Consider the following 72,089-nt stretch of genomic DNA (forward strand, 5'->3'; position numbering starts at 1 on the left):
AGAGGGAAGTTCATAGCTCTACAAGCCTACAGCAAAAAACAAGAAACAATAGTAATAAATTACCTAACCCTACAACTCAAAGAGAAAGAGAGCAACAAGAAAAGCCCAGTGTAAGCAGAAGGAAGGAAATCATAAAGATCAGAGCGGAGATAAATGACATAGAGACCAAGAAAACAATACAAAAGATCAACAAAACCAGGAGCTGGTTCTTTGAAAGGATAAAGAAGATTGATGAACCTCTAGCCAGGCTCACCAAGAAGCAAAGATAGAAGACACAAATAAACAAAATCAGAAATGAAAGAGGGAAATAACAACAGGCCCCACAGAAATACAAAGGACTGTTAAAAAATACTATGAACAACTCTATTCCAATAAACTGGGTAACCTGGAGGAAATGGACATATTCCAAGAAAAATACAACCTTCCAAAACTCAATCAGGAAAAATCTAAATATCTCAATAGGCCAATAACTATGGAAGAAATTGAAGCAGTCATCAAAAATCTTCCAACAAACAAAAGCCCAGGGCCAGACAGATTTACAGGGGAGTCTTACCAAACATTTAAAGAAGAACTAAAACCTATCCTCCTCAGACTATTCCAAAAAATTCAAGAGGAAGGAACACTTCCAAACTCATTCTATGAAGCCAGCGTCACCATAATACCAAAACCAATGAAGACAACACAATGAAAGAGAATTACAGACCAATATCCCTCATGAACATAGACGCAAAAATGCTCAACAAAATTCTAGCAAATCGCATCCAACTGTACATCAGAAAGATCATACACCATGACCAAGTAGGATTTATCCCAGGGATGCAAGGATGGTACAATATCTGCAAATCAATAAATGTGATACATCACATAAACAAATTGAGAGATAAAAATCACAGTCATATCAATTGATGCAGAAAAAGCATTTGACAAAATCCAACACCCTTTATTGATAAAAACTCTCAGCAAGGTGGGAATAGAAGGATCATACCTCAATATAATAAAAGCCATATATGATAAACCTACAGGCAACATCATACTCAATGGTCAGAAACTAAAACCATTTCCCCTAAGAATAGGAACAAGACAGGGATGCCGACTCTCACCACTCCTGTTCGACATAGTACTGGAATTATTAGGCATTGCAATTAAACAAGAAGAAGAAATAAAAGCCATCCAAATTGGAAAAGAGGAAGTAAAACTGTCCTTATTTGCAGATGTCATGATATTGTATGTAAAAAAACCTTAAAGTCTCCATCAAAAAAATTTAGACTTAATAAATGAATTTGGCAATGTGGCAGGATACAAAATTAATGCCAAGAAATCTATGGCATTTCTATACACCAATAGTGAACTTACAGAAAGAGAGACTAAAAAAGCAATCCCATTTACCATCGCACCAAAAAAATTAAGATACCTAGGAATAAACTTGACTAAGGAGGTAAAAGACCTATACGCGAAAAACTACAGGACACTGAAAAAAGAGATAGAGGAAGACGTAAACAGATGGAAGAGCATCCCATGTTCATGGATTGGTAGAATCACCATTATTAAGATGTCCATACTACCCAAAGCAATCTATAGATTCAATGCACTCCCCATTAAAATACCAACGGCATATTTCACAGACATAGAAAGAACTCTCCAAAAATTCATCTGGAATGAAAAAAGACCCCGAATAGCCACAACAATCCTGAGAAAGAACAAAGTAGGTGGGATCTCAATTCCAGATTTTAAGCTGTATTACAAAGCCACTGTTCTCAAAACAGCCTGGTACTGGCACAAGAACAGACATATAGACCAATAGAATAGAATAGAGAACCCAGATATCGACCCAAACCACTATACTCAATTAATATTTTACAAAGAAGGCATGAACATACAATGGAGTCAAGACTGTCTCTTCAATAAATGGTGTTGGGAAAACTGGACAGATACATGCAAAAAAATGAAACTAGACCACCAACTGACACCATACACAAAAATAAACTCCAAATGGATACAGGACTTAAAGATAAGACGGGAAACCATAAAAATACTAGAGGAATCCACAGGCAGCAAAATCTCAGACATATGCTGAGGCAATTTCTTCACAGATACCGCTCCAAGGGCAATGGAAACTAAAGAGAAAATAAACAAATGGGACTACATCAAAATAAAAAGCTTTTGCACAGCAAAAGAAACCATCAACAAAACAACAAGAAAGTGCACTGTATAGGAGAACATATTTGCCAATGTTTGTTATCACTGATAAAGGTTTAATCTCCAACATTTACAGGGAATTTATACAACTTAATGAAAGGAAGATAAATGATCCAATGAAAAAATGGACAACAGACCTAAATAGGATCTTTTCGAAAGAAGACAGAAGGGAGGCCAAGAGACACATGAAAACATTCTCAAAGAAACTAATTATCCGAGAGATGCATATCAAAACAACAATGCGGTACCATCTCACACCTGTCAGAATGGCTATCATCAACAAATCAACAAAGGACAAGTGCTGGTGAGGATGCAGAGAAAAAGGAATCCTCGTGCACTGCTGGTGGGAATGCAGACTGGTGCAGCCACTGTAGAGAACAGTATAGAGTTTCCTCAAAAAACTGAAAATGGAACTCCCATTTGACCCAGTGATCCCACTTCTAGGAATATATCCCAAGAAACTAGAAACACCAATCAGAAAGGATATATGCACACCTATGTTCATAGCAGCACAATTCACCATAGCGAAGATTTGGAAACAGCCTAAATGCCCATCAGCAGATGAGTGGATTAGAAAGCTATGGTACATCTACACAATGGGATACTACACTGCTACAAAAAAGAAGGAATTCTTAGCATTTGTATCAGCATGGATGGATCTGGAGAGCATTATGTTAAGTGAAATAAGCCAGGCAATGAAAGAAAAATACCACATGATCTCACTCGTTTATGGAAAATAAAAACCATTATAATGTGATGAACAAATAGATACAGAGGCAGTAAAGCATTGAATAGACTGTCAAATTACAGCAGGAAGGCTGGGGAGTGTTGGGAGTGGGGGAAAGAGATCAACCGAAGGACTTGTATGCATGCATATAAGCACAACCAATGGACACAAGACACTGGGGGTGTGGGATGAGGGCATGTGACAGGGGGGTAGGGGAGTCTGGGGGAAGGTCAATGGGGGAAAAAAAGGAGATATATGTACTACTATATATAATACCTTAAACAATAAAATAAATAAATATATAAAAAATAAAATGTATATTGCTTTATTAGGAACATAATTTTAGATTCATTTCTCAGGATTGTGTTACTTAAGCAGCTTAAGAATATTTCGTTGTCCCTATAATATTAAATATCAAGTCTTAAGATGGGCACTTTTATAGCATTCTGTCATAGTTTTATCAAAAATTTATGTTTTTGAGGAATAATCATGTCATAATCATTACAATTCTTTAAATTCTTAACTTGTATTGTTGCTAATGCTCAAAATTCTACATGTTAATCTGCAGACCAAATGGCCTAAAAGCAACTTTAAGTGCAAAGTCTCTTAATAAAGAATGAACATTACAGCAATAAATTTTACAACCTTGAAGTGCAATAAATGCTTTTTATTGTATGCTCATTTCAATGAGTAACATTTAGAAATAATCCCACGTAACAGAGACAATCTTATTTTACAGCGTGTACATCATTTACAGTCACATAACACACAATTTTAGATTTTCCAAATTTAATATTCTGAAGTTAAGAAAGATAAAAAATTTATTCTCAAGAAACTGATTCTTATCTGGTGCAAAAACAGAAAGGTGAACATTAGTTGAAATACAAAGCCACAATATAGCATGAAGTAAAATTACATTTTAATAATGTTGAACAGCTGAGTGTAAACATGAAGCAACTAAAACTTAAAAGTACACATCATATGCAATACATTTATGAACAGAATTTCATTAAATTTCCTTAAACCAGCTTTTTATATTAAGCGCCATTTTGATTTCCAGCATGCTAACACAAAGCGTTGTTAAAGGGATGCATATTTTAAGTTTATACACTGTAAACTGAATATCCACTTCTGAATTCTATTGGCAGCACAGTGTTTTGTTAAATACTGCATAAACACTGCCTCATATTGAAAATGCATGTTAATTATATGATATATATATATATATATATATATATATATATATATGTAGATTTTAAAAATCAAAATTTTCAAGAATGGCATAAAATTGCACCTTTAAACATTAGAGCAAGTAAGGCTAGAACCATCACACTTGCTGTCCTAAAAAAAACAACAAAAAAAACACTAAACATTATAATCTTTAAGAAAACTGTTCTCTCAATTTAATCTTTAGATCATTAAGAAATATAGTGCTAACTTTGCAACACTACTGGTTGCATTCGTTTTAGAAAGCCATATTTGACTCAAATATATGCTTGTCATATCTGCCATACTGAACAATAATCAACTCAAACAGCATAAAAAAGGGAACTTTAATCCTTAGACTTCAGCACAGAATGCTATATTTTAAACATCCTATCCTGTGATAAAATTTTAGCAGCTCTGAAATTCTTTTTAATATTATTGAATTAATCTAATCTGATTTTCAATGAAAGTTATTTTAATGAATAGATAAACTTTTAGATTTCTGAAATTCAATTTCCAGGTACCATATAAAAGGCTCAATGACAAAATGCCTGATGGATGACTGCATTTTATTTCCCACCCCATTTCTAAAATTGCATAAAAGTGAGGTTTGCTTGTCATAGCAAAGCATTGCTAAACTCCTAAATTATGTAAGGTTTTTTTCAGAATCATGTCTCTAGTATGATCAGCCAAATAAAGTCATCGTCTTTGCTCTTCCCTTCTGTAGTTTATGCATATAATCCTATTAAATTGACACTTAATAGGTTTTTCTACAATCATTCTATGGTACGTCTTAAATTCTTTAAGTAATTTTCAAAGGGTTATGAGATACCCTGTCAATTCAAATGTTTTTAATACAAAGAATGTAAAGTTATGATTTAATATCAAGTTCGTAACCAGATGAAAAAGTTTATGAAGTTTTACTGCCATGTGGCATATCATATTTTCCAGAGTTTATTTCTTTATATTGGTCTTATTACATAAGAGCTTCCTTGTGGTGCCTCATAATATGCTGATTTTTTTCTGATGGTCTTCGGAATCCCTTTTTGCAGAATTCACACCTGTGCGGATAGTCTTTTGTATGTATTGATATCACATGTCGTTTAAAGCCAGATGCATCTGTTGTACTGTACTCACAATACTCACATTGGTAAATCTTCCTTCCAGTGTGGGTCTTCATATGCTTTTTGAGCTCATTTTGTTGTCTGAACCCTCTCTTGCATCTTTTACACTTCAATGACTGATCCTTAGTATGAACTGAAAGGATATGACCACTAAGAATAAATGGATCTGATGTTTTAAAGTCACAGTGCCTACACTGATGAATCTTCCTACCCTTATGGATATCACTATGCTTTTTGAGCTCAGAAGGACGATGGAAACCTTTATCACAGACCTCACATTTGTGAGGAAAATCCTTAGTGTGGACAGATATGATGTGCCGCTTTAGGTCACTTGAGTTGGTGCTCTTATGGTCACAATGAGGACACTGGTGTGTCTTATGTCCTTGAAACAAGTCCAGATGGCGTTGAAGCTCCCTTTCATCACCAAATGCTTGGGGACAATGCTCACATTTATATGGCAAATTGTTACCATGCTTAGACTTAATGTGAGTTTTCAGATTTGATTGATCTGCACACCTGAAAACACAATACTGACATTGATATGGCTTCTCACCAGTATGGGTTCTCATGTGTTTTTTGAGTTCAGAAGGATGTCGAAAGCCCTTCCCACACTCAACACAAACATGTGGAAAATTCTTGCTGTGAACAGCCAGTAAATGTCTGTTTAATAGTCCTTGTTCTGCAGTTTCATAGTCACAGTATTTGCATTTGTGCATCTTCGGCTCCTTATCTCTTAGTATAAGTTTATTTGAACTCAGTGGACTAGCCTCTCTGTATCTTCGTGTATATTCTGTAAATTCATGGGTTTTGTCAACTTTGTTTATAAGCTTATGGCTTTCTAAGTGGTTATGGAAACTCACTTTCTTGTTAGTTGTAAAGTCACAATCTGTACACTGATATTTTTTTCTCATCAAATGATCAGGATGATTCTTCATGTGTCTTTTCAAAAATCCCCTTGATTTAAACTTTTTTGTGCAAATATGGCAAGGGTATACTGTCAAGGGCTGTCCATCAGGGCCTATTATAACAGCTAGATTAAAAAAAATAGGGAAATTGTGACATTTAGCCAAACTGTTTAAAAATATTTTACAACAAAAGCACCAAAATTAGCCAATAATCATACTGTGAGAACTATACTAGTGGAATAAAATCTTCTAAGATAAAATGCACATTAAAAGCAATTTATGATAAAGTAGCCCACTAAAAATTAATGAGCAGCACTCTGCTATATATTATTCATCTGCCAAAATACTATATCACATGCATTTGTAAACTAGAAACAGGCACCCTTTATTGTTAAACCAACCTGACAATTCCCTTTCAAACACCATTTGGGTAAAGAACAAACAATTATAATTTTATTAAGTACAAGTCAAACACATTTAAAGAAACACAACTATTTAGATCAAACACAAACAGGTATGTAGGAGTAGAGCTATACTATAAACAACTGATATTTTCTTCAGTTACAAAAAAATAACTACACTTTTCAAATTATTATAATATTAACAAAGCAAAGTATTAGTATTTTACCTGTTTGCCACTGCCTCATTTCTCCTCTTCTCCTCTTCTTGGCTTTTTGTTTAAGTACTTTATTTGTATTAATGCTATCACAAATTTGAAGGTACTGTGCTGCTGTACTACTTCTGTTTTCTAATGTTGAGTCCAAAGTATTTCCTGAAAAATTGATACACAATTAAACTACATATATTTATACATTTTTGGATTTTGTTAGATGAATTACAAGAGATGACATGGCATCAAGTTGCCCTTATGGTACTGAATTTAACATTGTGGTATTACATTTCACAAAGTATACCTATGTTATCCTCTTTTACACTCTTACATAAACACACAAGCTTATGCAAACACTTTAAATAAGATATTACATGAAATTAATTTTAAAACATCCCAATTTATTATCCTAAAGGAATAAACTGATAAGGTGAATGTAATATAAAAAGTTGTTATGACCCTAAAAAAAATCTTGGCATCAGATCAATTTATCACCAATGAAGGCTGATGAAATTAAAGAGATTTAGAAAAGAAATACATGTGTCAGTGAACCTATATAGACATAGTGACTATGTGTAACACATAACAAACATCTTTTTATATAAGCTTTAGAATAGTTTATTTGATGTGAAAAGTATTAAAATGCATTTTAAGATAGATGTGGCAGGCAATTTACCACAATGTCAGTGTGATCAGTGTATACAGAATAAAGCACTGAATAAAATCTCAGTTCTCACAAATCTGTTGTGTTATGCAATTTAGTTTAAAAATCTAGACCTACAAAACTCTTTAGATTATATGCTGTAATTTTTGCCTCTCATCAATTCCTCTGAAATCTACATTTCAATATACTCAAATACCACCTAAGGGTAAAAATGGAATAGACATACACTTTATCATAAGAAAAAGTCTCTTTGCTTAAGAAAAGAAAATGAACTATTAACCATGGTATAACACTATATAGAGTGTGTTAAAATAACAAAAAATTAAGCTGACACATGGGTTTTATGTAACAATTACATAAATCTACTGGCTGTGATAAAAAAATTTGAAAATAGTTCTGCCCCAAAGAAGATATTAACAAATAGTTGATATCATGGACAATTTTTACACTTCTGTCAAAATAAGTTATATATTTTTTCCATAGCAGCCTTTTATAAAGCATGTGGTAAGTTGCCTGGTATTTGTATTTTAAGGTAAATGTAAATTAACTGCACTCACAGAATAATACAAATTATTTATTTATCTAATAAATAGGCAAATTCCTATGTAACTAATTAGATATGGTCAGGCAAGTAAAAGTCCAAAAAATGTGTCTGTGCACATCTATACTAATAATAGAAGAATATGCAAATTGGCCAGGAAGCCGTAACATAACAACCGAACAGCAGGAACCTGAGGCTGCATGGCGCCTGGCGGGGGACCTCAGGCTGTGCCCCCCGCCCAGCAGGACTTGACAGGGGACCTCAGACTGTGCATCCCCCCCCCCCTGCCCAGCTGGGCTTGACGGGGAACTCAGGTCATGCCCCTCGCCCGGTGGGGCTTGACTGGGGACCTCAGGCCACGGCCCCCGCCCCATTGCCGGGCCGAGGGACCTCAGGCCAGGGAACCTCAGGCTGAGCCAAGGGATCTGAGGCTACGCTTTCCACCTGGCGGGGCTTGATGGGAGCACCTGAGGCTGCACCCCCACCCAGCGCCGGGCCGGAGGACCTGAGGCTGCACTCCCAGCCTGGAGGGGTTTGACAGGGGTGGGGCCAGCCAGGTCTGAGTCTCACCCAATGGGGGTGGGGCCGTTCAGGTCTGGGACTCCTGTGTTTTCGAAGCCCATGTGGGTGGCGGGCAGGGACTTGACTCTAGGTCCCACGGCACACCCCAGACTCTGGCAGGAGGGAGATTTTCATATACATTTTACTAATTTCCTTTCATCTCTGACAATTCTATTATAGAGAAAGGGCAAATAGCAATATTAAAATATTTCCTCTAATTAATTCCCTTTTAATGTGCACGAATTTTATGCACCGGGCCACTAGTAAACTAATAACTCTTCATCTGCCAAATAGTATACAAAATTGGCTATTTGACTTACAACTCACATATAAAGCTCTCTCACCTGATGCTTGACAATCTTCATACCTTCTTGAAACTCTTCTTTCATCTACTAAAAAAAAAGAATAATTAAAAACATATGTTGAGTATAATGATTACTAGCAGATCACATCTTAATCTACAAAATCTTACTCTGACCACCATTCCTTGAATTAAATTTTGTTGTTGACTTCTTCCACTCCCATAGATTAGATAATTTCACAGACTGAAAATAAGGCCTGCTGTCAGCATCCTTGGAACTTTTAATGTCCAGAAAAATTTTACTTTCTAAATAAAAACTGGGTAGATAATTCTGCAGAGTACCCTTAAAATTGAAGATTTTCAATGAAAGACTCTTGAATGAATAAACCTTTAGAAAAACCAAGTTAAGATAAATTAATACATTTGAACAAAATTTTTCAGAATATACATGGACCATCTTGTAAATTAAGTAGGAACGAAATAAAATAGAAGAAAAAATAACTTGATAAATTTACTTTTTATAACCTGGACTTTTGTTCTTTTTCAAAACCTCAAAATCTTATTATTTGTGGTGTTAAAACATGAAAATACAATTTCCAAAATAGGAAGGATCAATTTTCAAAGGCTATCCCTATTTTAGAAAAATTAAAAAATTTTATGGCACTTACTTATATAGGTAGGACTTAAAATAAATCCTATTTGAAAAGCACAATGAATTAAGCAAAGTTCGTTTTAAATAGCACAATATATTTGATAGGAAAATCATGTAGGTAACTAGAGATGAATCAATCTAGAGCAAAACATCCTAATAAAAGAGTAATATGCAGATTGACCATCACTCCAACACACAAGATGGCTGCCCCCATGTGGACAAAGATCCTGCCCCCATGTGGACACAAGATGGCCACCACAATATGGCCAGCAAGGGAGGGCAGTTGGGAGGGACCAGGCCTGCAAGGGAGGGCAGTTGTGGGTGATCCAGCCAGCAGGGGAGGGCAGCTGGGAGGGACCAGGCCTGCAAAGGAGGGCTGTTGGGGGCGATCAAGCCTGCAGGGGAGGGCAGTTAGGGGCGACCAGGCCTGCAGGGAAGAGCAGTTAGGGGTGACCAGGCCTGAAGGGGAGGGCAGTTAGGCATCAATCAGGCTGGCAGGGGAGTGGTTAGGGGGTGATCAGGCTGGCAGGCAGAGGCGGTTAGGGGCAATCAGGAAGGCAGGCAAGCGAGCAGTTGGGAGCCAGCAGTCCTGGATTGTGAGAGGGATGTCCTACTGCCCGTTTAGGTGGGATCGGGCCTAAATGGGCAGTCGGACATCCCTTGAGGGATCCCAGATTGGAGAGGGTGCAGGTTGGGCTGAGGGACACACCCCTCCCCATGTACGAATTTCGTGCACCGGGCCTCTAGTCTATAATAATAAAAGCGTAATATGCATATCAACCAAACGGCCCAACAGCGGAACAACCATTGAGATGAAGTTGGGGCTGCAAGGGCTGAGCCCCTTGCATGAATTTCGTGCATCGGGCCTCTAGTTTTATAATATTAGCCAATTCATAAAGGGTATTATCACAGCATATTTAATGACTTAAAGGCTGATCAAATAGATATGTTATGTACTTATCAGGTGAAAAAATGCCAGTGTCCTACCATATGCCACAGCCCAGGCAACAGGGGCAATTGTTTTATTAACATCAGAGTCCTCAAGCTCAGTTTCAGGGAGATAAGTTCCTTCCTCTGCCCCTACAATGACTTCCATATAAACTTCATCTGCTATTTCAGCACAACCTAAATTTTAGAAATAACTGCTTGTTTATAACCCTAAATATTTAATAAATGGGTAAAAATTCCAAACAATTTAAATCCTTTAAATTTCATTATTTCAATTTGGTTAATTTAAAAATTACAATAGGCAATTTAGAAACTAGTGCCACTGGAAGAAAATAATTTATCAAAATTATTTTTATCCTCTTAGAACCTAGTCCTATAAAAATGGCTTTTAGATTATATAAAATATGTGTGCTTGAAATATACTGACTGATTTTATAGTCCATTGGCATAACTATATTAAAAACATTGTATTCCATAATTCTGCCTGATAGTTCTTTGGAACTCAGAAAGCATTTCCCATAGCATCAATACTAGAAAAGTGGTCCATGATATCTCACATATTGCAACTCACATACGGTACTGTATATTCAATGAAAAAATGGTCAAAAATATTAATAATGAAAACATTTTAAAGTCATATATATAAAACATACTACATGTCATATATATATTGTTGGTGCTCAAGAATATGTGGATGCCCTTTCAGTCAAAAGACGGGATTTTCTGAAACTTTATTAAAGGAAAAAAGCAATAAATGAGATTCATTTTTTAAAATATAGTATTGATGTAAAAAATTTAAACTAAGAAGGTCAATTAGTATATTTTATGTGAAAGAATCCATTTATATTTAAGCTGTTAAATAGAAAATTGCCTTGGATTTATGCTTTCCCTTTCATTCACATAATGAGATCTTCTATTCACTATAGAAGAAACAAGGGACATATGTGGGGGAAAAGTGCTCCTCTTCTTCTCAGTTTCTGTTCTTTCAATTAACCAGAAAGAGTCACTGGTGTAAGTTACCCAGATTCCCATGGAATTCTGGAATCAGGTAACCTAAGTCTCCATCTCCCACCTTCTACTGTGCCCCTTTACTTACCAATGATGAAAAAATAAAAATAAAGAATTTAGAGACCAAATAGAAATTATTTCATTTAACTCTCTACTTCTCCAATCAAATACTTTAGACGGATTTGTTTTAATATTTTCAGGTGTAGTATATTATTCATTTTTTTGGGATTGGAATCCAGTTCCCCATGGCTTTTAAGGGAAGGAAATTTGAGGAGTGGGGATCAAAATGCAGTATAGGTAAAGACGGGTACTGTCAAGGTAATGCACTTAAGTGGAGGCTCTTGCCCTTCTAGGGCAAAACAAAGTAATTTTTGTCTCAATATGATAAGAAGACAGAAGAAGCCTTAGGGAAGGGCTGCATTCCTACAAAGAGGTGAGGAGAAAGTAGGCAAAGAATAGAATGTCTTCATAAGGAAATGGCAGGAAAGGAAATCTGAGGATCTTTTATCACTCTGTGGTACTCAGCCCTAATAAGCCTTAAGTAGCAACTACTTGGAGACTATCAAAGGCATCATAAGTAAAGATCCTGGCAGCTTGACTTGGAAAAATACTTACTCAACTAATCCCTCAGGGATAGTAGGCAAACAATCAGTTTCCCCTTCCACTGCTAAATCCAGATAAAGGCCAAGAACACTGGCAGTAGAGTGATAGATAGGAATTCAAATCATACCTTCCTCACTTAATAATGGAATGACCTTGGGTAATTACTTAACTTCCCTGAGCATTTTTTTTCCTGTATAAAACAGGGATAATACCACCTACTTCACAGATGAGGTGTGAGAATTAAATGAGATAATATACACATGACATATCCATTAACACAGAGAAAGTAGATTCTCCATAATTCCCTGTATCTTTGTGGGTTCTACTGAAGCCAGCAACAGTATATTGCTGATCTCTGTATCCCTGGTATCTGGACATAGTATTTCATATTTGCTAATTTGAACAATACATGTATGCATGAATGGTCAAAAGGACCCTTCCCATTTAAATTATTTTAGCAAAGGGTCTAGCTTATTTTAGTGACATTTTTTCCTATATAGTGCTTGTATTCCTGGGAATACTTTATTTTTTAAAAGAATGCATAATGGCTACTAATAAGTTACTCTAGTGCTCTTTTGTTCTTACTGATATCATCTTCTTCTTGAGAAGAATCTTTAACTGCCATGTAAACCATCTTCTCCCGTTGCATTCGGCTCTGGTCAAGCACTCCAGCTACAGAATGTCCATTGGTGTACTCACTCTCTGTGACAATTTCTGTTCCACCTTAAAAAATTAAAACACATATCAAAATAGAGAAGTATCATGGAATAATTTCTTAAATTAATAAGGAGAATATAATAAATATTTTTTCTTTAAAAAATATTCTTCCAAAATATTCCAATATAAGTTTCTAAATGTCAAGAAAATTTTCTTATAATTTACAGTTTAACTTTTTATACATCACTGACAAGTAACAAATATAACACATCACACCTATACACCAAGCATTCTATAAGATATTTACATGCATTTACCCATTTAATCTTCACAAAAGCCCTATGAGGTAGTTATGATCATTATGGCTTACTTTATGGATGAGAACACTAAGGCAGAAGGAGGTCAAGTAAATCACAAAAGGCCACTCAGCTAAGTGGCAGAACTAGCACTGAAATCCAAGCAGGCTACCCTTAAATACTCATTATAATTTTCACCAATAAACTAAATCCTCTCCACTCATTTGTTTTAATATTTCAACTGTAATATTCTACTGTTTGAGAGTCTAAGTATGATATATTCTGAATTCGTTTTATATTTCATACACATTTTTATATTCTATCCCCAAAGAAACCTATAAAAAATCTGTACTTCAGTCAATTTTAGTATAGTCTCTAGAAAAGATAAGAATAAGTTCTAATTATTGAATATTAGAGCAACAAACTGTCTTTGTACCTATTTCAACATCATCTTCAGCCTCAGCTTTAAATATATACACTTTTATTACTTCTGAACCAAATCCATCTTCTTTAACATCTTGTGAACCATCACTGCCGATTTTTAATGGTGTGTTCCCCATATGCTCCAATTTCCCCCCAACATCATCCACTGTAAAATATAAAAAGGTATAGATCTCAGTCAAAAAGTAACACTGACATTGAGTGGGTGTTAAGCTTAAGTGCAACAAGAAATAGCATGTTAACCACCTACCCACTGTATTCACTTAATGACCTATTATACAACCATTAAAAGTGGCATGTTTCATGAAAAAAAGGTGTACAACAGATATATTGCATGGTGATCACAATTATATAAAAAACTATTCGCAGATTTCAATTTATTTATATATATATATATATATATATATATATATATATATCCTACCTAATAATAGACAAATATGCAAATCGACCGCACCTTCGCTATGCCCAAGCCACGCCCACCAGCCAATCAGGACGAGTATGCAAATTACCCAACAAATATGGCGGCTAATTTGCATATCAAGACAGCGTAGAAAGAAGCCAAGAGCTGCAGAAGGGAGCAAAGCTTCGGAGAAGCAAGCAAGCCGGTGGGGGGGGGGAGGAGAAGGGAGGAGCGGAGGTGGGGCCGGGGGAGAAGGGAGAAAAGCAGGCAGGCTGGCAGAGAAGGCGGGCCGGGGGACAAGGGAGGAGCGGAGGCGGGGCCGGGGGAGAAGGGAAAAGCAGGAAACCCTATTGCAGGATTTTTCCTGCAACAGGAATGCTAGTATATATATAACATTCAATAACTATAAAGCTTTAATTAAAATGGTTTGGGAAAGATAAAATAATCTTCCTTCACATTCAACATTTTAAGTTAAATTTAATAACATAAAAGTTAGAACATTCTGATAAGTGTGAGGTGATACCTCATTGTCGTTTTAATTTGCATCTCTCAGATGATTAGTGACTGAGCTTTTTTTCATATGCGTCTTAACCACCTGTATGTCCACTTTGGAGAACTGTCTATTTAGGTCCTTTGCCCATTTTTTAATTGGATTGTTTGTCTTCCTTTTGTTAAGTTGTATGAATTCATTATATATTTTGGGAATTAACTGCGTATCAGATGCATCATTGTCAAATATGTTCTCCTATGCAGTGGGCTCCATTTTCATTTTGTCAATTTTTATTTCCTGTGCAGAAGCTTTTTATTTTGACGTAGTCTCATTTGTTTATTTTCTCCTTAGTTTCCCTTGCCCTAAGAGATGTACTCTGTCAGAATGGCCATCATCAACAAATGACAAGTACTGGTGAGGATGTGAAGAAAAGGGAACTCTATTACACTGCTGGTCGGAATGCAGATTGGTATAGCCACTATGGAAAACAGTAAGGAATTTGGTCAAAAATGTAAAAAAGGAACTGTCATTTGACCCAGCGATCCCACTTCTGGGAATATATCCTGAAAAAACATGAAACACCAACCAGAAAGAATATATGCACCTCTATATGCAGCACAATTTACAATAGCTAATATCTGGAAACAGCCCAAATGCATATCAATAGATGAGTAGATAAAAAAGCTGTGGTACATTTATACCATGGAATACTATGTAGCTGTGAAAAAGAAGGATTTCTTACCATTTGAGGCAGCATGGAAGGACCTGGAGAGTATTATTTTAAGCAAAATGAGCCAGACAGAGAAATACAAGTATCATATGACCTCATCACATGTGGAATCTAATGAACAAATTAAACTGATGAACAAAATAGATCCAGAGACACAGAAGCATGAAACAGATTGACGAATCTCAGAAGGAAGGCAGGGGTGGGTAATGGGGTGAGATTAACTGGGAAACTTATATGCATATATGCATAGCCCATGGACAGAAACAATAGTGTGGTGAAGGCTTGGGAGGGGCGGGTATAGGGTGTATCAGGTCAATGGGGGGAAAAAAGAGGAGGGGACATCTGGAATACTCTCAATAATAAAGATAAAATTTTAAAAAAGTAGTGGTCATAAAATATGCTCACATAAAAACTCCCAAATCTAAAAAGCTGTATTTCTAAAACCAACTAACATATGAAATTTAGGATTGGAAAAAAAGAGGGAACACAGAAAATACCTGAATGATTTTATAAAAAGGGTTTTTCAGAAGTCATTACAAAATAAAATCTTAGTACATATCTTAATTTTTGCTGATTCAATGGAAGGCAACTTCAAACCAGAAATTTGGTACATTTCTAGATTTACCAACATATGCTATACTTCAAAATCTTATACATAGGTAAAGCAGTATTATTTGATAATATTACTTACATTTTAAGTATACTTTAAAAATTTGATTCTTTGCTATACAGCCTTTTAAGAATATTAGTTTCACATGAATACTATGCACAAATTGTGCAATGAACATAGCACTAAAAACAGAACAAAAAGTGACACTATAAAGTTTTCAACACATTACTCTTAATAAATGGAGATCAACCTTATGTTCCTTGTTTCATGTAGTATATTTATTTCTCCTTCATATTTAAAGGATAATTTTGTTGGATATATTATTAGTGGCTGGTAAATTCTCTCTTTCAGACAATTGAATATTTGGTTCCACTCTCTTCTATAGAGTTTCTGCAGAGAAGTAGGATGAAATTCTGATGGGTTTTCCTTTGTAGGTCACTTCTTTCTTTTCCCTGGTTGTTTTGAGAATTTTTTCTTTGTCAATAATTTTTGACAGCTTCAATAACAAATTCCTTGGAGAGGACCTCTTTGGATTGAGGACAATAGGTATTTGGTTTGCTTCTTGGATTCAAAGATCTAGTTCTTTCCATAGGTTTGGAAAGTTCTCTTCCACTATTTGTTTGAATAGACTCTATTCCATGTTCCCTCTCCTCCTCCTCCAGAATGCCAATTATTCTAATACTAGAGGCCTGGTGCACAAAACTCGTGCACAGTGGTGTGTGTCCCTCAGCCCAGCCTGCACCCTCTCCAATCTGGGACCCCTTCGAGGGATGTCTGACTGCCCGTATAGGCCCAATCGCGGTAGGATCGGGCCTAAACGGGCAGTTGGACATCCCTCTCACAATCCAGGACTGCTGGCTCCCAACTGCTCGCCTGCCTGCCAGCCTGATCAGCCCCTAACCACTCTTTGCATATTACTCTTTTATTAGATAGGATTGCTTTTTCGGATGGAGTCAGATAGTTCTTGTAGGGCCCTTGCACTTTTGTTGATGCTCCAGTCTCTTGTTAAATTCTAGATTCCTATCTTTGATATCACTATTTCTTTCCTCCATCTGGTTGGCTGTTTTCTATGCTCAGTAGTTTACTCTTTTTAATATATATATATTCTAGAGGCCCATTGCAGGAAAATTCCTGCAAGAATAGGGCTTCCTCAGGCCTATTCCTGCAAGAACAGGGTTTCCTGTGGCTGGAGTGAAGCAGAGAAGGGAGTGAACCTCTGCGGGCTTCACTCCCGTCTCCGCTGCCTCACTCCCTCCAATCTCCGCTGCCTTGCTCCCACCCGTCTCCGCTGCCTCGCTCTCTTCTCCACTGCTTCGCTCCCTTTCTGCAGCGCTTGGCTTCCTTCTAGGCTGTCTTCAGTCTTCGCTGTGTGCCTGCGTATGCAAATTAACTGCCATCGTTGTTGGGTTAATTTGCATACTTGCTCCTGATTGGCTGGTGGGCTTAGCGGAGGGACAGTCAATTTGCATGTTTCTTTTACTAGTGAAGATATACCTACACTAATAAAAGAGAAACATGCAAATTGACTGTACCTCCGCTACGTCCACAAGCCACACCCACAAGCCAATCAGAAGTGAGTATGCAAATTAAACCAACCAAGATGGCTGCGGCCACAAAGTGAGCAGGAGGCTTGGGTTTCCCTGGCGATGGAGGAAGCCAAGCTTCCTGGCCAGCCCTGGCCCCCACTCAAGACTACAAAGTTTCAATTATAGAAGATAAATAAATCCCAACAAAAATGGCGGCGATCATAGAGCTGAAGCAAGCAGGAGGCTTGGGTTGTCCCCATGGATGGAGGAAGCCAAGCTTCCTGGCCTGTCCTGGCCTCCGCACAAGGATACAAAGTTTCAATTATAGAAGATAAATGAATCCCAGATACAAGGGCCTCCACTTGGGTCGCCAGGGAGCATGGCCAGCCACAGGCCCCTCACCCAGGCTGCCCCACACCCCAAGGGAACCCCCACCCTGATCCGGGACACCCTTCAGGGCAAACCAGCTGGCCCCCACCCGTGCACCAGGCCTCTATCCTATCTAATAAAAGAGTAATGTGCAGATTGACCATCACTCCAACACACAAGATGGTTGCCCCCATGTGGTCAAAGATGGTTTCCCCCATGTGGACACAAGATGGCCGCCACAAGATGGCCAGCAGGGGAGGGCAGTTGAGAGAGACCAGGCCTGCAAGGGAGGGCAGTTGTGGGCGATCAGGCCAGCAGGGGAGGGCAGTGGGGAGGGACCAGGTCTGCAAGGGAGGGCAGTTGGGGCGATCAAGCCTGCAGGGGAGGGCAGTTAGGGGTGACCCAGGCCTGCAGGGGAGAGCAGTTAGGGGCAATCAGGCTGGCAGGGGAGTGGTTAGGGGGTGATCAGGCTGGCAGGCAGAAGCGGTTAGAGGCAATCAGGAAGGCAGGCAGGCAAGCAGTTGGGAGCCAGCAATCCTGGATTGTGAGAGGGATGTCCGACTGCCCATTTAGGGATCGGGCCTAAACAGGCAGTCGGACATCCCTTGAGGGGTCCCAGATTGGAGAGGGTGCAGGCTGAGCTGAGGGAAACACACCCCTCGTGCATGAATTTCGTGCACCGGGCCATACATATATATATTTTTTTTTTTTAAGAGGGGAGAGGGACAGAAAGAAACATCAATGAGAGGGAATCGCTGATCAGCTGCCTCCTGACCATCCCATTACTAGGGATTGAGCCTTCAACCCAGACATGTGCCCTGACCAGGATTGGAACTACAACCTCCTGGTTCATAGTTCGATGCTCAACTGAGCCATGCTGGCTGGACTCAGTAGTTTACTCTTAAAAAAACATTATCGTTGAAAGTATGACATAGATCCTCCTTTTTCCATTAATGTTTTCCAGCCTGCTCCTTTCCTCTCCCCTGCTCCCCAGAGTAATTTACTCTTAATCTCCTTAAGTGCATGCTTCATTTCCAGGATTTCTGCTTTCTTCTTTAAAGTTTCAATCTCTTTGGTAAAGTACTCATTTTGTTCATTGATTTGTTTTCTGAGTACATTGAATTGCCTGTGTGTATTTTCTCACATTTTATTATTTTCAGAACTGCCATCTTGAAATCTCTGTCATTGATATCACATATAGCCACATGTTCCAGTTTGCTTTCTGGAGTTCATTTTCTTTCTGATCATCCTCATTACCATGGTTATTCATGGTATTTGAAGTTCTTCTTTGCCTAGGCATTTATATCTGTCCATATTAGTGAAGAAGTTTTTCTATTTTCTAGTGGCACTGAATTGCAAGATTTTTTCTCTCTGTGGCCTTCCAGTCTTGACCCCCACAGCTTCCCTAAGACAATACGGATATGCTGCTTGGAGGTGGGGTTTATTTTGCCCTCACTATAATCGCAACACCTGACCTCTATGGAGTCCTGCCCCAAGCACTGCACCTGGGGATCAGTAACAGAGGGATACAGTGGTTCTACTGCAACAGCTCTTGGTTTACGGATAATATGCTCCTCAACCCAACTCCCAGGGCAACAGGAGGAGAGCTTTGGGGAGTGACGGGAGGGATGTCGTGCGCTTCTTCATCTGAAACACCACCCCCTGGCCCAGCAGTGGATTTCCACATAGCAGAACCCTGTGCTGTCGGGAGTCTGTTGAATCAGTCACTGTTCATTCCAATGGTTGCTTGACCTGCTTAACTGCCCTCCCACTGCAGTTCTCTGTTCTTTCAAGCCAAAGAAAGCTCCTGCTACAACCAGCATCCTCCCTCTTCTGGATGGGTGGTGAACTCCTGGTTGCAGGGCTGCATCTGTGGGCCATCTTCACTTTCCTCCATTCTCGTCTCCCCATTTATTCCTGGTTTCCCACCTTTAGATGTTTCAATGTGCTGGTCTCTCAGGCATGTGTCTGTGTTGAGCAGGGATTTCTTTGTTGAATTATAGTGGTTAACTTGTTGACGTTTCTAATTTGTGACAAAAACATAAAAGAGGAGGGGGGGAAGTCTGAACTGGCAAAGGGGGATGAAGATCAGATGCACTCAAAAGAAAAAAAACTACGGTATATATGCAAGTTTATTTTTTATAAACCTAATGCTAACCACACACACAAATCCCCAAACCAGGATACATAGCTTAATAAAAGAGGGAACAAAGGAAAGAAGTATAGAATACTACCAAATAAAAATAACAGACAGGAACAAAGGAAAAGAACCAATGGAGGCACATAACTACCAGAAAACAAAAAATAAAATGGCTAAACATAATCCTCATAAATCAATAATTACCCTAAACATAAATGGTCTGAATTCCCCAATAAAGAGGCACACAGTAGCAGAGTGGATTAATAAACAAAACCCAACCATATGCTGCCTACAAGAGACACATCAAAGCTGCAATGACAAAGTAGATTCAAAGTAAAAGGGTGGAAAATGATTCTCCAAGCAAATAACATCCAGAGAAAAGCAGGTGCAGCCATACATATGTCTGACAGAATAGATCTCAAGATGACAAAGATAACAAGAGACAAAGATGGACACTTTATAATGATAAAAGGGACACTACATAAAGAAAATAACACTTCTTTAATATATATGCACCCAACCAGAGAGCACCAAAATATATAAAACAATTACTCACAGAACTAAAGGAGAAACACAATCATAGTTGGGGACCTTAATACTCCATTGACAGCTCTAGACAGATCAATCAAACATAAAATTAATAAAGAAATATCGGCCTTAAATGAAACACTAGACCAAATGGACATAATTGACATTTGCAGAACCTTTCATCCCAGAACATCAGATTATACATTCTTCTCCAGTGCACATAGAACATTCTCAAGGACAGACCATATGTTGGGTTCTTAAACTAGCATCAACAAATTCAAGAAGATTGGAATTATACCAAGCAATTCTCTGACCACGATGCCTTGAAATTAGAAATCAACTGCAAAAAGGAAGTAAAGAAATCCACAAATATGTGAAGATTAAACAACATACTATTAAAAAATGACTGGTTCAAAGAAAAAATAAAAGATGAGATCAAAAGTTATATAGAGACAAATGAGAATGACAATACAATATATCAAAACTTCCGGGATGCAGCAAAAGCAGTAATAAGAGGGAAGTTTATATCACTGCAGGCCTATCTCAAGAAACAAGAGAATTCCCAAGTAAACAACCTAACATTAGATTTTAAAGAACTAGAAAAAGAAGAACAAAAGCAACCCAAAGTCAGAAGAAAGGAAATAATGAAAATTGGAGCAGAAATGAATGAAACAGAGAACAAAAAGACTATACAAAAAATTAAGAAAACAAAGAACTGGTTCTTTGAAAAGATTAATAAAATTGACAAACCCCTGGCTAGACTCACTAAGTAAAAAAGAGAAAAGACCCATAGAAACAAAAAACAGAAATGAGAAAGAAGTTACCAGGGACATCATAGATATACAAAGGATCATACTAGAATATTATGAAAGACTACATGCCATCAAATTCAATAACCTAGAAGAAATGGGTAAATTCCTAGAATTATATAACCTTCCTAGTCTAAATCAGGAAGAACTGGAAAATCTAAATAGACCAATCAGTAGTAAGGAAATTGAAACAACCATCAAAAACCTCCCAAAAAAGAAAAGTCCAGGAACAGATGGCTTCACCAGTGAATTCTACCATGCCTTCAAAGATTTAAAACCTGCCCTTCTCAAATGACTCCAAAAAATTGAAGAAGAAGCAATACTTCCTAACACATTTTAGGCCAATATAACTCTGATACCAAAATCTGGCAAAGATAATACACAAAAAAAGGAAACTACAGACCAATATCTCTGATGAATACAGATACAAAAACCCTAAATACTAGCGCCGTGGCCGGCAAACTGTGGCTCATGAGCCACATGCGGCTCTTTGGCCCCTTGAGTGTGGCTCTTCCACAAAATTTCACGGCCTGGGCGAGTTTATTTTGAAGAAGTGGTGTTAGAAGAAGTTTAAGTTTAAAAAATTTAGCTCTCAAAAGAAATTTCAATTGTTGTACTGTTGATATTTGGCTCTGTTGACTAATGAGTTTGCCGATCACTGTACTAGCAAATCAAATACAACACTGCATCAAAAAAATACAATAATACACCACAATCAAGTGGGGTTCATTCCAGGGGCACAAAGATGGTTCAATAACACAAATCAATTAATATAATACACCACATTAAAAAAAGTATAAAATAATATGATCTTATCAATAGATGCAGAAAAAGAATTTGATAAGATACCTCTTATTTATTATTAAAATACTCAATAAAGTAAGAATAGAAGGAAAGTGTACCTCAAGATAATAAAGACCATATATGATAAACCCTCAGCTAATAACATACTCAATGGCGAAAAACTGAAAGCTTTTCCTCTAAGGATGGAACAAGATAAGGATGTCCACTCTCACTACTCTTATTCAACATAGTGCTAAAAGTCCTATCCAGAGGAATAAGGAAAGAGAAAGAAATAAAAGGCATCCAAATAGGGAAGAAGTAAAACTGTCATTTTTTGCAGATGACATGATTCTGTGTATAGAAAACCCTAAAAATTCTACCAAAAAGCTATTAGAAACAATAAACAAGTACAGTCAAGTTGCAGGATACAAAATCAATGTGCAAAATCCATTGCCTTCCTATATTAACAACACACTTCAGAAAAAGAAATGGGGAAAAAAAACCTCCTTTTGCCATTGCAAACAAAATAATAAAATACCTAAACATAACAAAGAATAAACTTAACAAAGAATGTGAAAGACCTATATACTGAAAATTAAAAAAGCATCATTAAAAGATATTGAAAAAGATACTAAAAATAAAAAAAATCACGTGTTCATGGATTGGAAGAATCAACATAGTTAAAATGGCCATATTACTGAAAGCAATATACAGATTTAATGCAATCCCCATCAAAATCCCAATATCATTTTTTAAGAAATATAATGAGAAATCATCAGATTTTTATGGAACCACAAAAGACCCCAAATAACCAAAACAATCCTGAGGAAAAAGAATGAAGCTGGAGGTATCATGCTAACTGACATCAAATTATACTAGAGCTAAGATAATCAAAAAAGCATGGTATTGGCAGAGAAACAAACACGCCGATCAATGGAACAGAATAGAGAGCCCAGCTATAAAAACACATGTATATGGACAGGTAATTTTCGACAAAGGAGCCAGAAACACACAATGGAGTAAAGACAGTCTCTTCAATAAATGATGCTGGGAAAACTGGAAAGCCATATGAAAATGAATGAAACTGGATTACATTCTGTCCCCATTTGTAAAAATTAATTCAAAATGGATCAAAGACCTAAATATAAGACCAGAAACAATAAGTTACATAGAAGAATATATAGGTACCAAACTTATGGACCTTGGTGAAAGAGAACATTTTTAAGAACATTTTATGCCTCTGGTGGAGGCAAACCAAGGGCAAGAAATTTAGGGAATTGCAAATCAAAACTACAGTGAGATACTGCCTCACACCTGTTAAGAGTGGTCATTATCGCCAAAACCGGTTTGGCTCAGTGGATAGAGCGTTGGCCTGCGGACTCAAGGGTCCTAGGTTCGATTCCTGTCAAGGGCATGTACCTTGGTTGCGGGCACATCCCCAGTAGGGGGTGTGCAAGAGGCAGCTGATCGATGTTTCTAACTCTCTATCCCTCTCTCTTCCTCTCTGTAAAAAATCAATAAAATATATGGAAAAAAAAAAGAGTGGTCATTATCAACAAGACAAGCAATAACAAGTGTTGGAGAAATTATGGAAAAAAGGGAACCCTCTTTCACTGCTGGTGGGAATATAGACTGATACAACCACTATGGAAAGCAGTCTGGTGATTCCTCAAAAATTAACAATAGAGCCACCATACAACTTAGCAATTAATCTCCTGAGTATATACCTGAAAAACACAAAATCATGTATTCACAAAAATATATACACCCTATGTTCATTGCAGCATTATTCACTGTGGCCCAGATATGGAAACAACCAGTGTCCTATATGATAGAGGACTAGATAAAGATGTGGTACATATATACAAAGGAATACTACTCATCCATAAGAAAGAATGAAATAGCACCATTTACAACAACATTAATGGATGGATGGACCTTGATAATATTATGTTAAGTGAAGTAAGTCAGTCAGAAAAATCTAAGAACCATATGATTCCACTCGTGAACACAAAACTGAAATTCGTGAACACAAACAGCAATGTGGTGGTTGCCAGAGGGAATGGGGTAGGGTGAGGGGGTCCTAATATATGTTGACTGGAGAAGATTTGACTCTGGGTGGTGGGCACATGGTGCAATATACAGATTTTGTAACATAGAAACCTACACCTGAAAACTATATGTTCATGTTGATTAATGTCACCTCAATAAATTTAATTTAAAAAAATGAAGTTTGGGAAGATCTAAATGGGTCAAAGTCTAGATTTTCCCTACCTCACTTTGAAATTTTATACATACATTTTCAAAAAGAGTCCTTTTGCCTTTCAAAATGGTGAAAACAATAAATTTCAGAAATTCTTTTACAATGCAAAGTTTAACTTTGTGATTAAATATAAACTTAATACTATTTAAGTGTTCAAACTGTTTACTGTCTATGACAGAAAGCACCAAAACGATTAATATAAGCAAGCTAAATATTTTCATTCCTTCCTAGCTTATAATTCTGTTACTTCATTTTTGGCAAATATTTTTGGGAAGCAATGAAACACTCAAATAAAATAAAAAAAGATGATGAAACCTGGCTCGCATGGCTCAGTGGCTGAGCGTTGAGCTATGAACCAGGAAGTCATGGTCCAATTCCCGGTCAGGGCACATGCACAGATTTTGGGTTCGATCCCCAGTGTGAGGCATGCAGAAGGCAGCTGATCAATGATTCTCTCTCATCATTGATGTTTCCATCTCTCTCCCTCTCCCTTCCTCTCTGAAATCAATAAAAAAAGATGAAGTACATGATATTATTGGTTTAATAGCTTCTCTTTCAAAATAGAGTGTATTATGCTCAGTAAAATAAGTCTGTCAGAGAGACAAATACTATAGGATTTCACTTATATTTGGAATTAAAAGAATAAACAAATAAAATTGAAATAGAATTATAGACACAAAGAATGAACTGGGCTTTCTCAGAGGGGATGCGGCTTGGGAAACTGGGGGAAAGAAGTGAAGGGATTAAGAAGTACAAACTGATAGTTACAAAATAGTCACAGGAGATGCCAAGTACAACAGCATAAGGAATATAGTCAATATTGCAACAACTATTTATGGTGCCAGTTTATTTCCGGGCACTCTATTCTATTCCATTGATCTTTATGTTTTTATGCCAGAACCAAGCTGTTATGTCCTTGTAGTATAGCTTGATATCAAGTATTTTGATAACTCCAACTTTGTTCCTCTTTCTCAAGATTGCTGAGGCTATTCGTGTTCTCTTGTGGATACATGTACGTTTTTGATTATTTGTTCTAGTTCTGTGAAATACACTGATGGTGATAGGAATGGTACTGAGTCTATAGGTTGATTTGGTTAGCATTGATATTTTAATGATGTTAATTCTTCCTATCTATGATCACAGTTTATGCTTCATTTGTATTTTCTTCTATTTCTTTCTTCAGTATCTTACAATTTTCTCAGTACAGGTCTGTTACCTCCTTGGCTAAATTTATTCCTACATAATGTTTCTTTTTGATGCAGTTGTGAATGGGATGACATTACCTTCACTTTTTCACAATTCATTATTATTGTATAAAAATGGAACCAATTTCTGAATATTAACTTTGTACCCTGATAATGAATTCATATATCAGTTCTAGTTTTTGGTGGAATCTTTATAGAGTTTTCTATATACAGTATCATGTCATCTGCAAAGGATGACAGTATTACTTCTTCCTTTCCAATTCAGATGCCTTATATTTCTTCTTCTTGTCTGACTGCTTGTGGCTAGGACTTCCAGTAATATGCTAATTAGACTTTCCTTCCGGACAAAGCCAGGGCTGCGTGGAAAGGCCGGGTCCCAGGTGCCAGAAGAAAGCCGCTCAGTGGAAGGAAGGTCTACTCTTGCACAAATTTCGTGCATTGGGCTCTAGTTTGAATAAGAGTGGTGAAAGCAGATATCTCCGTCTTGTTACTGATCTTAAGGAAAACATGTTAAGTTTTTCTTCACTGTGATCTTGGCTGTGGGTTTGTCATAAATTTCCTTTATTTTGTTGAGGTATGTTCCCTGTATTCACACTTTGCTGAAAATTAACATAAATGGGTGCTAGATTTTACCATATACTTTTCCCACATCTATTGACATATGATTTTTATCCTTCATCCTGTTTATGTGGTGTATCATATTTATTGATTTGCAGATATTGTTCTAACCTTGCATCCCAGGAATAAATCCCACTTGATCATGGTGTAGAAGTTTTTAAATGTATTACTAGATATGATTTGCTAATATTTTGTTGAGTTTTTACATCTATGTTCATCAGGGATATTGGCCTATACTTTTATTTCCTTTTAGTGTCTTTATCTAGTTTTAGAATTAGATAAAGCCCCTATTTTATATGCTGGCCTTATAAAATAAGCTTGAAAGTCTTCCCTCCTCTTGAATTTTTTGGAATACTTTGAAAAAAAAATAGGTGTTAGTTCTTTGAATGTTTGGTAATATTCACCTGTGAAGCCACCTAGTACAGGACTTTTGTTTGCTGGGAATGTTTTTATTACTGCTTCAATTTCATTAGTTTTAATCAATCTGTTCAGATTTTTCTATTTCTTTTGTTTTAAAAAAATGATTTTATTCTGACTCAACGGGGTTTTTTTATTTAAAAATTTTTTAATGTTGACATTATTGCAGGTGTCCCCCTTCAACCCCATCTTTGCCCATCTCCACCCTCTCCGGCAACTCCCTTCCTTGGCCTTTACCAAATTATTGTGCATGTCCATGGGGAATGCATACTAGTATATGTTCTTTAGCTATTTCCTTCACCTTTTTTTTTTTTTATCCAGTCATCACCCACCCTGCACCCCTTGGGCACCGGCCAGTGTGTTCCATGTATTCATGCTTCTGGTTCCATTTTGTTCATCATTCCACATATTAGTGAGATAACCTGTTTCTTCTTCTTTGTTAATCCTCACCAGAGGATATTTTTCCATTGGTTTTTATACAGAGTGGTAAGGAGGTGATGAGAAAGAGAAAGAGAAACCAATATGAGAGACACATTGATTTGTTGCCTCTTGCATATGCTTTGATCAGGGCCAGGGATAAAGCCTGCAACCTAGGTACGTGCTCTTGACAGGAATCAACGCAGGACCCTTCAGACCACAGGTCGAAGCTCTATCCATTAAGGCAAACTGGCTAGGGCTGTTTCTTCTTGAATCATTTTTGGAGGATTGTATGTTTCTAGGAATTTATCCATTTCTTCCAAATTATCCAATTTCTTGGCATATAGTTGTTTATATTTTCTTATAATACTTTGTATTTCTGTGACATCAGATGTTACTTCTCTTTCATTTCAGATTTTATTTGGGTCTGCTTTTTTTCTTAATGAATGATTAAAGGTTTATCAAGCTTGTCAAAGAACCTGCTCTTGGTTTCATTGATTTTTTTGTATTGTTTTTTAGACTCCCTTTCATTTATTTCCACTCTGATCTTTATTTCCGTCCTTCTACTAACTTTGCCTTTGTTTGTTGTTCTTTTTCTAGTTCCTTTAAGTGTAAAGTTAGTTTGAGATTTTTCTTGCTTCGTGAGGTACATTCAAGGTCAACTGCCACCCACTGGGTGCTCTCAGACCTTTGTGGTAGGGTAGTGTCTCAAGGAGTCTTTAGGGTGAGGCCAGCAAAGATCATCAGGCCCAAAGAGATCAAGATTTGGCCATGAGTAGGGAGGACTCTGAATAGGAATGGTGGCAACAGTTGGAAGTGAGAGGGGAAAATGGACCCCACCCAAGAGCCACACAATTCATTTTTTCTCAGAGTATGCCCGGACTTCCTTGAATATGTTCTGCACCTGGGGACCAGGCTGGCCAAGCTCACTGACAATACTGCAGGGTCATCAGGAGTTGGGAGGGTAGAGATAGTGGTTCTCCTATTGTTGAGCTAGTGAATCTCCCTTGATGTGGGAGTCACAGCTGCCCTTGCATGCCAAGGGGTGCTCTGTTGCTCTGGCAGGGGTGCAGGGAAAGGGAGATTGTGGGTGGCAAGGGTTGGGGAAGGGGTTCCTCTGCTCTGGCAAAGGAGGTGAGAAGACAGCAACTCAGTGGTGTATGTATGGGGGAGATGGTGGAGGGGGTTGGGGGAAGGGGCTCTGCTGTTTGAGGAAAGGGGAATAAGACAGGTGCAGCAATTCTTTGTGTGTGTGTGTGTGTGTGTGTGTGTGTGTGTGTGTGTGTGTGAAAGAGAGAGAGAGAGAGAGAGAGAGAGAGAGAGAGAGAGAGAATGGCAGCATGATGGAGGCAGTGTGGTGGAGGGGGATGCTGCTAGCAGTGTGGGGAAAGGGTAAGGTTGAGATGGTAGTGGTGGCAACAGCTAAGGCACTGCTTCCTGCTCTATTACCCAATACACATAGGGTGCTGTTCTTGGCAATCAACAACTTTATAAATAGATCCTCAAAGACTCCTCTTAATGCATTTAGTATTCAAAATACCCCAAATTCAAACTTAACCTTTTTGCTTGTTATAAGATTTACAATATTCAAGTCTCAGAGTGCTGTTTATCAACTCATATGCCATTCCACTCAGCAATAAGCAGGTGACATTACATACACAACAGAATTCTGTTGGCACTAAATATAACCTAAATGAGTAAGGTGCACAGTTAACCAACACTGTAAAGTGTTAACATTCGATATTCTTTTATAAACCATTGACACAATATGATTAAAATTTCATTTTAGCAAAATATACAATATAATATTCCTTTTTAAAGCTAAGTAGGCTTTTTACTGTACCCTTTTTATGTTACATCCCAAAATTATATGGTGGATATGATATTATCAGTATACAGCATATTGATGTACCACAGGGATGGGGTCAGGATATGTGTAAAACATTTGTATTTCACAATGCTGAAACAAAAAAAAAAATTAGTAACATTTTATTACAAAAGTATTCTATACCTAGGTATATACCCAAGAGATCTGAAAATATATAGTTGCACAAAAATGTGTACATGAATATTCATGTTGGCATTATTCATAATAGCCAAAAAGTAGAAACAACCCAAATGACCATGATTTATCAAATGGATGAATAAAATGTATATCCATATAATGAATATTACTTGGTAATAAAACTGAAGTACTGACATATGCTACATAGATAACCCTTGAAAGCATTATGCTAAGTGAAGGAAGCCAGACACAAGAGGCCACATAGTATATACTTCCATTTCTATAAAAATTTTAGAACAGGCAAACTTATAGTGACAGAAATTGAAGCAGTGGTTACCTGGGGGTGGAGGGGGGGGTTTGACGTGGGGGAGGTGACTGATAAAAGGTATGGGGTTTCCTTGTGGGGTGAAGAAACATTCTACAATTGATTATGGTGATGGTTGTGCAATTCCTTGAATATATTAAAAACCACTGAACTGCACATCTAAAAGGTAAATTGCATGGCATATGAATTACACCTCAACAAAACTATTATATTAAAAAATTATCAAAGGTATTTACTTTTTTACCCATAAAACTGATGAGGTTGATGAGATCTCCCCTAATGGCCCTATCAAGATATTGTGCTTCATATAAAAATATGCTACTGAAAGAAATATAAACTGATTTTATAGCTCAAAACTAATTTAAATGCAGCATATTAGTTCATCATTTAAAGGAATTTTCCTCCTTCAGTGATGCTTTTTATAAAGGAAATCATCACCTATAAATGTCTTATTGCGAGTTTGGTATTATAAAGAAAAACAAACCTAGAGTAACTTTGTCTTAGATCAAGTTATGCTAGTAATATCCAAGTTACTTTTATTTTATCTTTATTGTTGAAAGTATTATAGACTAGAGGCCCAGTGTACGGATTCGTGCACTGGTGGGGTCCCTCAGCTTGGCCTGCAGAGATCGGGCCAAAACTGGCCCAGTGCATGGATTCATGCACCAGTGGGGTCCCTTGGCCTGGCCTGTGGGGATCAGGCTGAAACTGGTTCTAACATCCCGAGGGGTCCCAGATTGCGAGAGAGGGCACAGGCCAGGAGGGACCCCACCAGTGCATGATCAGGGCCAGGGAGGGACCACAGGAGGGCTCCAGGGTGTGTCCGGCCCTTCTTGCCCAGTCCTGATCGGTAGGATCCCAGCAGCAAGCTAACCTACTGATGGGAGCATCTGCACCCTGGTGTTCAGTGCACGTCATAGCGAATGGTCAAACGGTTGAACGGTCGGACACTTAGCATATTAGGCTTTTGTTATATAGGATGGTCCCCTTTTATCCCCATTGACCCCCTCTAACCACTCCCACCCCCTCCCCAGGCCTTCACCACACTATTGTCTATGTCCATGGGTTATGCATATATGCATATAGTTCTTTGGTTAATCTCTTCCCGCCCCCCTCCCTTCCCTCTGGTATACATCAGTCTGTTGCATGCTTCAGTGTCTCTGGTTCTATTTTGCTCATCAGTTTATTTTGTTCACTAGAGTCCACATATAAGTAAGATTATGTGACACTTGTCTTTCTCTGACTGGCTTATGTCACTTAGCATAATACTCTCCAGATCCCTCCATGCTGTCTCAAATGGTAAGAAATCCTTCCTTTTTACAGCTGCATAGTATACCATTGTGTAAATATACCATAGTTCTTTAATTCATCTACTGTTGGGCACTATGGCTATTTCCAGATCTCAGCTATCGTAAATAATGCTGCTATAAACATAGGAGTACATATATTCTTTCTGATTGGTGTTTCAGGTTTCTTAGGCTATATTCCTAGCAGTGGGTTCACTGGATCAAATGGCAGTTCCATTTTTAATTTTTTGAGTAAAGTCCACACTGTTTTCCATAATGGTTGTACCTGTCTGCCTTCCTACCAGCAGTGTACTAGGGTTCCTTTTTCTCCATATCTTCGCCAGCATAAAATAATAATAATGATGATGATGATGATGATATCCAAGTTACTTAGCACAAGTGGAAGAACCTAACCATCTAAGATAAAGAATTTGTGAAGTGTGGCCTGAAAGCAGAAAAAGTTCAGAGGCACCTCAGATATTGAGAGAAGACAAACTCTTTACCTCTAAAACTCAGCTACTGACAAGATTTCCTTATAGGATTATTCAGGGATTCAGGAATAAGACAAAGGTCTGTTTTAAGTTCTCAACTTTATCTCTTAGATATTTTGAAAATCTCTATCTTGGAAAAATAAACAAAGAATTTAACACTGAATCCTTTCAACACAATTTATTCTTGAATTCCTAAAAGATTCCATGGCCAACAGAAACCAAGAGGTTAACAAAATGAAGTAAATATTGAGATGGAAAAAAAGAAAAGCTATATAAAAATAGAATAAAATAAAATATATGAAAATGGTAAGAAAGAGTACTTAAGTCTTATTTGTAACCTTTATAAAATATAGTCTAGAACCTGGGTTGTGGGAAAATGGAAGATATAAAAAAGACTCAAACTTATTTTGCTAATTTATAATTCCGTTTTATATAATACAATACTTAATTTTTGTATATTTGTATATCCTGCTTTCCAAAATTAAAAATTGCTTTAAGTTTTAAAGGGAAGCCGAAACCGGTTTAGCTCAGTGGATAGAGCGTCGGCCTGCGGACTGAAGGGTCCCAGGTTCGATTCTGGTCAAGGGCATGTACCTTGGTTGTGGGCACATCCCCAGTAGGGGCGTGCAGGAGGCAGCTAATCGATGTTTCTAACTCTCTATCCCTCTCCCTTCCTCTCTGTAAAAAATTAATAAAATATTTTTTTAAAAAGTTTTAAAGGAATTTTTTAAAATGTTGCTGTTTCTCTACTAATGAATAAGGAATTCATTAATCCCTAATTTAAATTCCTCTTAGAATGACCCTGCTGCAGTTCCAATATTATCCAAGCAATATGGTTTTTTAAAATAATTTTCAGTCTATTTAGAGTAGGACAGAAATTCTCTGCATTTGTCAATATAGTAATATCAAGAGAAAAATAGAAACTAAAAATATTCTAGAAACTTAAAAAAACCCTTTTATAGAATCAAATTATAGATGATATGTTAAAGGATGACTATTTACAATATATATGATGTTTAAATTTTAGACCATGTTAACACTAAAGAGTTTAATTTGACAAGTTCAGAGGCACTTCAGATATTGAGAGAAGACAAACTCTTTACCTCTAAAACTTTACCCATTTAAGGGCATATTGAATTTATGTTGGTACAAAAAGACTACCGACTTTGCCATATCATGTTATACAAACATAACCATAGGTTTTTTTTATGTAAGGTTAAATGTAAATATGGAGCTGCTTTAGTAATCCACATTAATTTAAAAAAAGATAGTAACATTTGCACAGTCTTTTAGTAGCTTGAATCATTCCCTTAGAAACAATGTAAATATTCAAAATTGCATATAGAGGAAAAAGTTAACACACTAGGACTTCATAATCATATTTAAAATTAATCTAATTTTTTTCATTTTAAATTCACTGATACACACATATAACAATCACTGTATACATACATACATACATACATACATACATATACTCTAGCTCCCAATCAACCATTTCATAATTTTATAAAGAACAAAAATCCTCTATGGAAAAGTGAAGTCTTTACCTAAGTTTTACTACTTCCAGCATTATCCCTTCAAATTTATAATGTATAGACCCACTTCTATCTCTAGCTCCATCTATAACTTATCATTAGATTTTTATTATTGTTGCTATTCAGGCAAACGCACCACTTAGAATGAGAACAAGATATTTCTATCTTCCTCCTCCAGATAGTGTCTTAAGGACATCGTAAAGCAGTCTGAAATAAACACACATATTTACACAAACAGAAAAAAACACACAGGGAAAATTGTAGAACACAATCTGAGTTTATAATTTACTTTGCAAGTATTGCATGAAAAACTAATTATACATTTCTGAACATATTATGCTTAAATTCCTAAGCAAAACTGAACTAACAACTCCAATACCTGCCATATTAAAAATAAAGCAATGGCTACCTAAAATAAATTTCCCATTTTAAAATATATATATCTACCATTAAAATTTTGTATCAGTTACTGTTCTTGCTGTACCTTCCAAATCTATATTTCTGTTCTAAGATATTACTAAATTATGTTATTTTATTTTGGGTATGAATATTCATTGAGTAAATTAAAAATATGAGCAAATTCAAAAAAGCATGTCAACAATAGTTTTGAAAATTTTCTTTTTAAAAAAACTACCCCCATGATTTTTATTGAATAAATCCCTCATTCCACAAAAACTTTCCAGGTTATATATAAATCAATTTCTCAAGTAGTTAATGAACTTTATGTTCCACTTACATGATATCATTAAGTAGTCTTCAGAAGTGCTCTTGACATCCTCCTCTTCCTCATCATCATCATCTTCAGTTTTAATAGTAACTGTAGATCCAGGAACACCACCAGCTGTTTGAATCACAGTTTCTGTATCTGAATTAGTTACAAGAACCTCCTCAGATACCATTGTGGGAGAGTCAACTCCTGAAACACAATCTTGGACCACATGTCCTAAGTGTCCATCAGGACCAGTAACAATGTCAGCCACAAAAACCTGGTCAGGTACTCTAACGGTTTCTGTAATTAGCTCAGAAGTCAAGATGTGATCACCATCATCTTCCTCGATATCCTCTTCAATAGCGACATCAGCTTCAAGTACAGCTTCAGGAACAATTACACCTTCTGTTACTACATCGGTCTCAGTGATGATATCAGGCCCATGAACAACTTCAGCTGCAAGGCCATGATCAAGAGTTATCCCATCATCTGTGACAACATCAGAAACTAATACAGCCTCAGGAACTGAAACAACAATATGGTCTCCATCGATATGCGCAGTACCAGCCATTCCAGCCACTATAATATAAACAATTATCCAAAAAGTAGTTACATTATTAATGAAAAGAACTGTAAAAAATATTTTAAGTAAGAAATAGTCCTGGCCAAACTATCACTTAAAAATTCACTGATAATTGGAGTGTAATAAAAACCATCACCAATCAGGAAGGAGGTGAAAACAATGTTCACAAAATCTAAATTAGAACCTTAAAATGATGTATTTTATTTTTAAGTAAAACATAAAGTCACAGTGATATATCACTACACACCAATTAGAACAATTAAAATAAAAAACAAATAACAGGACAGGTGGTGAGGATGTAGAGAAATTTGATATCTCATATTTTGCTGGTGGGAATGTAAAATGTAGCAGACACTCTGGAAAATAGTTTGGCGGTTTTTATAAAGCTAAACATGTATTTACCATACAACCCAACAACTGCACTCTAGGGAATTTTCCACAGAATTATTAAAACATATGTTTGTACAAAAAAACTACACATAAATATTCGTCATAGCTCATAGTAACTATTACTCATAGTAGCAAAACATTGAAAATAATCCAAATGTCCTTCAGCAATGAATGGTTTGCTAAACCAACTCTGGCACATCCTTACTATGGAATACCACTCAGCAATAAAAAAGGGACAAACCATTGCTACATTCAACAACCTGTATGAATCTCCAAAAAATTATGCTGAGTTCAAAACGCCAATTACCAAAGTTTACAATACTGTATAATGTATAAATGGAATAACTTCTATATCATTCACAAAATAAAAAAACTACACAGGGGAATAGATTAGCAGTTGCCAAGGTTGGGTATGTGTGTGAATATATTGGCATAGCATATACTAGAGGCCCAATGCACGAAATTCGTGCAAAAGTAGGCCTTCCTTCCCCCAGCTACTGGCACTGGCTTCCCTCTGGCACCCGGGATCCGGGCTTCCCTCACAGCCCTGGCTTTGTCCAGGTCATCTGGAAGGTGGTTCGGCTATTTGGTCTAATTAGCATATTAGCTCTTTATTATATAGGATATATAGGATATGGTAATGGGACAGTTTGTATCTTCATTGGGGTGTTGTTTACACAAACTTGATGTGGGTTAAAACTACATAGAATTATACACACGCACACACAAACCTAGTTATAAATATATCACCGTTGGAAGAAGATGAGTAAAGGTAAATGGGACCCTATATATTATTTTTCTACTTCTGGTGAGTCCAATATTTTCAAAAATTAAAATTAACGCAAAAAAGACACAAACATAAAAAGTGCTAGCTCATATGTTAAATTGGTGAGTTTAAAATGACAAGCTTAATATATTATAAAGTATATAATCCAAGCATAAAAGTTCCTAAACTTCTTTATCTTATCGTATATAATTAAAGTGTAATATACAAATCAACTGAACTGCAGAACGACCGGTCGCTATGACGTGCACTAACCACCAGGGGGCAGATGCTCAATGCAGGAGCTGCCCCCTAGTGGTCAGTGCGCTCCCACAGGGGAAGCACTGCTCAGCCAGAAACCAGGCTCAGGGCTGGCGAGTGCAGCAGCGGTGATGGGAGCCTCTCCTGTCTCCGCTGCTGATGGGTGGTAAGGACCGAGGGGTCCCGGACTGCGAGAGGGCACAGGCCAGGCTGAGGAACCCCCTCCCCCACCAGTGCACGAATCTTGTTCACTGGCCCTCGAGTAAGAAATAAAGCCTCTTTTGACACCTGATTTGGGGGGATAAAACAAACTGATTTCACACAAAGTTTTGTTTTGATAAAATATTATACATATGGCCCTAGCCAGTTTGGCTCAGTGGCGAGTATCGGCCCGCAGACTGAAGGGTCCTAGGTTCGATTCTGGTCAAGGGCATGTACCTCAGTTACAGGCTTGATCCCTGGCCCATCAGGGCGTGTGCGGGAGGCAACCAATTGATATGCCTCTCTCACATCAATGTTTCTCTCTCTCTGTCTCTCCCCCTCCTTACCACTCTGTCTAAAAATCAATGGAAAAAATATCCTCAGGTGAGAATTAACACAAAAATTCTACATATGGACTCCAAATTGTATTAAATTCTAAATTAATCTGTAGGGAAAAATGTTTAAATAACTTGGGCACCATGGTAAACATCAACTCCTCCTTCCCTTGTGAGAGTGTAAAATTCTCCTTCATGAGTTCTGTTAAATTATGCCTCCCTCAGTAAACAATTTAATATAAAGTCTGTGGACCAGATTATAACAAATTATCTGTAAGAATCCAGTACAAATCTTTTTCCATATAATGATCACTTTCTATAAAGTAACTAGAGGCCCGGTGCACGGATTCATGCACCGGTGGGGTCCCTCAGCCTGGCCTGAACCCTCTCATAATCTGGGAACCCCCCCCCCCCCAGGGATGTAGTAGTGCGTGAAGCAGCAGGCAGCCAAGGAGGAGCCCAAGCCCAGGCCTGGCACTGCTCCCGCTCATCCGGACCCCGCTGCTCAGTAGCATTGCTGCAGAGGCAGGAGGCTCATGCAGTGACCACCAGGGGGCAGCGCATTGACCACCAGGGGGCAGCTCCTGCATGGGCGTCTGCCCCCTGGTGGTCAGTGTGCTTCATAGCGACCTGTCAACCAGTCATTCAGTTGCTTAGGCTTTTATATATATAGATACCTGAAAGAGTGCTATCTGCTATAGATTATTCACTATTATAAACCAATTAATTATGGCAGTTAGTTAACAAGTTTGGTTGGAGATCAATGGACACTGTTAATACCTTAATCCATTAAAAAAAAGTGAGAAGGGAAAGCTGCCTTTGATGATAATCTTCCTTTCTTTTTTTATTTTTAAATATATTTTTATTGATTCCAGAGAGGAAGGGAGAAGGAAAGATAGAAACATCAATGATGAGAGAAATCATGATGGGCTGCCTCCTGCACGCCCCACACTGGGGATCGAGCCCGCAACCTGAGCATGTGCCCTTGGCCAGAATCGAACGGGGGACCCTTCAGTCCAAAGGCCGATGCTCTATCCACTGAGCAGAAACCGCTAGGGCAGGATAATCTTCCTTCCAACCCTTCTGTATCCATCTCACTATTCTCAAACTGTCACCTAAATCACATTACCCTAGAACAGTGGTCGGCAAACCACGGCTCGCGAGCCACATGTGGCTCTTTGGCCCCTTAAGTGTGGCTCTTCCACAAAATACCAGGTGCGGGCGCGCATGTACAGTGCGAATGAAACTCCGTGGCCCATGCGCAGAAGTCAGTTTTTGGCCTGGGCGAGTCTATTTTGAAGAAGTGGCGTTAGAACACTCAAGGGGCCAAAGAGCCGCATGTGGTTCGCGAGCTGCGGTTTGCCAACCACTGCCCTAGAAGAACAGAGCCTCAACCTTGAAATCTAGTAGACAAAAGGAGTGTGTATACAAGTAGTTCTTTCTTTTCACTTATTACTCCAGGGCCATTTTGGAGACAGGGAGGGCAGGTTTCAAATTTAGCATTCAACCAGACTGGCAATATCATTTTTTGCAAGGAAAATTTAAATGTTAAGTCTATAAAATTAACAGCATGAAAATTCTATGTATATAAACAACAAACTAATATTTTATAAAACTTCTTCACAATTCAAACTTAAATTATAGGAAATTCCATTTACTTTAGAACACTGCTGGAGGTTAGTTTTGTTCTTGAGAGTAGACACTAGGAAAGGATGGTATAAGGCAAGTGCTGTCCTGAGTTCATATTAACCTGGTTGGGAAGATTCTAAAACAGATGGAGTGTTTTTCTGTTCACCTAGCCTCTACTTTAATAGGAACTTACAGGTCAAAATAAATCATATCTAAACCAAAAGAAATCCAAATATCCTTTCTTACCCTGAACTAGATAATCTCAAAGAGCTTAGACTAAGAATCAATGAGCTTTCCACAGGGTACTGGCAGATTACTCAGACCAAGATCCAAGATTCCTATGAAATTTTGCTCTTTCCTCTTACAACCCATCTGTTAGATTCCACTGAATTTCTAAACAGTCACACATTTAGCTATACAATAGCTATATTTATTGATCACTGACTATGCACCAAGCAACTTGCTAATGCTTTTACATATATTATCTCACTTAAGCCTCAGAACAACTGTATAATAAGGTGAGTTGTTATTATCCCCATTTTAAATATGAACTATGGTTAAGAGGGGTTAAATAATCTTGCCCTAGGCTCAAGCTGGGAATTAACCTGTTTGACTCCAGACTGGACTTTATTTTTTTTAATATATTTTTATTGATTTCAGAGAGGAAGGAAGAGAAGGAGACAGAAACATCAATGATGAGAGAGAAACATTGATCGGTTGCCTCCTGAACTCCCCCTACCAGGGATTGAGCCCACAACCTGGGCATGTGCCCTGACCAGCAATCAAACCTTGACTTCCTGGTTCATAGGTTGACACTCAACCACTTAGCTACACTGGCCGGGCTGGAGTTTATTTTTATACTTGTCTAAAAAGAGAAGAAAATTTATTTACCCTAAAGACTTTTTAAGAGATTTTATAGGATTAACTAAGTGAGTAACTACTATAGGAATAGTTTGAGAAAGAGTAAAAATATTGATCATTTAAATTTCAAAGCATTTAGTAAGCAGCATTAAAGGGCATTAATAATTTGTCTCACTAGGTAACAAAATTATATACAGTAAGAAAAAATCATTTAAAAAGTATGACATAAATTAGATAACCAGGTAACAGTAAGAAACAAATAATCACTTTAAGCATTTTCCATTTACCAAAGTTATCTCATTTAAATGTGAATACTTGGAATTTCACTATGAGGTAGCATAAAATTTGGTATTTGTTAGGTCTATCTTGGGCCATTATCTAAGGCTGTTTTTCTATTTAAGGCCCAAAGCAACATAGACGTTTTGCAGCAATAAAATCTTAAACAACTATTAAATTCAGTAGCACAGATTCCAAGGGCAACCATTCTACTGAAACATGACAAAGTTATTACATAATTTGTTGTAAATTTTAAAATCTCAAATATTCTTTAAAAACTAGTGTAATTAAAAGACTAATTTAATTTCTGAATTAAATTCATGTTTCAGATTCTTTTTTCCCAAATAAAAAAATGTTAAACTCTTCTATATAAAAATAAAAAAAAACAACTGCAAACTAGGGAACTTATTTAAAACTAGAGACCCAGCCTGTACCCTCTCGCAGTCCAGGATCCCTCTCGCAGTCTGGGACCCCTCGTTCCTTACCACCCGCCTGCTCGCTGCTCCTTACCGCTCAGCTAGCTGTTCCTTAGTGCTGCCTCGGAGGCGGGAGAGGCTCCTGCCACCGCCACTGCGCTCACCAGCCGTGAGCCCAGCTTCAGGCTGAGCAGTACTCCGGTCGATTTGCATATTAGGGTTTTATTATATAGGATTTGTAGCACAAAACAATATTGATCTTATGTTAAAAAGCACTTATGTATTTATTTATTTATTTTTATTGCTTTTTTTACAGAGTGGAAGAGAGAGGGATAGAGAGTTAGAAACATCAGTGAGAAACATTGATCAGCTGCCTCCTGCACACCCCCTACTGGGGATGTGCCCGCAACCAAAGTACATGCCCTTGACGGAATCAAACCTGGGACCCCTCAGTCCGCAGGCCAATGCTCTATCCACTGAGCCAAACCGATTAGGGCAGCACTTACGTATTTATAGTAGCCATTCCATCCCAACCAAGAATCTTACGGAATTTAGAGATCTTGTGCCACATAGTGTATTTACTTGGCTAGCTCTACCTGTGTATGCTAAACTCTATTTCACCAATATCAACAATTTATGTGATTGCAAATATCTAAGTTTTTATGTTTGCAGAAATTTAAAGAGAATGTATCTAATTTCTAATTAAATTTTACAATTAGGAGTTTAATGGATGGAGGAAAGATTAAATACAGGGAGGCTGTTTTCAGAAAGAAACCTAAATTATCAGAGCTAAAATTTCCATTGTCAAAAATCCTACCAATAAAGGTCCCTTTAGGTTTAGACTGGTTTGCATTTCTTAAAATAACATATAAAAAATGAAAAGACCCACATGAGTTCAGAACTGCAGATCAAAAAATAGTTCCTTTCTATCTTCTAAGACTTCAGAATTTACTAAGGACAAATGGAAACCTAACTTATACTTTAGGTCAACATCATCCCTAAACACAAACGAGTGAACATTACCCATATTAGCCATTTCTGATCTAACTGGATAGCCAACAAAATAATTTAACAAAAAAATGTAAAAGCAATTTAGTTGCCATCAATTTTTGTCTAGATTTAAAAGAACATAACATTAAATTAAAAAGGAATTTTAAAAGAATGCATCATTTCAAAAACCAATAATCACAAAATTCTACTAGGAAACTGAATCATGAACTGTATAACAAAAAACTGTGGCTTTAATTTTATTATGGTATAAGTAAGTTGATTTACTTTATTAAATTCATTTTAGAAGGGACTCTAAATTAAAGATCTGGAAGTAGTTCTCAAATTTGCCCATTTTATTACTCATAAAAAGTAAGGGTATAATGAATGAAATTTTGCTTTCTATCCCATAACATGTTTACATGAGTATAACTGTGTCTATGTGTCTTTTCCCCAATTCAAATAAAGGTACTGTTTTGATGGGCTGTTTATCCTGTGGTTTCATGTACACATTGGCACATTCCTCAAGGGCACTCATACTCCAGTCTGAGATGCAAAGCTTTAGGTTAAATACAAAAGGATTCTAATGCATTAAAAAATATTTTAACAAGTCAAATGTCTGCCAACTGATGAATAGATAAACAAATTTAGCTTACCCATGTAGTAGAGTATTATTTAGCAGTAAAAAAATTTAAGTATTAATACATGCTACAATATGGATAAAACTTGAAAACATTATGCTAGGTGAAAGAAGCTAGACACAAAAGGTCACATATGGTATGATTCTACTTATATGAAATGCCCAGAACAGGTAAATCCATAGGCAGAAAGTTGGGGGGGGGGGGGCGAGTAGGAAGTAACTGCTAATGGGTATGAGGTATATTTTTACCATGACAAAATGTTCTGAAATTAGGTAATGGTGACAGCTGCACTTTATAACTATACTAAAAACTATTGAATTGTATTCTTTAACATGGGTGAATTGTATAGTATATTAATTATATCTCAATAAAAATAAATAAAATAATGTACATAAAAATATGTCAATACACATATTCTACTTCCCTAGCAATTAAAAGGAAATAAAGTATTCGATGTAATAAAGGATTAATTTACCATAAAAAAATAACAGGAGGAGGAAGGAACAATGAAAAGGAAGAGGAACACCAAATATTTACCAGCACTGATCAGATATTTTTTTCAATCTTTGAAGGGAAATGCTACATTGTAGGTAACATTTTGTATTAAGTGAAGAAAATACTATATTTCTTCCATTTTTAAAATATCTATTATTAAAAGGTAACAAATTAAAGTTGGCATTTCAACCAAAACGTATTTAACATATTGAAGTTCATGTGTTCCAGTATTTTAAAAACTATCTCTAGCAAAGAATTCACAAAATTATTTGTGAAATCTTACTCTTCAGCCCTTTGCCCTATCTCTAAAATTTATTCCTGTACTTTTTTTCACCCCAAATCACTTCTAATTTGTTCATTATCAACACAATTCACTTCTGACTCCTAGAATAAATCCATGATTTATTTCTATTTCATCAATGAACTACACAGTCATCTTGATCTCCAACACATTTGCTCTTGAACTACACTCTGTACCTTTAGTCATCAGGCCCACACTGTACCTTTAGTCATCAGGCAGAAATATCAAGGAGTCAAAGAATTGGAGAATACCTTAAATGTTATCTTGTCCAACCACTTCATAAAAGTGAATTAAGTAATTTGTCCAAGTTTACACAGATAGTTAATAGGACTGGCAAGAGTGGAATTCATTTTTTTCTGGGCTTTACAATGGAACAAAATAATTAATTCAACCATATTATCTAAAAACAGTAGTAGTATTTTCTTAATTAAGCAAAAAGTCTCCATCTTTAATTTCATCTTTGACAATTCCATAATACCTGGTTTTGTTTACTTTTTATCCCAATTTACCATGTCTTTTTTACACTCATACTCTCACTGTGAGCTTTTCTTCAACTGCTACTACTCTATCCCTACATCTTATACTTCAGATACCTCTATCTTCTATCATTCATATTGACCTTACCCAAATTCAGTTTCTTTGTGGACTCTCAATGGAGTCTTCACATTTTCATCAAAATTAAGAGACTACTGAAAAATGTTTATAAAAATAAGGAATATTTTTTTATTTTAAAAAATGTAATGCTATTAATAACAACTTTGAGAATACAGTATCAGAATACAATTGATCATTGGCTAATATGGGTAATAGTGCACAATTTTCCTGTATCACTTTATAAGCATCTAACTCCTTTAAAATGACTTAAGTATTTCCTTCTCTAGCTTTATTAACAATTCAAATTAAAATATAGTTTAGAAATCTAACTTAATATTTCCTACATGGAAGAACTGATAGTTATTTATGCAAATTGAGTTTTACATTTCCAATGGCATATTACTACTATATTCCAAGTTTCCTTACCTCAACTTTCCCACAAAATTTTAAGAATGGTTTTAAGTAGACAATAGACATATAGCTGTACTTTAATAAGTCCTACAAATGTGTTTTCCTAGCAAGAGAACAATATTTCATTGTAACTCTCCCCTTCTGCAGTGTAGTTTTGATATTTCATTTGTTCTGACTTTTAAAAAAGAAAAATTACAACAAAGAAAATGCTTTACCAAAATCTTGCATAATCATGGTATGGGCCATTCTAGAGTCTGATGTGTACAATCCAAGACTGCCTCCTCCACCTGAATCCATACTTAGCAAAGTTCATTCACAAATCTCTGTAAAAGAAATAGTTTTTAAAATAGTTTAAAAGCATGTATGTCAGTCAGTTGTTTTGAGAAAAAAAAATGCAATTGAAAACATGCCTTTCAACCAGGTGTGCAAATTTCATTACAAAAGAAAACAAAACAAAAATCTTGATTAGATGCTTTATGTGACAACCATAAATTACAGAAGGGCCAAGTGGAAGTAAACCAAAGATAATGGAGAATGAGACAGAGTAAGTGTGGTGAGCCATAGAGAAGTGAAAGAAGCAAGCAAAAGAACAAAACTGTAGTGTTGAAGTTCCAGTTAAAATATAGGTTATAAAAGCAGAAGAAAAAGAACAAGATGACAATAGTTGGGATATTTATACATTACTAGAGGACTCAGGTGTCTAGTATTAGTGAATTTCATCCAGTGGCTCTCATCCATTTCTTCCAGAACCAGATCAGCCCTGCAGCGGAGCTCTGCAGATAAACGTGTTTCACCTCTGGCTCCAGGGGTTTTACTTATAATGTAAAATGTTCTATCCCAGTTTCCCGGGAGTTCTTTGAGTCAGTAAGGACTTCTGAGCTCCCTCTACTACATTCTCTTGTCTCACAGTTTTGAGGACTCATGAAACATGACTGCTTCCTAAATATGGTAAAGATAAGATCAATCACATACAAACATTTTAGCAAATTGTTCTTACAGAATATAGTTTACTTGCAATTGTATGATGGATTTTTTCCATTAATGATTACTAAAGTCATGTTAGCCTCATACTAATTTTGAAAGCAAGGGACCAACATATTTCATTTCAAATGACTTATCTAAGATCACCAGATGGTATGAAACCTAAAGTCATGTGCTGTCACTCAATATATTTTTTATAACTACTTATGTGTATTTCCTCATTAAACTTAAGATTCTAAGTAAATCTACCAAAAAATCTGTATATTTTATAACAATTATCTCCTTTTTAGATAGGAGTGTTTAATAAATAGGACTATACTGCACAAAAGATGAGACTATATCATTAATAAACATTTTAGAAAGCTGCCATGTAAACTAACTTTATCCTTAAGTATAGATCACTAAGATTTTTTCCTTGCCTTAAAGTTCTATAAATGTAGGAGAGTCTCACAGAGTAACCTCTATCAACATTTGAGTCATGTATATAAAAATCCTACAGCATATCAAATATTTTAGATAAAATTATTTGGTTATGTGTGAGCAAAATTACAAAGTTTTAGAAATTCTTGGCTGTATTTTATCTTTTTAAAAATACCACAATATTTTCTGCCTTCACAATGAAGTCAAGAGCATTCACAATAAACTGTGTGTTCAGAGGTCAGTTAAAATACCATGTGGACTTCTTAAAATTAAAAACATTGTACTATTTCAACTTTAATTAGAACAATTGTTTTCTTTATTACTAACAATTATAAATGTCTTTAAAATGTTCTAAACAATTTTGTTTAGTTATTAAATAAGATAAAACACTATAATTTGTTAATCACCTTAATATAGAGTCTTGAAGAAACTGTAGATTTTTCTTACATTGTAAAATAAAATCTGCAGCAATTTCTTTTTATTTTTCCTTCTGAGCTATATTATTTTCTTTGGGGGAAAAAGTTTTCTTTACCTATTGTAAAAATACATTTAGAATTAGATATTTTAAAACATTTTAAACCAAAACTCTTACACAACTAAGAATTTTTCTTTACACTTTCAATTTGGGCTGATATGCTCAAATCTATTAATATAAAAAGCAACCATAGGGATTTCAACAGAAACGACTATCCACTACGATATAAGCAACATTATTAGAATTCGACCACCTGATTAAAACAAAATCTTCTCTAAAGCACATTTTAAAAATCACTACCAACTCCGTATTTTGGAAAGTGAAAGAGAACCAACCAAGGGCAAGCTTTATCCTTGCCAGATCCATAGAGAAAAAGATGCACTAGTGCTCAGTGAAATGTAAAAATTTGAACGCCTAATGCAACTATTATGGGAAGTGCCATGCTGTATGAATACCAAATAAATTGGAGCACATTTATTCCCATATAGGAAGTTTCAATAAGATCAGTAATAAATAAGGTAGGAGAACAGCCAGTAGGTCCCCAGGCTTCTGGGTCTTCCCAAGAATCTATCTCACTCACATCCTTACTGAATGGAGGGAACCACCAAGTACGCCTTAAGTAAACATCTTTCCAGCAACGTAGGGGAAGAAGAAATCACATACACACACAAATGTTACTCTCAGCAATCTCCTCTAAACATAGCTTATTCAGGACCTAGCTTCTCGGTGATGTAAATTCGGCAAAGGGATGGAAGAGAAATCCTAAGACGGCAAAACAAGAGAATGTGAAAGTAGTATTTGCAGAGATATGAGACAAAGGAGCCCTGGCAAGTAGCAGTATTGCAGCTTTGGACATAACCCTCTTCCCGCATAAGTCTGCCTTTCCCGAGACCATGCCAAGTTTCAATCGTTTCGAGCAGAACGCACACACGTGCCCTCATAAATTACCCATCTGACTGGATCCTTAACCGAACCAGAGCACCTCCGCCAAGGAAAGCTGGAGAGCGAAGAGACAACAATACCCGTTCCCCTCCTCCCTTCTTTCAGTTGGTGCAGTGGTCTCCACTGCCCCTCCGTTACCCACGCTGTGCAACCCAACCCCTCATCTTCCTCCCGCTCCCTCTGCCCACTACGTGGGAGAAGGCTGAGAACCAAAATGGTGGTGTGTTAGCTGAGGCGACACTTGCAGCACACGTCCCTCCCCCACTTCCCTGCTCTGACGGCTCCCTATTGCCCTAAAATGCCCAATTCGGTCCCACCTCCTCACAAATGCCGCCATCCCTCGCGAATTCCAAGGTTACCATTCGCGGCGGGCGGGGGCGCGAGTGAAAGGAATATTGGGGCGGGGGCGGGGGGATGTAGCAGGAAAAAATGCCGGGGGGACGTCGCATTCTTCACTTCACCGTTTTGTTTTCCGCCATTTTCCCGTCACCCAAAACCACCGACGGCCTTCACGAGGGCTCTTGCCCCCAGGGGCTCTGGCCTACGGAAAGAAAAGGTCAGCTGAGGAGGAGACACTTCCCTCAATTCCTCCAGCCACCCCTGAGGCTGAGGATCAAAACCGGGCGCCCGAGGGGGAGGGCAATTTAGGGACTAGACGCCACTTCCATTGTTCCCTTCGCCCTACATACAGTACAAGCAGTACAAGCTCTCCAACCCTCACAGGAGCGACCCTGAGCGCAGGGGCCCTAAATCCCTCTATTTTCTCCTTAGGAGTCTCCTTACCTGCAGATGATGCCGCCGCCAGTAAAATTCTGACCGCGCTCCGAATTTCTGGGGGGGAGGGGGGGAGCGGGGGGTGGCAGCTGTGGATCTGTAAGGTCTTCACATTCGGGTTTCCGAGGTTCTGCAGCCAGAGCCAATCACAAGCTACTCTGCGTCTGGGAGGCGCGCGGCCTTGTCCTCCTTTATATTGCTGCCGACTGCTGAGGTTGCATTACGTCACGCTGCCGCTGCTGCAGGGTGAGGGGCCGGAGGGGGAGCCTGCGCAGGCGCGGGAGACCGGGAAGCTCTCGCTGGGTTTGGGCTTAGAGACCCCGCCGACCGGCTATGGGGGCTGCAGGGCCAGGCGAGTACAAGTCCGCAAAGCCTTGATCTTGGCGAGCCCCTGAGGAGTTTCCTTGGGAAGATTTTCTGTTCTCCAGGTTTCCCAAGGGAATGAAAAGGGTAAGGGGGTGGGGGATTGTGGATCGGTGAACCTCCTATAAGCTGTTGGACTAGGTTTTAAAAAAATCGCCCCTACCCTCCGAGGAGGATTCGGCCAATTAGGCTGACCAGAGTGAGGAGGTATGCCTCTCCCCAATACACCAATGTGTGTTTTGCAGTTTTCATTCCTCCCTCCCTCCCTTCCTTTTATATTCCGCAATGGTAGACAATGGGTTGAAGAAAGTAGAGTGAAGAAAGACATACAAGGGAAAGGTGGACAAGGGACCTAAATGCTCCTAAATGTCTCACTTTGCACAAAATGGGAGAACTGAGAAATTCAGTAGTGACTGGTGAGGAAAAAAGTGATGAGATGTGAGTAAAAGTTTGGATTTGAAGAGCCTTACACTGTATTCTGAAAATTTAGCTTTAGTACTATGAGCATTTGAAATAAATAGCCTTGTTTAGGCAAGGAGAAGATAGGACACTAAAAATAAAGAAGGTAAATCACTATCTTTCCCTAAATAATGTGAGTATTTTACAAATAAAACATGTTATTGTTCTCAGTTAGCTAGACAATTTCTCCGGGTCTCTGAACCTAATACACCACTAAAAGTTTTGAGAAAAATGGAGACATGATGTGAAAGCCCTAGCCCAGTACCTGGCTCATGGTAGACGAGGTATCCTCAAGATTTCTCTATGCAGGGTCAGGTAGTAAATATTTTAGGCTTTGAGGACCATAGTGTCTATGTCACAACTATTCAAATCCCCAATTATAGCACAAAAGCAGCCGTAAACATTATGTACTCAAATGAATATGGCTGTGTTCCAGTAGAACATTATTTAGGGACACTGACATTTGAATTTTATGTCATTTTAGAATGTCATGAAAAATTCTTCTTGGAAGATTTTTCAACTATTTAAAAATGTAAAAACCATTCTTAATTGCAGGCCATTAAAAAAGGCAAAAATAAAGTATAAACAAGAGTTAAAGAAAAACAGACAGCTATCCAGATTTGGCCTGTGGGCTGTACTTTGCCAGCTCCTATAAGTGTTATATATTTACACTTTTACTTTTCCTCCTAGATGAAGAAAGGTATTTCTATGAGTGTATTTCTATATATGATGTGTTTCTATGTTGGATACTCTGGCAAGTCCTACTTGAAAGTTTTCCTACCCGTGATAATTCCAATAGGACCTTGATGGAAGAAAGCTAAGAAGGATGGGGAGTTTTTACATTAATAACGTTTGTGAATGGTACATTGTAGTAGGTAGTTTTTAAAACCTGAAGATCGTCTTTGCTTCTCTTTCTCCAAACATCTGGTCCATCCAAATGTCTTTAGAATTCTACTTCCTTAATATATGTGAAAGTCATCCTTTTTCCCCCATTCCTAATGTCATTACCTTGTTCAGGTTCACATCCCTTCTTACTTGGATTGTTGCAACACCTTCCTAATTAGTTTCTTTTTTAATTTCTCTATTGATTAAGGTATTACATATGTGTCCTTATCCCCCCCATAACAACCACCCCACTCATGCCCTCACCCCCCTGGTGTCTGTGTCCATTGGTTAGGCTTATATGAATGCATACAAACCTTTAGTTGATCTCTCCCCTTTACCCCCACCCTCCCCTACCTTCCCTCTGAGGTTTGACGGTCTGATCGATGCTTCTCTGTCTCTGGATCTGTTTTTGTTCATCAGTTTATGTTGTTCATTATATTCCATAAATGAGGGAGATCATGTGATATTTATCTTTCTCTGACTGGCTTATTTCACTTAGTATAATGCTAATTAGTTTCTCTGTGTCCACTTGTTCATCAGATCCTGAATTCAGAAATCACCAAATCATAAAAATATCTCAAATCAAGCCTCCCCACTACAATTTCATTTTAGCTGAGGCCCTCAACAAATGGGACTATGTAAAAACTTCCTGATTCATTTCTCTGCTTCAAGTCTCCCTTTACTCCAGTTGGTATCTTTTCTAGTGTAAAGTCTACACTACCATAGAAATCACTTACATAACAAAACAAACAGAATTTATTATCTCACTCCTCTGCTTAAACATTGCTGTCAATTGCCATTAGAAGTCTAGGTTGATGCCCAGGCAAGGACAGAAGGAGGCTTATGGGAATCCCAGCTGGGCAACAATGTGGAAGATCATCCAACATGTGTCTTTTAGATATTTGGAGATATTGATTCAAAGGAGTGCATTGAATGCTAAGTTAAGGATGATTGTTTGTGCTATTATTTTAAATAGTTGTTTTTTTTTACATCCCCTTCAGCGTTTTTGTAGTTTAATATTAGCCCCAAGACCAATAATATTAATTAGATGCCATAAGCTCTTTGTAATTTGTAGCTTGCAGCTTGCTTTGTTTTGTAGCTTGCTCACTTCATTTCCCTCTACTCACTTCGGTGATCTTGGCTAACTAATAGTATTTTGTTATGTACATTTAGAAACTACATATTGCTCTCTTGTCATATGTTTCTGGAGTCAAAGTTTATTATGATATATATTCCCTTTAACTTCAAACTTTTCTATGAAAACTCTTAACCTTCTTACTTTATTAGTAACCTGACCATCTCCCAAGGAAATAATCTAAAATAAATTGACATAAGCACATTCTGGGTCATCAGACCACCCTATAACTGAACACTACCATACATTATCAACACTTACATTTGTATTTACAAGCACCCTGACACCAGATAGTACAACTTTAATTGTTTTGGGTTAAATTGAAATTGAGGAGTCAGACTTTGTATGTAAATTATATTATCCTCTACCAGGTGTACTGTATATAATACAATTACTTGGTAGTTAGAATAAACTGGTCAGGGAAGTGAGTCATCCCACAGTGTATGATAAGACAAGCTGCACTTAATGTGCCATTGTGGAGTCACATTCATGTTGTGAACTGTAATTTAGTTTCAGCAAAACAATATAATGCATAATATTAAATTAATCCTGTTAATTTATTAGTTTTGTTGTTTATTGTTTTGGTTTTATAATTGACTAGAGGCCCGATGCACAAAATCCGTGCAAGAGTAGTCCTTCCTTCCCCCAGCTGCCAGCACCAGCTTCCCTCTAGCACCTGGGACCTGGGCTTCCCTCTGGGCCAGCTTCCTCCAGAAGGACATCCAGTCTAATTAGCATATTACCCTTTTACTATTATAGATAAGCACTGTAAGCCTAAGGCACTTATTTATACATAGCTCTACTCTTGTTTATGTTTAAATAACACTATAATAAAACAATTTAAGTCAACATTGAGAGTACAAATTTTTCCCTTTAAATTAGTCTGTAATAAACAACACAAAATGATGCACAAAAGGGCTCTAAATACTATCCTACATAAAAAATATTGAGACTATTAGGGGAGAATAGTTAATTCCTGAGTTGAGAGAGGAAATAAATAAGATGAGATTGTGTTATATTGTTGGGTCTGTGAGCAAGAAAATGGTCAGACCAATGGGATAATATCCAAAGTACATAGAGCATTGAAAAATAATAATAGCTACAAGCAATTGATTGAAACACATTGAATATAGAAAAAATCCTGAGTTCATTAAGAATACTGAAAGAGGGGAATAGAGAAAGATCCCCCAATCCCAAAGAGAATAGTGGATATTATTTGAAGTAAGACTAACACCTTATTCTGACAATTAGCAATTAAAAGAAAAGAACTTAGTATTTTCTGTTTTTTCATGTACAAACTACTTCAGGTCAGCCAAATAGCCCCTGTTTGATGACAGCAAGTTACTTTCACAAGAAATGCAATTATTAACTGTCAAAATATAGAAATTAACATAAAAATAACAAACTTATAAACTGCTAATGAAGTAAAAGACCAAGCAGTGATCATGAGTGGGTGAAATATTAGATGTAAAACTGATGGAAGCTTGATAAAGGAGCTCACACTGTCATCACCTGACCTCTCTAATCAGTTTATCAGCATCTTCATCAGTATTTGGTATTATCACTAATTTTTACTTCACCTGGTCTAATAAATATGTAGTGATTTCTCATTGTGGTGTTAATTTGGATTTGTCTGATAGCTAATTTTGATTAAAAAAATTTCATGTATTTGCCATAATCTCTTTGGTGAAGTGTCTGTTCAAGTTCTTTGCCCATCTTTTTTTTTAAATAGTCCTTTCATGTTTTCTTTCCTTTTTTTTGATTAAGGTATTACATATGTGTACATACCCCCCATTGCCCCCACACCCCACTCCCATACATGCCCTCACCCCCCTGATGCCTCTGTCCGTTGGTTATGCTTATATGCATGCATACAAGTCTTTTGGTTGATCTCTACCCCTTAGCTCCACCCTCCCCTACCTTCCCTCCGAGGTTTGAGCATCTGATCGATGCTTCTCTGTCTCTAGATCTGTTTTTGTTTATCAGTTTATGTTGTTCATTATAATCTGCACATGAGTGAGATCATGTGATATTTATCTTTCTCTGACTGACTTATTTCACTTAGCATAATGCTCTCCAGTTCCATCAATGCTGTTGCAAATGGTAGGAGTTCCTTCCTTTTTACAGCAGCATAGTATTCCTTTGTGTAGATGTACCACAGTTTTCTAATCCACTCATCTGCTGATGGGCACTTAGGCTGTTTCTAAATCTTAGCTATTGTAAATTGTGCTGCTATGAACATAGGGGTGCATATATCCTTTCTGATTGGTGTTTCTAGTTCCTTGGGATATATTCCTAGACGTGGGATCACTGGGTCAAGTGGGAGTTACATTTTTAATTTTTTGAGGAAACTCCATACTGTTCTCCACAGTGTATTTGCCCATCTTTTAATGTGATTTTTCCTTATTGTTGAGTTTTAGTCTTAAAAAAATATATATTATAGATACAAGTCCTTTATCAGATATGTGATTTATAGATATTTACTTCCCATCATCACCTGGTCTTTTTTTTATGGTGGCTTTGGCAGAGCCAAAGTTTTCCATTTTCGTTAAATCCAATTTATCAATTTTTTTCTTATATGGATTGTGCTTTGGTGTGTATTCTAAGAATTATTTGCCTATTTTCAGGTCACAAAGATGTTCTATTTTGTTCTAAAAGTTTTATTGCTTTAGGCTTTATATTTATATCTATGAACTCTTTTGAGTTAATCTTTATAAAGTGTGAGATTTAAGTTGTGGTTTAAAACAGTATCCTTTCTCCAATGAGATTTTGCACCTTTGTAAACAATCAAATGCCCATATTTATGTGCTATATATTACACATAGGTCTGTGTATATCTATCCTTTCAACAAAACCACATTGACTTCTAAAAGGAACAGAACTTAGTCATAATCAGATGCTCATTGTAAAGGGAAATAAACCAATGAAAAAACACATATAAAGTGCTAGGTCTAAATTACTGAAAATTGTGCCTGAAATTGAGGTGTGATTAGGGATTTTATAATAATTTTTAAGTATTATATCATGTAAATTCTACTTTCAGCCAGTCAAACATATTTGAAAACATGTTATGTTAGAAAAAGAGTAACTGCCTGTATTATATTGTGCTCCAGGAGGCCACATGGAAGTGCCACAGAGGCTAAGGTCAGGGCCAATGGCCAGAGCTGCAGGCCTCCCACCCCTATATCAGCTTTCACCAAAATAAAGTTCCTTTTCTGCTTTCTATTCTGGATTCTGAAAAGGATTTTTTTCAAAGAAAGAGTTCCCATGTAACAAAAGTCTGAAAATCACTGCCTTACCCTGATACAGTGTTTTTATATAGAGGTTCAGCCTTTTGAAGGGACTATTTGGCAATATTTGTTAAAATCTAAATATTCGTACTGACTCAGCAATTTACCTTTAACAATTGACATTCAAGGGCACAAAGATATATGTACAGAATATTTATTGCAGCATTGTTCATAATAGCAGAAGATTGAAAGCAATGCAAACATTGTTAGCATAATGATATTCATGTATTGGGATTCTTAAAAGAATGAGATGGAAAGATGTCGAAGTATATTGCTAAGTGGAAAAAGGAAGTGATAAAACAGTATGATTCCATTTGTAGTTAAATAAGTCAATAGATAAAAGAAAACCATTGGCCTTGCCGGCGTGGCTCAGTGGTTGAGCTTCGACCTATGAATCAGGAGGTCGTGATTCCATTCCTGGTCAGGGCACATGCCCGGGTTGTGGGCTTGATCCCCAATGTGAATGTGCAGGAGGCAGCTGATTAATGATTCTCTCTCATCATTGATGTTTCTATCTCTCTCTCCCTCTCCCTTTCTCTCTGAAATCAATAAAAATATATTTAAAAAAAACACATTGACTTGATTTGTAAAATTGGGGAGTGTGATTCTTTCAACTTTATTTTCCCCCAAAATGGGATTAGCTATTCTCATTCTTTTTTAGTACCACCTTGTCTATATCTATAAAAAATTCTGCTGAGATTTTGATTGATATTTTGTGAATCTGTAAATCTCTGAGGAAAACTGACTGTTTACTTATGTGAATTCTTTTAATTGATATAAAACAGTATGTCCAATTATTTAGGTGTTCTTGGTTCAGCATCCAGATTCTATACATATTTTGTTAAATGCATACCAAAGTATTTCATTTTGGGAACTATTGAAAATGTTTGGGATCAACTCACTTTCTTTTTATTAGTGTATTTATATAAGATAATTTTCAAAATTTGTGACATTTTTAGTCATCATTTCTTTGAACACATTCAGCACCATCACCTTTTTCCAGTCCTTCTGAGACTTTGATTGTATGAAGTTTAGACATTTTGTTGTTGTTCTACCTAAGGCTTTGTTCATTTTTCCAATCTTTTTTTTTCTTTTTGATGTCCAGAGTAAATAATTCCTACTGGTCTAACTTTAAGGTCACTGACTCTTTGTCATTTTTATTGTGCTCTGGAATCCAGAAAGTGAGGTTCAGTGGTATTTTTTTTGGTTATTGTGTTTTTCAGTTCCAAAATTTCCATTTGGTTCTTCTTTGTGTAGTCTGTTACTTTGTTGATACTTTGTTTTATTCTATTTTTTATACAGAGTTGTAGTTTACATACTGTTTTTCTTCTGTACTTTTATTCCAAAAGAAATGAATTTACTTTAAGATTAATAAATACACCATTGTTTTATAAAATGGAGCATTAATTCCACTGATACTTTATTTTAATGTTTGATTCAGGAGTGTTCTTAATTGCTTATCTGAGCATTTTTCTCATAGCTGCTTTAAAATCCTTGTTAGATAACTCCAACATCTTTGTCATCCCATCATTAGCATCTGTTGATTATCTTTTCCCATATAAATTGAGATTTTCATGAATCTTCTCATGCTAAATAATTTGGATTTTGTCCTATATATTTTGAGTAGTACATTGAGACTCTGGGTCTTATATATATACTAGAGGCCTGGTGCACCAAATTTGTGCACGGAGGGGGATTCCTCAGCCAGGCCTACAGCCTCTCCAATCTGGGACCCCTCAGGGGATGTCTGACTGCCAGTGTGGGTTGGGCCTAAACTGGCAGTCAGATATCCCTCTTGCAATCTGGCAAAACTGGCTCCTAACCACTCACCAGTGCCTGCCTGCTTGATCACCCATAACCCCTCTGCCTACCTGGATGATTGCCCCTAACCCATCTGCCTGCCAGCCTGATCGCCCCTACCTTGCCCCCCTGCCAGCCTGATTGCCCCTACCTTGCCCCCCTGCCAGCCTAATCACCCCTACCTTGCCCCCCTGCCAGTCTGAATGCACCTACCTTGCCCCCCTGCCGGCCAGATCACGCTTACCTTGCCCCCCTGCCAGCCTGATCACCCCTACCCTGCCCCCCTGCCTGCCTGATTGCCCCTAACCCCTCTGCCTGCCTGCCTAATTCCCCCTAACTGCTTCTACCTGCCTGCTTGATCGCCCTTAACTGCCCTCCCCTGCCGGCCTGATTGCCCCTATCAGCCTCTGCCTGTCTGATTGCCCCTAACTGCCCTCCCCTTCTGGCCTGATCTCACCCCCAACGGCCCACCCCTGCTGGCCTGATCTCGCCCCCAACTGCCCTTCCCTGCTGGCCTGGTCGCCCCCAACTGCCCTCCCCTGCCGGCCTGATAGTGCCCCAAACAGCCCTCCCCTGCCAGCCTGATCACTCCTAACGGCCTGTGCCTCAGCCCCCACCACCATGGCTTTGTCTGGAAGGAAGTCGGATGTCCAGAAGATGGCTGGTCGACCTGGTATAATTAGCATATTATCCTTTTAGTAGTATAAATAGATTATATAGGATAGGATTGCTTAAATGGGGGGAAAAGCCTTTTTCATCAGGAGGACATGCTCTTGGCAAACAAAAATACATAATCCCTATATCTGGACGGATAGCCAGCCATATGCACTATACTGCTAAACTGGTCATTAAAAAATTAAACCACTTTCTTACACCTTACACCAAACAGCTGTTGCCTTTAAAACCCCTCCTCAGCCCCCACCTTAGGTTCTGCCTTTGCAGTACAACCAGAGTAGGTTCTGATTGGTTGGTTTCTATGCCAGGCAGCATCAAAAGTCCCGCCTCCTAGGCAGCCATTGGCTCCTTGCAGTTCACCCAGATTTTGTTCTGATTGGTTGGTTTCTATGCCAGTCAGCATCAAAAGCTCTGCCTCCTAGGCAGTCATTAGCTCCTCACAGTTCACCCAGATTTGGTTAGGATTGTTCGATTTCTATGCCAGTCAGCATCTCTGGGTCTATCTCTGGGCCTGATCATAGAGGCAGTGCTGATCAGCAGCTGCCCCAGGCTGCTGGTGAGCAGACTGAGCTGCTGACCTCTGGGAGAGAGAGAGAGGATTGGCTGCTGGCAAGGCCCGGAGAGAGAAGCAAGATCTGATCACCCTGCTTCTCTCTCTCAGCCTCACCAGCAGCCACTGCCACTGCTGATCAGCCCTGCCTCTCTCTCTCTCTCTCTCTCTCTCTCTCTCTCTCTCTCTCTCTCTATCTCTGAGAGGTCAGAATTTCAGCCCGCTTGCCTACTGCATGCGCAGCCTGGCATTCAGTCCAGGCTGCTGGCAAGTGGGCTGAACTGCTGACCTCTGGGAGAGAGAGAGGCTTGGCTGATGGTGAGGCCCGGAGAGAGAAGCAGGGTCTGATCACCCTGCTTCTCTCTCTGGGACTCGCCAGCAGCCACCTCCGCTGCTGATCAGCCCCACCACTCTCTCCCTCTGAGAGGTGAGCAGTTCAGCCCATTTGCCTGCTGTGCACGCAGCCTGATGTTCAGTCAAACCTTCGGTCATTTTGGATGTTACAACCCTGGCTCATATATATATATATATACTATGAAACATGTTGGTTATTTTTTTATTTTATTGTTTAAAGTATTACATATAATAGTACATACATCTCCTTTTTCTCCCCATTGACATTCCCCCAGCCTCCCCTACCCCCTGTTGCATGCCCTCATCCCACCCCACCAGTGTCTTGTGTCCATTGGTTGTGCTCATATGCATGCATACAAGTCCTTTGGTTGATCTCTTTCCCCCTCTCCCCAACACTCCCCAGTCTTCCCGCTGTAATTTCACAGTCTGTTCGATGCTTTACTGCCTCTGTATCTATTTTCTGTTCATCAGGTTATAATGCTCTTTATTTTCCATAAATGAGTGAGATCATGTGGTCTTTTTCTTTCATTGCCTGCCTTATTTCACTTAGCAAGAGATAGGGAAGGCCACTTCATAATACTAAAGGGAGCAATCCAACAAGAAGAAATAACTCTGGTAAACATATATGCACCCAATACAGGAGGACACAAATACATAAAAAAAAAAAACCTCCTGGAGGATATCAAGGGAGAGATTGACAGCAATACAATCATAGTAGGGGACTTTAATACCCCACTATCACCATTGGACAAATCCTCTAAAGAAAAATTCAGCAAAGAAACATCAATCCTGAATGACTCACTAGACCAGATGGAATTAATTGACATCTTCAGAACATTTCACCCCAAAGCCACAGAATATACATTCTTCTCAAGTGCACATGGGTCATTTTCAAAGATTGACCATATGTTGGATCACAAGCAAAGTCTCTTCAAATTCAAGAAGATAGAAATCATATCAAGCATCTTCTCAGATCACAGTGGAATAAAGCTGGAAATCAACTACAATAAAAACAATGCAAAAAAATCAAACACATGGAGACTAAACAGCATGCAATTAAACAATGAATGGGTTACCAGAGAGATCAAAGAAGAAATAAAAAATATCATGGAAACAAACCAAAATCTATGGGACACAACGAAAGCAGTCTTGAGAGGGAAGTTCATAGCTCTACAAGCCTACTGCAAAAAACAAAACACAATGGTAATAAATTACCTAACCCTACAACTCAAAGCGTTAGAAAGAGAGCAACAAGAAAAGCCCAGTGTAAGCAGAAGGAAGGAAATAATAAAGATCATAGTGGAGATAAATGACATATAGACCAAGGAAGCAATACAAAAGATCAACAAAACCAAGAGCTGGTTCTTTGAAAGGATAAACAAGATTGATGAACCTTTAGCCAGGCTCACCAAGAAGCAAAGAGAGAGGACCCATATAAACAAAATCAGAAATGAAAGAGGTGAAATACAAACAGACCCCTCCGAAATACAAAGGATTGATAAAAATATTATGAACAACTCTATTCCAACAAACTGGACAACCTGGAGGAAATGAACATATTCCTAGAAAAATATAACCTTCCAAAACTGAATCAGGAAGAATCTAAACATCTCAATAGTCAAATAACTATGGAAGAAATTGAAGCAGTCATCAAAAAGCTTCTGGCAAACAAAAGCCCAAGGCCAGATGCCTTCACAGGGGAGTTTTACCAAACATTCAAGGAAGAAATAAAATCCATCCTCCTCAGACTATTCCAGAAAATTCAAGAAGGAACACTTTCCAGCTCCTTCTATGAAGCCAGCATCACCCTAATACCAAAACCAGATAAAGACAACACAATGAAAGAGAATTACAGGCCAATATCCCTCATCAACATAGATGCCAAAATCCTCAACAAAATTCTAGCAAATCGGCTCCAGTAATACATCAGAAAGATCATACACCATGACCAAGTAGGATTTATCCCAGGGATGCAAGGATGGTACAATATTTGAAAATCAATAAAAGTGATATATCACATAAACAAATCGAGAGATAAAAACCACATAGTCATATCAATTGATGCAGAAAAAGCATTTGACAAAATTCAACACAGTTTCTTTTTTTTAATATATTTTTTCCATTTTTTTTATTAAGGTATTATATGTGTACATATCTGACCATTACCCGCCCTCACCCCACTCCCATACATTCCCTCACCCCCTAGTGTTTTGCATCCATTGGTTATGCTTATATGCATGCATACAAGTACTGTTCTCCACAGTGGCTGCACCAGTCTGCATTCCCACCAGCAGTGCACGAGGCTTCCTTTTTCTCCACATCATTGCCAACACTTGTCGTTTGTTGACTTGCATCTCTCCGATAATTAGTGACTTTGAGCATATTTTCATGTGTCTCTTGGCCTTTCTTCTGACTTCTTTCGAAAAGATTCTAGAGGTCCGTTGCCCATTTTTTTATTTGATCATTTCTCTTCCTTATATTAAGTTGTATAAGTTGCCTGTAGATGTTGGAGATTAAACCTTTATCAGTGATAACACTTGCAAATATGTTCTCCCATACAGTGGGCTTTCTTGTTGTTTTGTTGATGGTTTCTTTTGCTGGGCAAAAGTTTTTTATTTTGATGTAGTCCCATTTGTTTATTTTCTCTTTAGCTTCCATTGCCCTAGGAGCAGAATCAGTGAAGAAGTTCTTTCGGCATATGTCTGAGATTTTGCTGCCAGTGGATTCCTCTAGTATTTTTATGGTTTCCCGTCCTATGTTTAAGTCCTATATCCATTTGGAGTTTATTTTTGTGTATGGCGTAAGTTGGTAGTCTAGTTTCATTTTTTTGCATGTATCTGTCCAATTTTCCCAACACCATTTGTTGAAGAGACTGTCTTGACTCCATTGTATGTTCATGCCTCCTTTGTCAAATATTAATTGAGCATAGTGGTTTGGGTCGATTTCTGTGTTCTCTATTCTATTCCATTGATATATATGTTTGTTCTTGTGCCAGTACCAGGCTGTTTTGAGAACAGTGACTTTGTAATACAGCTTGAAATCTGGTATTGAGATCCCACCTACTTTGTTCTTCTTTCTCAGGATTGCTGTGGCTATTGGGGGTCTCTTTTTATTCCAGATGAATTTTTTGAGAGTTCTTTCTAGGTCTGTGAAATATACCGTTGGTATTTTAATGGGGAGTGCATTGAATCTATAGATTGCTTTGCGTAGTTTGGACATTTTAATGATGAACATGGTATGTTCTTTCACCTGTTTATATCTTCCTCTATCTCTTTTTCCAGTGTCCTGTAGTTTTCCGCATATAGGTCTTTTACCTCCTTAGTTAAGTTTATTCCTAGGTATCTTAATTTTTTTGGTGTGATGGTAAATGGGATTGCTTTTTTAGTCTCTCTTTCTGTAAGTTCACTATTGTTGTATAGAAATGCCTCAGCTTTCTTGGCATTAATTTTGTATCCTGCTACATTGCTGAATTCATTTATTAAGTCTATTAGTTTTTTTATGGATTATTTTGGGTTTTTTTATGTACAATATCATGTCATCTGCAAATAAGGACAGCTTTATTCTTCTTTCCCAATTTGGATGCCTTTTGTTTCTTCTTCTTGTCTAATTGCAATGGCTAATACTTTCAGTACTAGGTCGAACAGGGGTGGTATGAGTGGGCATCCTTGTCTTGTGCCTGTTGTTAGGGGAAATGGTTTTAATTTTTGCCCATTGAGTATGATGTTAGCTGTGGGCTTATCATATATAGGTTTTATTATGTTGAGGTATGATCCTTCTATTCCCACCTTGTTGAGAGTTTTTATCAAGAAAGGGTGTTGGATTTTGTCAAATGCTTTTTCTGCATCAATTGATATGACTATGTGATTTTAATCTCTCAATTGTTTATGTGATGTATCCGTTTTATTGATTTGTGAATATTGTACCATCCTTGCATCCCTGGGATAAATCCTACCTGGTCATGGTGTATGATCTTTCTGATGTACTGCTGGATCTGATTTGCTAGAATTTTGTTGAGGATTTTGGCATCTATGTTCATGAGGGATATTGGTCTGTAATTCTCTTTCATTGTGTTGTCTTTATCTGGTTTTGGTATTAGGGTGATGCTGGCTTCATGGAAGGAGCTTGGAAGTGTTCTTTCCTCTTGAATTTTTTGGAATAGTCTGAGGAGGATAGGTTTTTTAGTTCTTCCTTGAATGTTTGGTAAAACTCCCCTGTGAAGGCATCTGGCCCCGGGCTTTTGTTTGCCAGAAGCTTTTTGATGAATGCTTCAATTTCTTCCATAGTCATTGGCCTATTGAGATGTTTAGATTCTTCCTGATTGAGTTTTGGAAGGTTGTATTTTTCTAGGAATATGTTCATTTCCTCCAGGTTGTCCAGTTTATTTGGAATAGAGTAGTTTGTAGTATTTTGTAACAATCCTTTGTATTTCGGAGGGGTCTGTTTTTATTTCACCTCTTTCATTTCTGATTTTGTTTATATGGGTCCTCTCTCTTTGCTTCTTGGTGAGCCTGGCGAGAGGTTCATCAATCTTGTTTATCCTTTCAAAGAACCAGCTCTTGGTTTTGTTGATCTTTTGTATTGTTTCTTTGGTCTCTTTGTCGTTTATCTCCGCTCTGATCTTTATTATTTCTTTCCTTCTGCTTACACTGGGCTTTTCTTGTTGCTTTCTCTCTAATTCCTTGAGTTGTTGGGTTAGGTAATTTATTACCATTGTTTCTTGTTTTTTGCAGTAGGCTTGTAGAGGTTTGAACTTCCCTCTCAGGACTGCTTTCGCTGTGTCCCATAGATTTTGGATTGTTGTGTTTTTATTGTCATTTGTTGTCATGATGTTTTTTATTTCTTCCTTTATGTCTTTGGTAACCCAGTGATTGTTTAATAGCATGCTGTTTAGTCTCCATGTGTTTGATTTTTTTGCATTGTTTTTATTGTAGTTGATTTTCAGTTTTATGCCACTGTGATCTGAGAAGATACTTGATATGATTTCTATCTTCTTGAATTTGGAGAGACTTTGCCTATGTCCTAACATATGGTCTATCTTTGAAAATGACCCTTGTGCACTTAAGAAGAATGTGTATTCTGTGGCTTTGGGGTGAAATGTTCTGAAGATGTCAATTAATTCCATCTGGTCTAGTTAGTCATTTAGGATTGATGTTTGTTTGCTGATTTTTTGTTTAGAGGATTTGTCCAATGGTGATAGTGGGGTATTGAAGTCTCCCACTAAGATTGTATTGCTGTCAATCTCTCCTTTGATATCTTCTAGGAGTTTTTTAATGTATCTTGGTTCTCCTGTATTGGGTGCATATATGTTTACCAGAGTTATTTCTTCTTGTTGGATTGCTCCCTTTAGTATTATGAAGTGGCCTATATTATCTCTTGTTATGTCCATCACTTTGAGATCTATTTTGTCAGATATAAATATTGCTACCCAAGCTTTTTTTTCATTTCCATTCGCCTGGAAAACATTTTTCCATCCCTTTACTCTCAGTCTGTATGCGTCCTTTTTTTGAGGTTGGTTTCCTGTAGACAGCAGATATATGGGTTTTGTTTTCTTATCCAATCCATTACCCTGTATCTTTTGATTGGTGCATTCAATCCATTTACATTTAAATTTATTATTGATAAGTACTTATTTGTCGCCATTTTTATTTTATACCCCTGTGTTCCTTCTTTGCTTCCTATTTCTTTCTTTCTTTCTTTCTTTCTTTCTTTCTTTCTTTCTTTCTTTCTTTCTTTCTTCCTTTCTTTTTTTACAGCAGACCCTTTAACATTTCTTGCATTGCTGGTTTGGTGGTGATAAAATCCCTTAGTCCTTTTTTGTCTGTGAAGCTCCTGATTTCACCTTCAATTTTGATTGATAGCCTTGCTGGGTACAGTATTCTTGGATTCAGACCCTTCCTTTGCATGACTTTATATATTTCATTCCATTCCCTTCTGGCTTGATGAGTTTCTGTTGAGAAATCAGTTGCTAGTCTGATGGGGGTTCCTTTGTATGTAACTGTCTGTCTCTCTCTGGCCTCTTTTAAGATTCTTACTTTGTCGTTGGTGTTTGCCACCTTAATTATAATGTGCCTTGGCGTTGGTCTGTTGGGGTTCATTTTGCTTGGAACTCTGTGAGCTTCTTGGATTTGTGTGTTTTTTCTTCCCTATATCAGGGAAGTTTTCTGTTATTATTTCTTCAAACAGGTTTTCTATTCCTCGCTCCATTTCCTTTCCTTCTGGTACCCCTATTATCCTGATGTTGTTTTGTTTTGTGTTGTCCCGAAGTTCCCTTAGGCTCTCCTCATGCTTTCTAATTTTTGTTTCTAGAAGCTGTTGTACTTGGGTATTTTTTTTCCATCTTGTCTTCTAGCTCCCTTATGGGGTCCTCTGCTTCTTTTAGTCTACTCTTGATGCTTTCTATTGAGTTCTTTACAGCAGCAATGTCATTTTTCATTTCTTCTTGGTTCTTCTTCATTTCCTCTTGGTTCTTACTCATATTGTCCAATCTGTCTTCCATCCTTTTCAGCCACCTTATGACCATTTCTGTGAATTCTTTCTCTGATAGGTTGTTTGCCTCTAATTCGTTTACTTCCTTTTCTGGTGATGCCTGCTTTTCTTTCCTATGGGGGCTATTTCTTTGTCTCCCCATGGTCTCTCTTCTCCGGATGTCTGGTTATGTAGTTCTCTCTCTCCGGCGTTGATTTAAAGGTACAAAATACAACACAACCAGGCACAACACACAAGGCACTGAACAGAATTGTATTCACGATATTAATAACCTCCAATAAAGATGACCACCAGAGAAAGACAAATTAGGGAATAGGAGAGGAAGAGGAAGAGTAAAAAGAAAGAACAACAACAAAAAAAAGAGTGTGAATCTGAACTTGAGAAAGGAGAAGAAAAAAAAGAAAAGAAACAAAAGTAAGAGAGACAAGAATGATACTAAGAGAGAAAAGGGGAACAAACTACATATATGGGGAATAAACTCCAATAGAACAACCACTAATCCCAGCAAATTCCAGCAACACGAGCCTGGAGATTAATACAAACTGCAACACCAACTAATATCAAGTGAGGCAAGGGAAAACAAAGTAAAAAACAAACAAAAACAAAGCAAACAAAAGAACCAACCAAACAAACAAAAAGAATAATCAAAACAATCTCATAAGAAAGCATAAAAATTCAATCTAATCAACATTCAAGCAAACAACAACAAAAGGCCAGAGAGAAAAACAATTTTTTAAGGTAGCGTAGAGAGAGGTATATATGGACTTGGAGCAGGGGGTTGGGAATTAGATATATAAGTAGGGTGAAATTTTAGCAGCGGGTAGACTGAAAAAGTAGGGAAAATCTAAAGCCAGAAAGGGTTAAGATAAACAGGAGACCAAAAGGGGAAAGGTTAGGAGGAGAGTGATGGCAGAATGTTAGAGTTGAGATAGGGTAAAACGATTGTAAGGGAAAGATGCAAATAGAATGTAGGATACTAATCCCAGAATAAAAGAAAGAGAAAATCAAATGACATTTTTTTAAAAAAGTAAAATAATAGTAATAATAATGCTGATTGAAAATAAAAATGTAATAATTAAAAAGGTGAAAATCGAGTGTGGAAAAAGGAAAAAAAATTAGTTTCTTGAGTAAAAGATGCAAAAAATGAAAATAAAAAATTAGAATAAAAAAATTTAAAAAAAGAATTTAAAATAAAAAATAGGAAGACTAAAATGTGCAGTAGTGGCTGTCATTCACTTCCTCTGTTATTCTGTTTGGTACGCCTGTTTCCCAGTCTGGGCGGTATTTCAGTTCCCTTCGTTGCACTGCTCCTCAGTGTTGTAAGCCAGTCCTGATTTTTAAGCTGGCCGTGTCTTAATTTCTCGTATTTATTTTTGATTACACCAGAGACAATTAGCGTTTCGGCCCCTGGGTGGCAGTGTTTCTGAATTGACTTCCGGTCCTCTCTAGCTTCTTTTTTTTTCCCCCTCTATGGCACTCACTACAGGTTTGTGGAGGTGTGCGCCTCAGAGCTGCCTCTCCGATGGTCACACCCAGCTCTGCTCCCCAGGTTCCGGAAAAACAACTTCCCCCTGCAGTCTTTCAGGGTATTCCCCAACTGGGTTTTCCTATGTATTGGGCTTAGTAATCAGAGTTGGAAAGAGCCCAAGTATGCTGACAGTGGGTTTGCGCGCAAAACTAAGGATCCTGCACTCCTTTGAAAATTCTTAGTCTGACCCTCCTCGTCAGATTAAAATGAGTTGCTTTTAAGAGACCACTTCTGTTAGCAGCTCAGAGGACCCCCTTCCACATTCATGGGTCATGGCAGCTCCAACTGCCACAGATTTTTCTAGGCACAGACCTCCCGGGTCCTGCCGGTCCTGCGGCTCGCGTGCTTCCCTCTCCCACCGCGGGGATTAGAAACCACACCTTATCCCAGGCGAAATCTGACCTTTCTGTGGTGCAGTGAAGAGTTCCTTTGAATCCGAATGTTTGCGCCATAGGGGACTGATGTTCTGGTGCTCACAGCTGTTCAGTGTTTGCAGTTGTCGCGGAAAGTCAGGTTTCCAATAAAATCCTCCTTTCCTTCAAAAATGGCGAGGCCCCTGGTGAGCCCGCAGCTCCGGGAGGGGACCCAGCCCCTGTGGGTGCTGCACGGTCAGGGGAACCCTGCCCAGCACTCCCCCGCCTTCTCCTGGAGTTTAGCTGTCCCTTAGCTTGCCAACATACACTCCCCCTGCGAACCTCTGCTGCTTCTACTCTCTGCCCCAGGACCAGACTCCAAACACGACTCTATTCAGCCGCCATTTTGAGCAGAATCAGGTTTCTTAATTTTTTTCTGCAATGGTAAATGAGATTGTTTTTTTTTTTTTCTGCTTCTCTTTTTGTGAGTTCATTATTGGTGTATAAGTAGGCCATAGATTTCGGGGTGTTAATTTTGTATCCTGCTACATTGCCAAATTCATTTATTAGGTCTAGTAGTTTTTTGATGGAGTGTTTGGGGTTTTCTATGTACAATATCATGTCATCTGTGAATAAGGACAGTTTTACTTTTTTCTTTTCCAATTTAGATGCCTTTTATTTCTGCTTCTTTTCTGATGGCTATGGCTAGCACTTCCAGTACTATATCGAACAGGAGTGGTGAAAGTTGGCATCCCTGTCTTGTTCCTGTTCTTAGGGGAAATGAGTTTAGTTTTTGCCCATTGAGTATGATGTTGGCTGTAGGTTTGTCATATAAGGCTTTTATTATGTTGAGGTATGATCCTTCTATTCCCACATTGCTGAGAGTTTTCATCAAGAAAGGGTGTTGGATTTTGTCAAATGCTTTTTCTGCATTAATTGATATGATTACATAATTTTTGTCTCTCAGTTTGTTTAGGTGATGTATCACATTTATTAAATTACAGATATTGTACCATCCTTGCATCCCTGGAATAAATCTGACTTGGTCATGGTGTATGATCTTTCTAATGTAATGCTGAATCCGATTCGCTAGAATTTTGTTGAGGATTTTAGCATCTATGTTCATCAAGGATATTGTTCTGTAGTTCTCTTTTTTGTGGTATCTTTATCTGGTTTTGGAATTAGGGTAATGCTGGCTTCATAGAAAGAGCTTCAAGTGTGTTTTCCATTTGAATTTTTTGTAATAGTCTGAGGAGGATAGGTTTTAGTACTTCTTTCAACGTTTGGTAGAACTCCCCTGTAAAGCCGTCCAGACCAGGGCTTTTGTTTGTTGGAAGATTTTTTATCGCTGCTTCAATTTCTTCGGTAGTTATTGGCCTATTCAGGTTTTTTTATTCTTCTTGATTGAGTTTTAGAAGTTGTATTTTTCTAAGAATATGTCCATTTCATCAAGGTTTTCCATTTTGTTGGAATAGAGTTGTTCATAGTATTTTTTTTCATAATTGTTTGTATTTCTATGGGATCAGTTGTTACTTCACCTCTTTTATTTCTGATTTTGTGTATCTGGGTCCTCTATCTTTGCTTCCTTGTGAGCCTGGCTAGAGGTTCATTGATCTTGTTTATCCTTTCAAAGAACCAGTTCTTGGTTTTGTTGATATTTGTATTATATTTTTGGTCTCTATGTCGTTTATCTCCGCCCTGGTCTTTATTATTTCCTTCCTTCTGCTTATGCTGTGCTTTTCTTTTGTTCCCTTTCTAACTCTTTGAGTTGTAGGGTTAGATAATTTATTACCATTGTTTCTTATTTTTTGAGATAGGCCTGTAGAACTATGAACTTCCTTTCAAGACTGCTTTCGCTGTGTCCCATGGATTTTGGATTGTTGTGGTTTTTTTTTTCATTGTCATTTGTTGACATGATGCTTTTTATTTCCTCTTTGATCTCTTTGGTAACCAAATCATTGTTTAATAGCATGCTATTTAGCCTCCAGCTGTTTGATTTTTTCATTGTTATTATTGTAGTTGATTTCTAGTTTTATGCCGTTATGATCTGAGAAGATGATTGATATGATTTTATCTTGTTCAATTTGAAGAGACTGTTCCTGTGTCTCAATATGTGGTCTTTTTTATTTCTTTATTGAATAAGGTATTGCATATGTGTCCTTATTCACCCATTACCCCCCAAGCCCCCATTCATGCCATTACCCCCTTGTTGTCTGTGTCCATTGATTAGGTTTATATGCATGAATATAAGTTCTTTGGTTGATCACTCCTCCTTACCCCCACCATCCCCTACCTTCCCTGAGGTTTTACGTTCTGATCGATGTTTCTCTGTCTCTGGATCTGTTTTTGTTCATCAGTTTATGTTGTTCATTATATTCCATGAATGAGTGAGATCATGTGATATTTCTCTTTCTCTGCCTGGCTTATTTCACTTAGCATAATGCTCTCCAGCTCCATCCATGTTGTTGCAAATGGTAAGAATTCCTTTTTTTTTTACCACAGCATAGTATTCCATTGTGTAGATGTAGCACAGTTTTTTAATCCACTCATCTGCTGATGGGCACTTAGGCTGTTTCCAAATCTTAGCTATGGTGAATTGTGCTGCTAAGAACATAGGGGTGCATATATCCTTTCTGATTCGTGTTTCTAGTTTCTTGGAATATATTCCTAGAAGTGGGATCACTAGGTCAAATAGGATCTCCAATTTTAGTTTTTTCAGGAAACTCCATACTGTTCTCCACAGTGGCTGCACTAGTCTGCATTCCCACCAGCAGTGCACGAGCATTCCTTTTTCTCAGCATCCTCTCCAGCACTTGTTGTTTGTTGATATGTTGATGATAGCCATTCTGACAGGTGTGAGATGGCACCACATTGTTGTTTTGATTTGCATTTCTCAGATGATTAGTGACTTTGAGCATGTTTTCATATGTCTCTTGGCCTTCCTTCTGTCTTCTTTTGAAAAGTATCTATTTAGGTCAGTTGCCCATTTTTTGATTGGGTTGTTTATCTTCCTTTTGTTAAGTTGTATGTGTTCCCTAGAAATGTTGGAGATTAAACCCTTATCGTTCATATCATTTGCAAATATATTCTCTGATGCAGTGGGCTTTCTTGTTATTTTGTTGATGGTTTCCTTTGCTGTGCAAAAGTTTTTTATTTTGATGTAGTCCCATTTGTTTATTTTCTCTTTAGTTTCCATTGCCCTAGGAACAGTATCAGTGAAGAAATTGCTTCAGCATATGTCTGAGATTTTGCTGCCAGTGGATTCCTCTAGTATTTTTATGGTTTCCCGTCTTATGTTTAAGTCCTTTTTCAATTTTGCATTTATTTTTGTGTATGGTGTAAGTTGGTGGTCTAGTTTCATTTTTTTTGCATGTATCTGTCCCATTTTCCCAACACCATTTATTGAAGAGACTGGCTTGACTCCATTGTATGTTCATGCCTCCTTTGTCAAATATTAATTGAGCATAGTGGTTTGGGTCGATTTCGGTGTTCTCTATTCTATTCCATTGGTCTATATATCTGTTCTTGTGCCAGTACCAGGCAGTTTTGAGAATAGTGGCTTTGTAATGCAGCTTGATATCTGGTATTGATATCCCACCTACTTTGTTCTTTTTTATCATGATTGCTGCAGCTATTCGGGGTCTTTTCTTATTCCAGATGAATTTTTGGAAAGTTTGTTCTAAGTCTATGAAATATGCCATTGGTATTTTAATGGGGAGTGCATTGAATCTATAGATTGCTTTGGGTAGTATGGACATTTTAATGATGTTGATTCTACCAATCCATGAACACGGTATGTTCTTCCATCTGTTTATGTCTTCCTTTATCTCTTTTTCCAGTGTCCTGTAGTTTTTCGCATATAGGTCTTTTAACTCCTTCGTTAAGTTTATTCCTAGGCATCTTAATTTTTTTGGTGCAATGATAAATGCTATTGCTTTTTTACTCTCTTTCTGTAAGTTCACTATTGGTGTATAGAAATGCCATAGATTTCTTGGTTTTAATTTTGTATCCTGCTACATTGCTGAATTCATTTATTAAGTCTAATAAGTTTTTGATGGAGTCTTTGGGGTTTTCTATGTACAATATCATGACATCTGCAAATAAGGACAGTTTTCCTTCTTCTTTTTCAATTTGGATGCCTTTTATTTCTTCTTCTTGTCTGATCACAATGGCTAGTACTTCCAGCACTATGACGAACAGGAGTGGTGAGAGTGGACATCCGTGTCTTGTTCCTGTTCTTAGGGGAAATTGTTTTAGTTTTTGCCCATAGAGTATGAATTTGGCTGTGGGTTTGTCATATATGGCTTTTATTATGTTGAGGTATGATCCTACTATTCCCACCTTGCTAAGAGTTTTTATCAAGAAACAGTTTTGGATTTTGTCAAATGCTTTTTCTGCATCAATTGATATGCCCATTTAATTTTATCTCTCAATTTGTTTATGTGATGTATCACGTTTATTGATTTGCGAATATTGTACCATCCTTGCATCTCTGGGATGAATCCTACTTGGTCATGGTGTATGATCTTTCTGTTGTACTGCTGGATCTGATTTGCTGGAATTTTGTTGAGGATTTTGGCATCTATGTTCATGAGGGATATTGGCCTGTAATTCTTTCATTGTATTGTCTTTATCTGGTTTTGGTATTACGTTGATGCTGGCTTCATAGAAGGAGCTTGGAAGTGTTCCTTCCTCTTGAATTTTCTGGAATAGTCTGGGGAGGATAGGTTTTCGTTCTTCCTTGAATGTTTGGTAAAACTCGCCTATGAAGCCATCGGGCCACGGCATTTTGTTTGCTGGAAGCTTTTTGATGACTGCTTCAATTTCTTCCATAGTTATCAGCCTTTGAGATTTTTACAATCTTCCTGATTGAGTTTTGGAAGGTTGTATATTTCTAGGAATGTGTCCATTTCCTCCAGGTTGTCTAATTTGTTAGAATAGAGTTGTTCATTGTATTTTTTAACAATCCTTTGTATTTCTGTTGAGTCTGTTGTTATTTAGCCTCTTTCATTTCTGATTTTGTTTATTTGGGTCCTCTCTCTTTGCTTCTTGGTGAACCTGGCTAGAGGTTCATCAATCTTGTTTACCTTTCAAAGAACCAGCTCTTGGTTTCATTGATCTATTGTGTTGTTGTTTTTTTGGTCTCTATGTCATTCATTTCTGCTCTGATCATTATTATTTCCTTCCTTCTGCTCACTGTGGACTTTTGTTGTTGCTCTCTTTCTAGTTCTTTGAGTTGTATAGTTAGATGTTTTATTACCATTTTTTCTCATTTTTTTGAGGTAGCCCTGTAGAGCTGTAAACTTCCCTCTCAGGACTGCTTTCATTGTGTCCCATAGCATTTGCATTGTTGTGTTTTTTATTGTCATTAGTCTCCAGGATGTTTTTAATTTCTTCTTTGATCTCATTGATAACCCAATCATTATTTAATAGCATGCTATTCAGCTTCCATGTGTTTGAATTTTTTGTAATGTTTTTATTATAGTTTATTTCTAATACTATGCCCTTGTGGTATAAGAAAATGATTGATATGATTTCAATCTTCTTTAATTTGGGGAGACTTTCCCTGTGACCCAATATGTGGTCTATCTTTTAAAATGACCCATGTTCACTTGAGAAGAATGTATATTATGTGGTTTGAGGTGGAATGTTCTGAAGATGTCAATTAATTCCATCTAATCTAGTGAGTCATTTAGGATTCATGTTTCTTTGCTGATTTTTTGTTTAGAGCAGTGGTTCTCAACCTTTCTAATGCTGCAGCCCTTTAATACAGTTCCTCATGTTGTGGTGACCCCCAACCATAAAGTTATTTTCGTTGCTACTTCATAACTGTAATTTTGCTTCTGTTAATGAATCGTAATGTAAATATCTGTGTTTTCCGATGGTCTTGGGCTCTACAGCAGCGGTTCTCAACCTGTGGGTCGCGACCCACAGGTTGAGAACCGCTATCAGGGTCACCTAAGACCATCGGAAAACACAGATATTTACATTATGATTCATAACAGTAGCAAAATTACAGTTATGAAGTAGCAACGAAAATAATGTTATGGTTGGGTGTCACCACAACATGAGAAGCTGTATTAAAGGGTCGCGGCATTAGAAAGATTGAGAACCACTGGTTTAGAGGAACTGTCCAGTGGTGTTAGTGGAGTATTAAAGTCCCTACTATGACTGTATTGCTGTCAATATCTCCCTTTATATCTTCCAGAAGTTTTTTTATGTATTTGGGTGCTCCTGTATTGGGTGCATATATGTTTACCAGAGTTATATCTTCTTGTTGAATTGCTCCCTTTAGTATTATGAAGTGGCCTTACTTATCTCTTGTTATGGCCTTCACTTTGAGGTCTAATTTGTCAGGTATAAGTATTGCTAACCCAGCTTTCTTTTTCATTTCTATTCGCCTGAAAAACCTTTTTCTATTCCTTAATCATCAGTCTGTTTGAGTCCTTTGTTCTGAGGTGGTTTTCCTGTAGAGAGCAAACATATGGCTCATGTATTTTTATCCACTCAGCTACCGTATGTCTTTTCATTGGCACATTTAATCCATTTATATTTAAAGTTATTATTTATAGGTACTTGTTTGTCGCCCTTTTTATTCTTTATGCCTGTGTTCCTTCTTCCCTTCCTATTTCTTTTTTTTTACAGCAGACCCTTTAGCATTTCTTGCTTTTCTGATTTGGTGGTAATGAACTCCCTTAGTCCTTTTTTGTCTGTGAAGCTCCTGATTTCACCCTCCACTTTAATTGATAGCCTTTCTGGGTACAGTATTCTTAGATTCAGACCCTTCTTTTTCATGTCTTTGTATATTTTATTCCATTCCCTTCTGGCCTGATGTGTTTCTATTGAGAAATCAGTCGATAGTTTGATGGGAGATCCTTTGTAGGTATCAAGCCATTATGCTCAATTAATATTTGACAAAGGAGGCAAGAGCATACAGTGGAGTCAAGACAGTCTCTTCAATAAATGGTGCTGGGTAAATTGGTCAGATACATGCAAAAAATGGAACTAGATCACCAACTTACAACATATACAAAAACAAACTCAAAATGGCTAAAGGATTTAAGTGTAAGATGGGAAACCATAAAAATCCTGCAAGACTCCATAGGCAGCAAAATAGCAGACATATATCATAGCAATATCTTTACAGACACAGCTCCTAGGACAATGGAGACTAAGGAGAAAATAAACAAATGGGACTACATCTACATGAAAAGCTTCTGCACAGCAAAAGAAACCATCAACAAAACAACAAGAAAGCCTACTGCATGGGAGAACATATTTGGCAATGATATTTCTGATAAGGGTTTAATCTCCCAAATTTACAGAGAACTCATACAATTTAACAAAAGGAAGATAAATTATCCAATCAAAAAATGGGCAAAGCATCTAAATAGACACTTTTTGAAAGTGAACATACAGAAGGCCTGGAGACATATGAAAACATGCTCAAAATCACTAATCATCTGAGAGATGCAAATGAAAACAACAATGAGATACCATCTCACACCTGTCAGAATGGCTACCATCAACAAATCAACAAATGACAAGTGCTGGCAAGGATGTGGAGAAAATGAAACCCTCTTGCACTGCTAGTGGGAATGCAGACTGGTGCAGCCACTGTGGAAGACAGTATGGAGTTTCCTCAAAAAGTAAAAAAAGGAACTCCCATTTGACCCAGTAACCTCATTTCTAGGACTATATCTGAAGAAACCGTAAACACTAATCAGAAAGGATATATGCACCCCTATGTTCATAGCAGCACAATTTACAATAGCTAAGATTTGGAAACTACTTAAATGCCCATCAGCAGATAAGTGGTTTAAAAAACTGTGGTACATCTACACAATGGAATACTATGCTGCTTTAAAAAATAAGAAACTTTTACCATTTGCAACCACATGGATGGAACTGGAGAGCATTATGCTAAGTGAAATAAGCCAGTCAGAGAAAGATAAATATTACATGATCTCACTCATATGTGAGATATAATGATCAACATAATTTGATGAACAAGAATAGATCCAGAGACAAATGGTAGGAGAGGGGGTTTTAGAGAGCAACCAAAGGACTTGTATGCATGCATATTAGCATAACCAATGGACACAGACACTGGGGCAGTGAGGGCTTGCCCAGGGTGGGAATGGGTGTAGAGGCATCAATTGGGGAAAAAGAAGACACATGTAAAACTTTAGACAATAAAAAAACACACACAAAGAGAACATATTCTCACAAAACCAGATGAAGAGAATGTTTCAAGGAGGGTCATTGGTGATGAATGGTAAAAAAAAAAAAAAGACTAGAAATTATATATTAGACTAGAGGCCTGGTGCACAAAATTCGTGCACGGGGGGGCATCCATCAGCCCAGCCTACA

General features: G+C 37.6%; 1 protein-coding gene across 12 annotated transcripts; it reads right to left on the bottom strand.

Moving 5' to 3' along the window:
* Positions 1-3,638: 3,638 nt before the first annotated feature.
* On the bottom strand, positions 3,639-45,981 carry ZNF711 (zinc finger protein 711). 12 transcript variants are annotated; one of them, XM_079764292.1, is made up of 11 exons: positions 45,848-45,981; positions 45,382-45,605; positions 44,703-44,884; positions 44,055-44,179; positions 42,462-43,185; positions 33,130-33,681; positions 13,436-13,588; positions 12,632-12,769; positions 8,879-8,926; positions 6,787-6,930; positions 3,639-6,283 (listed from the first exon to the last, which is right to left on the bottom strand). In XM_079764292.1, exons 5-11 carry the CDS (start codon positions 42,541-42,543, stop codon positions 5,106-5,108), a joined length of 2,295 nt encoding a protein of 764 aa, XP_079620418.1. In that variant the 5' UTR covers positions 42,544-43,185; positions 44,055-44,179; positions 44,703-44,884; positions 45,382-45,605; positions 45,848-45,981; the 3' UTR covers positions 3,639-5,105. The 12 variants fall into 12 exon arrangements, with proteins under 12 accessions (XP_079620418.1, XP_079620417.1, XP_079620419.1 ...); XM_079764291.1 differs by having other exon boundaries at positions 42,462-42,569; positions 42,931-43,185; positions 44,703-45,605; XM_079764293.1 differs by having other exon boundaries at positions 42,462-42,569; positions 42,926-43,185; positions 44,703-45,605.
* Positions 45,982-72,089: the final 26,108 nt, after the last annotated feature.

The sequence above is a fragment of the Cnephaeus nilssonii genome, assembly GCF_951640355.1.
Source record: "Cnephaeus nilssonii genome assembly, chromosome: X".
NCBI lineage: Eukaryota > Metazoa > Chordata > Mammalia > Chiroptera > Vespertilionidae > Cnephaeus > Cnephaeus nilssonii.

Excerpts from the sequence above, each read along its gene's own strand:
- ZNF711 (XM_079764289.1), bottom strand. The coding sequence starts at position 42,543 with ATGGATTCAGGTGGAGGAGGCAGTCTTGGATTGTACACATCAGACTCT. Across the intron at positions 13,589-33,129 it reads AGACTACTTAATGATATCAT|TGGATGATGTTGGGGGGAAA; the intron begins GTAAGTGGAACA and ends TATATTTTACAG. Across the intron at positions 6,284-6,786 it reads AATGAGGCAGTGGCAAACAG|CTGTTATAATAGGCCCTGAT; the intron begins GTAAAATACTAA and ends TTTTTAATCTAG.